At 36.4% G+C, this 72,089-nt stretch overlaps 3 protein-coding genes, 1 long non-coding RNA gene and 1 other non-coding gene across 13 annotated transcripts; 3 read left to right on the plus strand and 2 right to left on the minus strand.

The window, feature by feature from the left end:
* Nucleotides 1-13,860: 13,860 nt before the first annotated feature.
* On the minus strand, nucleotides 13,861-22,565 carry LOC112758460 (lysine-specific demethylase JMJ27). 8 transcript variants are annotated; one of them, XR_011874029.1, is made up of 15 exons: nucleotides 22,133-22,565; nucleotides 21,942-22,007; nucleotides 21,663-21,787; nucleotides 21,400-21,499; nucleotides 21,189-21,315; nucleotides 21,039-21,102; nucleotides 20,055-20,829; nucleotides 19,642-19,971; nucleotides 18,587-19,132; nucleotides 18,426-18,498; nucleotides 18,255-18,340; nucleotides 15,863-17,489; nucleotides 14,893-15,670; nucleotides 14,274-14,393; nucleotides 13,861-14,131 (listed from the first exon to the last, which is right to left on the minus strand). XR_011874029.1 is itself a non-coding variant. In XM_025807142.2 (13 exons), exons 1-13 carry the CDS (start codon nucleotides 22,448-22,450, stop codon nucleotides 14,057-14,059), a joined length of 2,805 nt encoding a protein of 934 aa, XP_025662927.1. In that variant the 5' UTR covers nucleotides 22,451-22,565; the 3' UTR covers nucleotides 13,861-14,056. The 8 variants fall into 8 exon arrangements, 6 of the variants coding, with proteins under 6 accessions (XP_025662927.1, XP_072076141.1, XP_025662929.1 ...); XR_011874028.1 differs by having other exon boundaries at nucleotides 14,893-17,503; XM_025807142.2 differs by lacking the exons at nucleotides 14,893-15,670; nucleotides 15,863-17,489.
* An 8,836-nt stretch (nucleotides 22,566-31,401) lies between these two features.
* Nucleotides 31,402-32,673, plus strand: LOC140179922 (uncharacterized). Its single transcript, XR_011874027.1, has 2 exons — nucleotides 31,402-31,974; nucleotides 32,085-32,673. It is a non-coding gene; the product is annotated as an uncharacterized lncRNA (long non-coding RNA).
* A 16,771-nt stretch (nucleotides 32,674-49,444) lies between these two features.
* Nucleotides 49,445-52,683, plus strand: LOC112758463 (uncharacterized). Its single transcript, XM_025807151.3, has 4 exons — nucleotides 49,445-50,113; nucleotides 50,476-50,581; nucleotides 51,097-51,187; nucleotides 51,521-52,683. Exons 1-4 carry the CDS (start codon nucleotides 49,781-49,783, stop codon nucleotides 52,443-52,445), a joined length of 1,455 nt encoding a protein of 484 aa, XP_025662936.1. The 5' UTR covers nucleotides 49,445-49,780; the 3' UTR covers nucleotides 52,446-52,683.
* Nucleotides 49,502-49,573, plus strand: TRNAQ-CUG (transfer RNA glutamine (anticodon CUG)). Its single transcript has one exon. It is a non-coding gene; the product is annotated as a tRNA-Gln (tRNA).
* Nucleotides 52,684-55,337: 2,654 nt separating the features above from the next.
* On the minus strand, nucleotides 55,338-58,425 carry LOC112758464 (protein DEFECTIVE IN MERISTEM SILENCING 3). Of its 2 annotated transcripts, none has more exons than XM_025807152.3 (6): nucleotides 58,126-58,425; nucleotides 57,391-57,511; nucleotides 56,960-57,188; nucleotides 56,539-56,730; nucleotides 55,957-56,277; nucleotides 55,338-55,698 (listed from the first exon to the last, which is right to left on the minus strand). In XM_025807152.3, exons 1-6 carry the CDS (start codon nucleotides 58,132-58,134, stop codon nucleotides 55,512-55,514), a joined length of 1,059 nt encoding a protein of 352 aa, XP_025662937.1. In that variant the 5' UTR covers nucleotides 58,135-58,425; the 3' UTR covers nucleotides 55,338-55,511. The 2 variants fall into 2 exon arrangements, with proteins under 2 accessions (XP_025662937.1, XP_072076142.1); XM_072220041.1 differs by lacking the exon at nucleotides 58,126-58,425 and adding an exon at nucleotides 57,794-58,097.
* Between the last annotated feature and the right edge of the window lie 13,664 nt (nucleotides 58,426-72,089).

Consider the following 72,089-nt stretch of genomic DNA (forward strand, 5'->3'; position numbering starts at 1 on the left):
TGAGGAAAAACAAAAGGGCCTTGGGTGGAGTTTGGCGGATCTAGTGGGAATAAGCCCCCAAGTATGCGAGCACCGCATATTTCTCGAAGAGGGAGCAAGACCGGTCCGACAACCTCAAAGAAGACTTAACCCAACCATTCTTGAGGTGGTGAAGAAAGAAGTCACTAAGCTACTTGAAGCGGACATCATCTACCCTATCTCGGATAGCGAATGGGTAAGCCCGGTCCAAGTAGTGCCAAAGAAGTCCGGAGTGACAACAATCAAAAACGAAAGTGGTGAACTTATAGCAACAAGAGTGCAGAATTCTTGGAGAGTATGCATAGACTACCGAAGATTGAATGCGGCCACAAGAAAAGACCATTTTCCACTACCATTTATCGATCAAATGCTTGATCGGTTAGCCGGTAAATCATACTATTGTTTTCTTGATGGCTACTCCGGATACTTCCAAATTCATATTGCTCTAGAAGACCAAGAAAAAACCACATTTACTTGCCCCTTTGGAACGTATGCTTACAAGCGTATGCCATTTGGCCTATGCAATGCACCGGCAACGTTTCAAAGATGCATGATGAGCCTATTTGCGGACTTTCTAGAGCAATCGATGGAAGTTTTCATGGATGATTTTAGTGTGTATGGTGACTCATTTGAGCATTGCTTAGGTAACCTTGAAAAAGTCATAGAAAGGTGCACCAAAACAAACCTTGTCTTAAATTTTGAAAAATGTCATTTCATGGTCAAACAAGGCATTGTTTTGGGACACATAGTATCAAAGGAAGGCATCTCCGTAGATCCGGTAAAGATAAATGTCATATCCAGTTTACCTTACCCCTCCTCCGAGAGGGAAGTCCGTTCTTTTCTTGGACATGCAGGATTCTACCGGAGATTCATCAAGGACTTTAGCAAGGTGGCCTTACCTCTCTCTCGATTACTACAAAAAGACACCGAATTTGAGATGAGCAAGGAATGTATGGAAGCATATGACAAACTCAAGGTAGCATTGACACAAGCCCCTATTGTACGAGGACCCAATTGGACTCAACCCTTTGAAATCATGTGTGATGCTTCGAATTATGCGATAGGAGCCGCGTTAGCACAACGCGAAGGTAAAATTCCCTATGTCATAGCTTATGCTTCCAAAACATTAGACGGAGCCCAATCCAACTACACCACTACCGAAAAGGAACTTCTAGCTATTGTTTTTGCTTTGGACAAGTTCCGAGCCTATCTTCTTGGTTCCAAGGTAGTAGTGTACTCGGATCACGCGGCACTAAAGTACTTGTTGGCAAAAAAGGAATCCAAACCGAGATTAATTCGTTGGGTGCTCTTATTACAAGAATTTGACTTGGAAATCAAAGATAGGAGCGGTGCCCAAAACCTAGTGGCGGACCATTTAAGTCGCCTCGAACACACAAAAGGCGACACCACTCCTATCAATGATTCCTTTCCTTTAGATGCTTTGCATGCAATCTCGGAAGTGGTTCCTTGGTATGCCCCAATAGCAAACTATTTGGTTTCACGCACTTTCCCTCCCAATCTCGACAAAAACAAAAAGGATAAGCTGAAAAGCGAATCCAAATACTATATTTGGGATGATCCCTATTTGTGGAGGTGTGGAGCGGACCAAATAATGCGACGGTGCATACCTCAAACCGAATTCCAAGCAATCTTGGACGCTTGCCGTGCTTCCGAAGGAGGTGGTCACTATGGGCCCCAAAGAACGGCAAGAAAAATCCTTGATTGCGGATTTTGGTGGCCAACTCTTCTCAAAGATGCTTCTCTCTATTGCAAATCTTGTCCCCAATGTATTAGGTTTGGAGATATTTCCAAGAAGGACGAAATTCCCCAACAAAATATGCTTTTTTGCGAAATCTTTGACGTATGGGGAATCGACTTCATGGGACCATTTCCAAATTCCAATGGCTTTCTCTACATCTTGTTAGCCGTCGATTATGTGTCAAAATGGGTTGAGGCAATCCCCACCCGAACGGATGACGCTAATGTTGTGTATTCTTTTGTGAGGAACAACATCATTTGTCGCTTTGGCGCCCCAAGAGCAATCATAAGTGACCAAGGATCCCACTTTTGCAACAAAAGAATAGACGGCCTCATGAGAAAATATGGCATCATCCACAAAGTCGCCACGGCTTACCACCCTCAGACAAACGGCCAAGCCGAAGTCTCTAACCGGGAAATCAAGCATGTGTTAGAAAGGATTGTAAAGCCGAATAGGAAAGATTGGAGCATTAAACTCTCCGATGCACTATGGGCCTATCGAACGGCTTACAAGACACCCATTGGCATGAGCCCCTTCCGGCTTGTATATGGTAAAGCATGTCACTTACCGGTGGAAATTGAACACAAAGCTTATTGGGCCGTAAAGGAGTGTAATATGAGCTTGGGTGGAGCCGGAGTAGAAAGAAAACTTCAATTGGCTGAATTAGAATGTATGAGATTGGAAGCTTACGACAACTCCAGACTTTATAAGGAAAAGTTGAAAGCCATCCATGACAAGAACATTAGGAGAAGGGAATTCGGACCCGGTGACCTAGTCCTTCTCTACAATTCAAGGTTGAGATTACTACCAGGAAAGCTTAGATCAAGGTGGGATGGGCCCTACCAAGTGGAGAAAGTAGAACCTTATGGAGTCTACCACTTGCGCCACCCATCAAGCCCGGACATCTTCAAGGTAAACGGGCACCGTCTCAAATTGTATCATGGTGAGCAAAGAAAGAACGCCAAGGAATTTGAAGTGTTCCTCTTGAGGGATGCAACTCTTGAATAAACACTATAAGCTACTGAAGGTCCAACTTAAGGACGTTAAACAAAAGTGCTAGGTGGGAGACACCCCACCATGGTAAGATCTTCCTTTGAGACTTGTACATAGACACTTGACTTCATGTTTGTTAGCTAGATTTTAATGACAACTCCCCTTCATTTGTTGACTTCATTTGCTATAGTTCTTAAGTGGCTGTATGGAGGGGGGGTTTGAAATGTCAAAAATGGTGTAACCACTTGTAAATTTAGAAAAACCCACCCCTCTGCGCGTGCGCGCACATGGCGCGTCCGCGCACATGGGCGAAATCTGCCAATCGGCGCGCAAGCGCACTGTGCGCGTCCGCGCCGATTGCCTTGCTGCCCCCTAGTACATTCTACAGAGAGTTCAGCCTCTCTCAAGCCTACACTAAGCCACCAGCCCAGCACCTTTGCCGCGTGCGCGCAGCTGGCGCGTACGCGTCCATACAAAGCGAGCACGGAATGCGCGCGCGCGCCACAGCCGCGCACGTGCCCTTTCACTCTGCATTCCTCTCTGGACCATTTCACAGAGAGTTAAGCCCCCTCCAGGCCCCTCTCATGCCTGGGGCACAACCACGTGGACGCGTACGCGCACTGTGCGCGCGCGCGCCAACACACGCTAAAGCAATCTCTGGTACTTCGTCCAGAGAGTTATGCCACCCCTGTGCCTCTCCTGTGCCCCCAGCCCAAGCGCATGGACGCGCACGCGACATGTGCGCGCGCGCGCGTCCCTAGTCACCTTACTCCCTGCGCGAGCGCGCACCGCGCGCGCACGTGCCGGTGATCGACGCCACCTTTAAGAAGGGCACACTTACCCCTTCATTCTCATTCCACTTCTCTTCTTCTTCCACATCCTTCTCCATCTCACAAGGTATTATACTAGGCCCCCTCTTAGTCCAATAATCTCTTGTGGTTCTTATTCATTTAGTTGCACCATCTTTTAGGTAGTTTCTTTCTTCCTTTCTCTCTCTCCCTTCTTTCTCTAGTTACTTCCTTGGGATGTCTTTGCTCTCTCCTCTCCTTCAATCCAATTCTTCATGGGCATTTGGGTCTCAAACTAACTTACATGCATAGATGAATGGTGTTGCTTTATTTTCTTGCAATTAATATGCACTATAATCATTAATAATGGATTGTGGAATGTTACATCGCCCCCACTCTCACATAATCAAATACTATTTCATGAATGCACGCCAAGTGTTCGATGAAAGGCACACTTGAATTTTGGACTTATTGTGACTACCTTGCCTCTCAACCAATCACTTTTGAGTGCATTCCCACTTTCCACAAACCATTCATCTCCATTTTCTTAGCTTGCCTTCCATTTATGGTCCATAAGGGTGTGTGCTTCTCATGCTTCTTCCTTGCATGCTTAAACTACCCTTGCACCACATGAAAATTATTTGCCTTGCTCTTCACACATTATCCTAGTTACATGTTGCAGCTGTCATGTAACTAAGATACCCATATTCTATGGCATAACTTTTCATTACATAGAGCTCATGTACCTCCACTTCTTTGGGTTTGATATTTTTCCTTTCTTGCTTTCACAGGATGGTCATCAAAAAGGACAACGGGAAAGGCCCCAAGAAGCCAGCTTCCAATAAAGCGCGCCAAGAACTAACGGCCAGGCCCCTCCTGAAGAAGACCAAGGGCCCCGTTGACGTTCTAGAGAAGGACAACCCTCCTAAGGATTCAAACAAGTTTCCCAACCGTTACTGCAAACTTGTTTACTCCAGAATGATTGAAAGGAATTACCACCCGGAACCCCTCCTAGTCTTACCGGCTCAACTCAGTCCGATTGTGATGCCACACATTGACCGGAGGCATTGGAGGTTCCTCTTGAGGCAACCAACGGAGGCCAATCTCTCATGGGTGGTGGAATTCTACTCCAACTTCCACTCACCTCATCTCACATCAATATTTGTGCGCCGAAAATAAGTGTCGGCCACAGTGGAAACCATCCGAGAAGTCCTTGGAATTGCACCGTCAACGGATGCATATGACGCCTACCAAGAAGTCTTGGCTACATGCATTGACCGTGCATTCGATTGGAGCGCGATCCTCCGCGTCATTGCTTTACCCGACGCATATTGGATTCGGGGGACCATAAAGCGAAGACCCAAGGGTTTAGATGTCCGCCACCTCACTCAAGAAGCTACGGCATGGGCCCAAATTCTAGCTCACTACGTGCTCCCGAGCACACATGGGTCATCCATCACCGCCGAGCTTGCCTTATTGATATGGTGCATCTTGACCGAGAAACCGGTCAACGTTCCGCATGCCATCCGCCAATCCATGGGGCGCATTCATGCCAAGGGAAATCTACCATTCCCGGCTTTAGTGACGGCATTAGTTGCGAAAGCCGGCGTCAACCGGGAGACTAAAGATAGGCGAACCTCAATACCGGTCGATGGTGACATCATCCCGACCAAGAGATGCCTCAAGCCTCCGGAAGTCACCAAGGACATTGAACTACCCACACCAACTGGCCACGCTACCACTTCATCTACATCACAAAAATCGGCCGCCCAACGCCTTGAGGACCTTCACAACAAATTAGACCGTTATGAGAGGCGTAACCAACGCCGCTATGCTCATGTGAAGAGGCTTCTCAGCGTAATCACCCCACCTATGGAAGAACCCGATATCTCCACCTCCACCGCAACTTCAAGCGGAGATAGCAATGGCATTGGGGATGTGGCACACTCAGCCGAGTGCGCCTAACCTCTAGCACGGAGGACCGTGCTAAGTTTTAAGTGTGGGGAGGTCGGCCGACCGATCTCCATAGGTAACATCTGAATAAATCTGAATAAATTAGAATAGGTTGCATGATTAGGTTTTAGTTGGCATAAGTCTGCTTGGTTGGAACAATGAAATTCTCTCTTAGGAAACCAACACTTTGGGACGACCATGGCATTGCAAATTTTAAATGCTTTGATGCCAAAGTTGCATGAAGAATTATATTTTGGAACATGGGTTTGAAGTTAAGAACACAAGCTTGTGAGATTTGAGCCTAATGGTGTGGTTACATCTTATAACCACTTATTTTTCCTTCTTGTGTGCATTATTCTCTTTCTATGATTGTGATCCTTGATTTGTTTGATTCTTTATGTCCATTATTTGGTGTATTCATGCATTTATATGATTGAGGCCATCATTTCATTAGCTCACTCACCCAAATGGCCTTACCTTCGATCTTCCTTCGTTAGCCAAATTTGAGCCTACGATTAACCCACTCTGTTCTTAATTTAACACATTACAAGCCTTAAAGCGGAAAACAACAAAAGTCCTTATTTGGATCTTTGATTAGCTTAGGCTAGTGTGTGTGAGTATCATTCAAGTGTGAGAACCTTGGGACATTGGGTGAATAGAAGGGTATTTTGTATTATTATTGAAAATATTGGGAATTGGGTACATACTCATGAATTGATCAAATGTAAAACCTTATGCATTGACGCTCTTGCATATAAAAAAATGAGAAAAACAAAAGAATAAAAGAAAAAGAAGAACAATATGGAAAAGAAAAAGAAAAATAGAAAAAGAAAGAAAAAAAAAGGGGAAGAAAAAAATTAATAAATAGGGGACAAAATGCCCCAAAGTGAAGCTCAAGAGGAATCAATGCATAAGTATTGTGAAACGAAAAGAAAATGCATGAGTATGTGGAAAAGTGAGGAATGGGTAGTTAGGTTAGTACTTAATTGTATAGGTCATTATATAGGTTAGGAGGGAAAGTTTAAGTTAATCAAAGATTCAAATCCTAAGTCCACTAGCCATATATGATCCTACCTTGACCCTAACCCCATTACAACCTAAGGAAAAGACCTCATGATAATTGTATGCATGCATTGAATAATTGTTGATTGTTAGATGCAAAACAATTCTTGGAAAGCATGATTAGGGGAGAATTGAGAGAATAAACCCCAAACACCGAGTGATTAGAGTGCAAACACTTCCGACGAGGGTTCGATGCTCAATCCTTTGATTCCCGGCTCTCGCGAGCATTCCTCATGCAAGGTTGCACATATTGCATTTGATGCTTAGAAAGTGGCAAGTCCTATGCTTTGACCATCGTTGCATCCCATGTGCTCGCATATGTCCTAAGAAGACTAATTTGCTCCCAACCAGGTGGATAGTGACACTAGTCATAGTTGCATGCATATAAGTAGGTTGCACTTCATGAGCCTTATACTTTTGCAATCCCTCGGTCTTCTGTGTTTCTTTGTATTTCTCTAAGCATGAGGACATGCTAGAATCTAAGTGTGGGGAGGTTGACAAACCCCAATTTGAGGATTTATCTTGTGATGATTTCAGGGGTTTTATCAATGATTCCACACACTTTCTATATGAAAATACAAGATTTTGCATTCCTTTCCTAGTTGCGCCTCATGAATGAAAACATGCTTATTTCGCACTAAAATAGATACATTTCTAATCTTCTCTTGATGCCATTCGATGCCGTGACTTGTGTGTTAAGTGGTTTCAGGATATAGAGTAGGAATGGACCGAAAGAGAGAAGGAAGACGGGTACAAAGGAAGGAAGCATGAGGATTAAGCCTTGGAGGTTTCCGCATGGGCGCGTGCGCGCACCTTGCGCGCCCGCGCGGATAAGGCAACGTGGAGCCAAAGCCAAGAGCCGGCTTGAGAAGCGGCTAAGCCAGGATCTTCATGAGCGCGCACGCGTACATCACGCCTCCGCGCACATTACAAGACGTCTCAACGGCGCGTGCGCATACCTTGCGCGTGCGCGCCGATTTGTCAAAATGTGATTTTTAAGAAGTCACGTGACTTAGGCGTGGAGGCAGTTAAGGATCCCACTCTTGGAGAAACACCTTGGCGGGAAAAGCTTAAGAAGACCAAAGGAACAAGGGTTAAGGACACTTTTAGTTCATTTTTCCTAGATCTAGATATTTTCCTTTTTTTTGGGAGAAGAGAGAGTTAGTTACATTTTTTGGGAGAAGAAGAGGGAGATTCCAAGCTTCACTAGGGTTCATCCTCATCTATTTTCTGAATTTTCAATGACTTTTTGGTGAGATCCATTACAATTCTCACTCCACTTTGTTCATGTCATAGATTTTCTTCTCCAATTTCAAGTAGTAGATACAATTGATTAATTCTCATAGATCTAGAATTCAACTTTGTAATTTTGGGATTTCATCTCTATTTTAGATTTTCATTGCTACTCTTTGAGACTTGTTGTTAGATCTTTGTGTTGCAATACTTTTAATTTGACTTTTCTTCTCATTTTACTATGACTTTCCTTCTTGCTCATCACATGTTTGATGAAATGACAACACTAGCTATGGAGTAGAATTCTCACACTTGGCATAGGGTTTGGTCTTTGGAAGAAGTTGAATAGTTGTATCAATAGTTGATGTGGAATTAGGGATTGCTAGTTGGCTTGGAGTGCACTAAAGCTAGATTACCATAAGGTGAAGCTAGGACTTGTGACTCAAGTTGATTACTTTCATTTGACCTCCCTCTATACCTAGGGGATAACTAAATGAAGCAAGGCCTAATTGTTATCAACATTGAATGAACTATAGGGATAGAATTTCTAATGCCAACCCTAAGCCAAGTCTTTTGATAATTGATTGTTTGTCTCTCATTACTTTGCTAAAAACCCTCAAAGAATTCCAACAAGGCTTACTAAATCAATAAGATGCACACTTTGGCAATTCCAAGGGAGAACGACTCGGGAGAATAGTACTCTCGGATATAGATTGTAGATTTGTTTGATGAAGGATTTTGCGTCGGTTTAGACTATACTACGATTGATCATTTGATAATTTCTATACCGGAAAAAATTCATTTGTCAGCCATCAGTCCCTTTTTCTTTCCTTTCTTCGGCTTTTCTTCCCTTTTCAACTTAGGGCAGTCAGATTTGAAATGCCCCGTTTCTTTACAGTTGTAGCAAGTCACTTTACTGAAATCTTTCTTCTATTTTCTTGAGCTGCCTCCTTTGCCTCTCTCCTTGAGCTTCACCATTTTCCTGATTTTTTTTGCAAATAACACAAATTCATTTTCAGATGAGTTATCACTGGATTCATCATCCAGAGGGTTAGTAACAGAAGAGAAAGCCATTCCTTTCTTTTTTGAATCTTTTTTCAAATAGGTGTTTTCAAAAGCAAGTAAATTTTCTCTCAAATCATCATATCATAAGTCATGGAGTCAAGACCACTACTCTCAGAAATAATTAAAGATTTTGTTTCCCACTCTTTTGTGAGACATCTCAACACTCTTATCACTAGCACAGATTCAGGATACTTGATTCCCATAGCATCCAAGTCAACAATAATGGTGTTGAAGTGCTCAAACAGCTCATCAATGGATTCCCCTTCCTTCATTGCAAACATTTCATACTCTCTGTTTAATATATCTATCTTGGTCTTCTTTACAATGGTGGTTCCTTCATGAGTGACTAGGAGTTTGTCCCAGATTTCCTTTGCTGTTGTGCATCGTGATACCCGTCGGTACTCCTCAAAGCTAATAGCACAGTTGAGCAAGTTGATAGCCTTGGCATTGAGCTCAACTTTCTTTCTGTCTTCTTCGGTCCAGCTTGCTTCTGGTTTAGGAGTGACAAATCCTTCGGCACTTGTGACGGTTGGATATTGAGGACCTTCAAGGATGATCTTCCAGAGTCTGTAGTCCACTGCTTGCACAAAGATCTTCATCCTCTCCTTCCAATAGGTATAGTTTTTCCCATTGAAAAGAGGAGGTCTGTTGCTTGATTGTCCTTCGGTCAGATTGTAGGACACCAGATTTGAGCCACTGTTTTCTGCCATCTGGATCTTTACTCCAAGCTGAAAAACTTGATCTCTTTGAGACCAAACTCTGATACCAATTGATGGTTATCAGTGGCTAAGAGAAGAGGGGGTTGAATCTTAGCCCCCTTTTTGCTTGATAGTACTTGCTGGCTTTTGAAACCACTTTTGGAAATTTTTTGTCTTTTTATCTCGTAACTAGCCACGAGACTTTTCTTTTTGTCTCGTCAGTCAGCACGAGATATTTTCAGTTTTATCTCCTGGGCAGCAGAAACAGAAATGGAGTAGAAGAAAGAGAGAATTACACCAAGATATATCCTGGTTCAGCTGCTAAGTGCAAGGCAGCCTACATCCAGTCTCCATCACAATAATGATGGAATTTCACTATAATCATCTTTGATTACAAACACCAATTCTCCCTAGGAACTACCCTTCCTATCCGGGACAAGTCCAGAATCTAAACCCAAACTGAACTTGACTCGGTCGCTGCCAAGCTTTCAACTGTAAAGTGCTAACCCAACTTACAAAGGGATTCCCACAGAATTATGAAACACAACACAGATGTACAAAGGAACTCTAAGGACATCTATGGCTTTTTTTTTAATTTTGTACTCTCTGCCTTTTTTCGCTCTATGACTTTTTCATACAAACCTCACTGTTTGCCTTTTTTCATGAGACTCAAGACATGACAAAATTAAACAGAAAAATTACAAAATGAGAACATTGAAGGAGAAAAAATTCTGTCAGCTTAGAGAGCTATGAGAACCCTGTGCTTTTGCACTCTCACTCCTTGAATCAAACCCTGACTGTTCACCCATACTTATAGGGAGAAGCCTTTAAGGTTAAAACCAAACAAACCAAGCCAATCTTCTTCTTCTTCAAGTCAGAACCGGTTCGGCCAGAGAGAGAGAAGAGATAACCCATGCAAAATCCAACATGCAATTACCTCTAGTCCTTCTTTGGTCACCACTCTTCATCAATCCGAGCCCTTCATCCTTGCCTTGCTCCCCAAGATGAACTTCTGGCCCTTGATGCTTCATGATGATGATGGCTTCATCTGCTCCAATCTCTACCTCTTCCATCACGTAGCCATTGTAGCTACCTCCTGTGGTGGTTGAGCAGAATCAGAGACAAGCCATCCTCTCCAAGGATCTTCTCCTTGCTGGCCGAGATCTTCTTCTTTCTTTTTGGGTATGAAGAGCTCGAGATTACCTCACCAAATCTTACCATTCTTGGTGAGAATCTCAGCCACTACATACTTTTAGTTTGCTTTTTCTTGCCATCATTTTGATGGTCTTGTAGTGTGCATCTTCCTCTCTTCGGTGGCTAGGCTTAGCTTCCATGGTTTGTTGTGTAATGACCGAAGGAGAAGAAAGAAAGATGAGAGAGAAAAAAGAATTGGAAGAAAAGCAATTCAAAGTGATTAAACAAATTAATTAAAAAGATATTGTTTTTACTTCCCTTAGTAGCATGTAGCATTAATGCTATCAATCATGTCAATGACAATCTCTCTCATAGTTCCCATGTATTTATTGACTTCACTTTAATGAGATTTGAATTCCATCACATGGTGAAGCATGAGATCCGTTGGAGACATAAGGCAATAAAAATATTTGCTTCCCTTCTCAATTGGTTTCAGATCATGCATGAAGAATAATTTGGGCTTGTATCAATAATACTTAAAACTGGCCCAACTAATATATCAATCATTCAGCAATAAAGATCAAAAATAATTTTATATCAATGCTGAATATTTTAATATTGGGCTTGCAACAATTTCTTTTAATTTCGGCCCAATGCAACTCTGCATCAACAAAATTATTAATTTAGCAAGTATGAATTGAGATCAAGCTAATAATTTTATAAATAATTGCTTTAATAATGTTTGTTCATCATCAAATTGAATTTAGAGTTTTTCAAACTCATCAGTCATAAACTTAAAAATATTTTAAAATGGTCAAGAAAAGAAATATTTTAAGAAGACTTATTTATCCTTTTCTTAAAAAATAAAAAATAATACCAAAACATATCCATAATTCCAAAGACAGTGTATTAAAAAAAATAAAACCTGAAGTCCAGTAAATATATAAAGAATTAAAATCTATTTTGTTTCAACTAATTTGGATTGGTCGAGTGATCAACTCACTTGCCCGCTTAAGCAAGTGTCGAGGGTTCAAATCCCACCTTATTAGGGGTGTACATGGTCTGGCTCGGTCCAAAGACCCAGTCCGAATCCGAACATTTTAGGGGGCTAATTTGGTGTAATTACACCGGGTCTAGAGTCGAATAAGAATCTCAAAAATATACTCGGTCATTATTTAGGGTCGGATCCGGATCAAAGCAAACTCGACTTCACCCGACCTATGTGCACCCTAAGGGAACAAAAAAAGGTATATATGTTTTAAATTAATTCCAATATTATGCTATAATAATTATAAGATTATTATTTTATTTTTAATCACACTTGTTGAATTAGAAAATAGATCAAAGAAGCATCAAATTAGAATTTATGGGTAAATTCAAGTTTAAATATGGATATCAATTTTTCGGTAACAATTTTTTCTTTATAAATAAGTGACACGGTTTTATAAATTATTGTTAAAACTTTAAAGGCCCGGTTTTCACCCGATTTGAACCTGGTATAATTGTGACACGAAAATGTTTAGGTTTTATCGGGTTTAGAGTCGGATTAGGGTCTAAAAAATAGATCTGGTGTATATTTAGGGCTGAATCTGGGTTAGAACAAACTCGGTTTTACCCGGCCCATATACATCCCTACACTTTGTGCATGCAGCAACCCATTAGTCAAAAAACCTTTAAATAAATCTCAAATCTGCGACAAATTAGTCCTTGATCTGTCGAATTAGAAGATTACGTGGAAACTAAAAAAAACTACTGTCTCTTCTGTTTCAAATAACATGGACAAACCGTGATTCACCTCCAACATTGATCAACCATGCATGAACAGCTCAACACCTACTACCTACACCTTGTTCTCTCCCTAATGGAATTATGAATGGTGATGTATTTGTATTTATCTACTCACCTTAGCTTAAGAAATTGGGTGTTTTATGATTGGGGAATGGATTCTCGTGACATGTGTCCCTTTCTCACCCGTACAAATCATGCATTTTTCGTATGTACTGCAACTTTGTTTATCAACTTTGAATTTATCTTTCTCATTTATATAAAAGAAAAAAGAAGAAATAATTTATGGCATGGCACTTATGTCCGTACAGTGAATCCGGATCTAAGTTTCAAAAAGTAATAGCTTGATCAGGGAATCCTAGAATAAATATATATTACAGCTATACAATCCTTTTCTATTTACAAATTTATACTTTTTAAAAAATGTTACTACATGTACATTTGATAATTAATATATGAAACCTGGTTTTTTTTTTTTTTTGGGTCTGGATGAAACCTGGTGCTGGTTCATGCATCATCTGTTAGCGGATGAGATATAAATGTAATTTGTGTGAAATTCATATATCATCTAATGATAAAATCTAATAGTAAATATTGTAAGTCAGCATAATAATTGACATATTATATATACAAATAATACTCTATAACTTATTTTTAAAATTGGACAGCATCACTAAAACTACTTTCAGCGAACTAGTAGTTATATCCAGAGTTGGATGTTTATAATTATACGTCGTGAAAGTGAATTAAAGTTGCACATGCAGGATCAAACCAGTCAAATAGGCAGGCATGCAGGAGATAATCTGAGAATGCCTTGGCAAGTGTGAGAGACTGATTTTGTTTGTGGGGGAACAGATTAGAGAAATATAAGTTCGGCAATGAGGGGCCAGAACCGTTGGCTGTATCCAATGATAAAATAATATATTTCTCTACCCATTTTCCTTTACTCAAGGGGGGTGGAATATTTAATGTAACCGGAGCAGAATCGTGATTCCTCCCAAATTTCTTTCCTATCCGTGAAATGGATAAAGCGGGCGGGTCTTGTAGACAGTGGAGGAAATATGGACCCCGCATCAGTAGGGAGAATAATATATTTTTTTACTTTTTTCTATATATATAAAAAGAAGTTTAGAATTTAATAGATATTTAGCTCTTTCTCTTTCGCTTCCCTGTCTAGTGTGTCTTTCTTTGTTGGCCTAAAAAATACTAGTTTAGACACCAAATATGTTTTCTGTTTTTTGCTTTTTCCTAAAGCTCTTTTGACAAAGGTTCCCAGATGTTGTTAGACTAAACCAAAAAAGTTTAGAACAAAAATGCTGAACTGGCTAAAAGTAAGATTGTAATAATACTACAAACACATTTTAACAAGATATTGTTGCATCAGCTAAAAAAGCTAGGTATTATAACATGGCAGTGATACATTTTGTCATTTTCATATTTCATAATCTTATTCACCTAAATGTTATTAAGAAAAAGGGGAATCTGTTTATAACTGTAACAAGTATTCGTCAAAACAATGGCAGAAGTAGCTAAAACATGAACAAACTTCTAAGATAGTAGAACCAATCTTACTCGTTGACCGATATTATTTGTTTGACTTGTCTAACAGCATTACTTACAGCATAAAGCGTCATCTTCTTAACCTGTAAACAGAGAGAATTGCACAAAACTGTCAAGCACTTTCCATGACACATAATATTTTTATAGAAGTTATGTAGGAAACAGGGCGACGAACAAGACTCATCGACATGTACAAAAGAACAAAGATATAATATAAAAGCTTGCCTCCAATTTGTCTTCCTTGGCTCTGTGGTGTTTTGGGAGCAAACGAAACTCTTCAGTTAGTCGTAAACATTCTCCAACATTTTCCGGAGAAACGAAATCAAGAGCAACCTTTATACAAGACTGATCAACAAAAACAAGTTTAAGACAATTTATAAGAAAATAATATTGGTTAGCATGGTAGATGGAACCATATGAAGTCCATTTTCAAATAAAAGTAGGAAGAAAATGTGCTGCTAATTATACAAATCACTCTCTCAACCGCATACGTGTGCAATAAGAAACATAAATGGTTGGACCTTGATAATGACCCTAATAGGCACTACAAACATTCACAGCAATTCACAACAATGACAGTAGCAATATGACAAAGGAGAATAAGTGTACTCAATTGACATATAAAGTACTCAATTGATATGTAAGGCAAAAATCAATGAAACAGTATACCAATACTACCTTGAGCTCAAGGGAGGTCTGCACTATCAAATAGCAACATAATACCTATCATTCCTTTTCTTACACTATAATTTTCTTTTTATATCATAACCCATTTCCTAATCTGTTGTAACTAACTCAGATCTCAGCACAAGCTAATAATTCCCAATGATGCACTCATACTTACTTCTCGTAGTCTTTCATCCATACGTATAGCACTGCCAGTTGGAAGTTCCAACTTGTATGCGACATCCCCTACCCCCTGCAGCACCTTAAACGGCCCATAAAACTGCTTATCAAGCTTTAAGTTACCACGAACCACCATTGAGCTTTGCCTATATGGTTGCAGCTTCAACAGAACCCAATCATCGGCATTGAACAATTTCTCTCAACGATGACTATCAGCCAGGCGTTTCATTCGGTTCTATGCTTGTTGGAGGGCGAAACTTCAGTTCCATATAAAGAGACTCTGTTAGGGATTTGGGTATTATGAGTGCTCAAAGTCCCACATCGAGTAGTATGGGATGCTTGATGTTGTATATAAAGAGAGTAGTTCTTTCCCCTTAACAGCTAGCTTTTAAGGTGTGGTTTCCCACTTTCCTTAGATACCTAACAATGGTATCAGAGCGTAGTCGTTGGCGCTATGGAAAGGGCTACCTATAGGCACTGATAGACCGTAGCAAAGTGGCCCGTTGGGTCAGTGTCGATAGAGTGAAGCCGCCGTGGATGTCGGCTCTCAGGGCTGGTGTATTGTTAGGGACTTGGGTATTATGGGTGCTCAAAGTACCACATCAAGTAGTATGGAATGCTTGATGTTGTATATAAGGAGAGTGGTTCTTCCCCCTTAACAGCTAACTTTTAAAGTGTGGTTTCCCACTTTGCACATACCCCGGAATGGTCCGAGCTAGAAACCCATATAATGCTTCATGGACCACATTTGCGCCTTTGTGGTCCAGTACATAAGGCTGCGTTTGGTTTTGAGAACAGAACAAGACAAGACACAAAGGATAGAGACAGAAAAATTAGTATTCTTATATTTTGTTTGGTGATAAACTAGAACAAACTATGAAAGTCTAATTTATTCTCATTTTTTTCATTCAAAAAATTTTGGAAGAAAAATATAATAATAATAAAAAATATAATTATGAAAAACTAACCAGAATAATGAAAGAAAAAATGAAAAATAAGTTGTCTCTTGTTAATGTCTCTGTGTCCTTCCTGCCAGGATAGACACAAAATACACTAATTTAGTGTCTCTGGACACAATGTCTCTGTCCATGTCTCATCAGCCAAACACGATTTTGTGTCTCTGTGTCTCTATGTTAGTATCCCATGCCTGTAAACAAACACAACCTAAGTGTCCACGGAGAAGTTATACCCTTACACCAATAATGAAAAATCTTGGCATTTAGCAGCACAATTAATGGAGTCGCCATTGTCCACCATTGAAGTGTTGGTGTGGGGGTAAGAGGAAAATTGAGCTTCCTGGCAATTGAGTGAATTGACCCTTTAATGAAGTTGTGGGTGCTGCCGCCGTCAATCAAAATCAGCAGGGGTCGGTTGGCGTGTGTCCCTTTCACCTGCAGTCTCAGGGTGAAGCTCCCCGGCAAGGGCGTTGAGACTGATTCGTGGAGGTTGTTCCTCCTCGTCATGTCCCTCATCTTCCAAATCAGAGTCATTCTCCTCTTCAAGTGTTCCGGCAGTGCCATGTAAGAGCTCTTGGAGTTCCTCTTCACCTACGAGAAGCTGATAAGAAGCCTTGCAGCGATACCCCTGGCTGTAACGTTAATCGCAATAATAAGAGGGTGTGTTAAATGCCGGTGGGGTTGTTTATGGTGTTGGGAAAGAAGAGGGTGTGTTAGCGGAGGCTATGGAGCTCGTGGAAGGGGTAGTCGTTGGGTGAGAACTCTTGAGTCTAAGGTTCTGTTAGGAGCAAACCGGGGCAGGTTCTGGGCTACTGTGGCCTTATTGCTACCGACCCGAGATAAGCCCAGCATTGTCGCGTTCTTCTGCTCATGGAGTTTAGCGATGGAAACGGCCTGGACATAAGATGTGGGTTGGGCTAGGAGCAATTCACATTTGAGCTGGTCCTGAAGCCCAACAACAAAGAGGGAGATGATCCACTCCTCATTCAGCCCATTGATCCTGTTGGTCAACTCTACAAATTGGCTCTCGTACTCCTCCACCGATCCACTCTGCTTCAATTCTTTAATGGCGGTGCAAGGGTCATAGAAGAGATTCTTCCCAAATCTGACTACTAGCGCCTCCAGAAATGTGTCCCAGGTGTAGGTGTAGGTGATGCTGTTGTTAATGCCCATCAATACCATGCATACCCACCAAATGAAACGATAACACCCGAATTCTCTGCTCCACGGGTATCTCGAACGTCTCCAAGTGCTGACGGCATGGAAGACCCAATCTTCCACTCTTTCGCCGTCAAACATGGAGAGATCGGCGACTTTCACCCTTAGCCAGGCCACGGCTGTTTAGTGCACATGCTTACTGATCCAACACCGGAACAGCCATCTGCGGCATCGTCACCAATGGGGCCATAATCAGCGGCCTTCATTTTCAGCTTCAAGTTTTCACGTAGCAACTTCTCAATAGATCGCAGTAAGGAGTCCATGTTTGTGAGTTGAATTTGCGTATCGGTGATCCTCTCATTTGCCTCCACCAACCCGCGGCTAAGAGTGGTTACCTCCTGTTTGTTGGACAAGGTGAGTTCCTCCAGTCGGGTCAAATGGATTCCGTCGGCCATGGCTCCATTTCCTCTCAATGAAAGCACTAATTAATAGGCACTATAAACATTCACAGCAATTCACAACAATCACAGTAGCAATATGACAAAGGAGAATAAGTGTACTCAATTGACATATAAAGTACTCAATTGATATACAAGGCAAAAATCAATGAAACAGTATACTAATACCACCCTGAGCTCAAGGGAGGTCTGCAATATCAAATAGCAACATAATACCTATCATTCCTTTTCTTACCCTATAATTTCCTTTTTATATCACAACCCATTTCCCAATCTGTTGTAACTAACTCTAACCTCAGCACAAGCTAATAATTTTTTGTGACGCACTCATACTTACTTCTTGTAGTCATTTATCCATATGGGAGGTTTCCTCACCCTTTTGCTACTTGGGTTATTCTGCATAATTGCTTCATTAGTCCCATCCTCTTGTTTCTTTTGGGCCTCAGCATTGGCATTACTATTACTATTCGCCTCAGACCCCATGGGAACTAAAAGTAATTAAAGGAATTGGATGGGGGACTCAAATATATACTATTTATTCTTCTAGTTAATTCAATTTTTTCAACATGTAACGCCTTGTTACCATAATGCCAACCTTTTCCATAGACACTTACTTTAGGTCGTTTTAGTGGCTGCAAAAAGTGACTCGAATATTTAAGTATCCACAACTTTGTTAACAACAAAAAAAACCTTATCCCACCAAAAAAGAAGAGAAATTTGCTAGAACTTAAAAACAGACATGTTGGACCGAAGAAAAATGACATGTTTGTCACAAGATGATGAATTACTTGTCTGTTTCTCACTTGGTGAGGACATCCTGCTGGAATGAAGACAGCCTCCCCAAGGTGTTGCTCAAAGGTCCATGGTTCAACATCTGCATAAAAAAGGAGGATCTTTAATGTGGAGTGGTATTACGTTTCAACCAAGTCTAAACTAAGAAAACTAATTGAAAAACTTACCGAACTCCTTTTTCAGCTGTTTCTTATGCCTCTCATTTAAAAACAGAGTTTGATCATGAATAGGATGTATAACCTGTAAAAAAAACAGTATATTAAAAAACTGACTTAGCCCTTTCCAGATATGGGAGAGAGCATCAACAATGACTGGCAAAGCTACTCACAGAATCTACAGGATGATTTTTTATATGACGGAATTCATTCTTGTGCTTTCTTAAGTACTCAATTAGCTTAGGGACATCTTGCCGGCGGAAGATGTCCCAAACAGCACCACCGAGGGCAACCTCAGCTCCATCTTCAGTTTGCAAAGTATCTTTCTCCAGGCCTTGTTTTGACTCTCTCAGCTCAGGACCAGCAGGCTCCTTATCATCTAAAAAATCAATCCTCATTCTGTCTTCCTTATTGCTCATATTATTAGCTAAGCTACTTGCAGATAGATCATGTGTTTCTAACTTCTGACTCTTGCCTTCTTCACATATAGATGGAATGCACTGATCCACGTGGCTAGTTGGTGAAATATTACCAATTCCAATGTCTGCCTTCGGATCATGGCTCAATGCTTCAGATTTAGGTCTTTCATCAGCATCTCCTAAAGCTTCACATAAAAGTTCACGAGAGTCTTCTTCGGCATATTTTTTCTGCAATTCTTTTATTATTTTTCTCCGACAAGGATCTATCTTCACTTTGGTTGTATGCATCAACACATTGACCTAAATCACAAATTTATGTTACATTATCTATAGTATTATAAGGTACACAATACACCTAGTTAAAACAATGTCAAAAAAGGAGGCTAGGAGTTTTAACATTGATTAGACTCCATTCATAAACCAAATTCCTCCCGTCCAAATGAACTCAGAAAGACAATAACTATAAACACAAATTCAATAGAAGTATTAGAGGTTTCATTTTGAAACAAGAACAAATTCAATAGAATTATCATGCAGGGAAGATCATAAAGAGTAAGTAAAGAAAAGAAAATAAGTTTTATTTTACCAATCTCCAAGAGGAAAACTTGGAGATAGAAATGGACAAGATTATCAAATGTCTAATAGTTGGAAAATTTTGTAATTATAAATATCACATGATTAACCTAAACCTTTCCATAATATGTGTAAGCAATAAAAGAGGGTACAATTTACAAATAACATTTTTTTAATAAGAAAAATGGCAATATTCAGAAAATAAAATTGAAAGGAGTCCCTAGAGAAGAAATTACTGCATCAGACACATCACAGTGCAGCTTTGTCACAGAATCTCCTCTACCAAGCTCATCAGAAAATCCATAAGCAATATATGTTTTGGGTCCTAAATCCGGCTTTAGTGAGTCATCAGGAAGTTTAGAGGCAAAATTCAAAGTCCCAGATTTTGGATTAGTGTAATCCCTGTAGGGGAGTGCCATGAGGAACTCCGTGCCATGCCTAGGCAAGCGCTCTTCAAAAGTGGTGGATGTGGGCCAATCTTTCAATTTCAGCATTTCTGGCCACCCATTTTTATACATTCGACCTTCTAGGTAGCCTTGGAAAAATTGGTGAATATTGATCTCAACCTGTGAAACTGAACCATGTAAATAAAATAAATTTTCATTGCAATAGATCAAATTCTTTGAAATGATTAACTTGCATGACTTACCCCACACCAATCAAAGCAATCAATAGCTTCTACACTTCGAGTTTCGTCTTTAAACCTCACTTTGGAGCCTGTTTCTCTTAAAGCCCTCCACATAACCATTGGCTCCCAGCTAAGACCCGATGTCTTATCTAGAATGTTTCTCACAACAACAGGTTCTCCCCTCATCCAGTGCCTCTGGAAATGCTCAATTTCATCATCAGAAATATCACGGGCATTTGAGCTATATATGAAATTATCATTATCATCATCTCTGAATGCTGCCCTACGGGCTTCAAGATTGGTTTTTCCTTCAATAGTATTTTTCTGACATAAAGAGCACTTTTCAGTAATATCAACATCAGGCGGTGTGTAGTCTCTGGTGAGGTCCTCAGCATTATTTAGCAATTTCACTACCCAGTTACATTTGAAAGTACGTCTCAATTCTAGCAATGTGGTACCACATCCTCCACGCTGTTTTGGTGGACATGGAATGTTACCATCTGTATTAGCGTTCCATTCAGGGAAGGGGGTGGACATGTCAGCTTGAAAATCAAAATTCGTAGGCACAAGCTGGCTCTCCCATCCATATCTTTTATTTTGTTTTTTACTCTTAGTTCTTGATGAATCATGATTATGAGCTCTCTCAGAAAATTGTTCCTGGGATGTTTCAGCTTCTATGCCTCCAGGTTGGCAACCCTCCCTAAGCTCTTGACAACACATGAGACATAGATCATAAGAGCAACTGGGATTGGGGCAGCTCCGGTAAAACCCAATTATAGACGTATTGCAATTGTCACTGCCATTTATAATGGAGGCAGTCAGTTCAAGACCAACATAGGACTGACACAATTATAGATGGAAGTAATCCAACCCTTGCAGCTACAAAACCTTGTCGCAACGAATTTATACCAAGTGCATCATTCTATACACAAAAGTCCTAGATAGAGTGATAGATCAAAGGCAAATATGATGGAACATAATGGTTACGAAACTCAGAAAACGTACCAGTATAAGCGCTCACGTTTGTCTAGCTCTGTTCTTGCTATGCCTTTTTCTTGCAGTTGCTCACCTAATACCCAGAATCATTAAAGCAAGTAAATTAAAGACAGTATTCAAAGAAACTAAATTTCTATAGACTGGCCCATAACATAATACCTCTTATTTTAGATTCAATCTCTAGTTCTAAGCTTTGCTCCCTGTGAATATGCCTCAGAACAGGCAAGGCTTTATAGAGTAAGTAGCGCAGTCGATGTAATTTGACACTGGAATTTACCTCTCGGTCCTGTTAAAACAAAGAAGATAGTTAAACAAGGACATAAGGTAAGCAAGTTTCAAAAGTTTCCAAGTTTCATCATATGCCATCTACCATAAGCACTGGAACCTCCCGCAAGCAGGCTTTGCAATTGCAATTGCCTGAACAGAATGGACATGCATTCTCAACTTCCTTCTGGGTTTTACCTGGGTACCTAATTCAAGACAATCAGTGAGAGGCTGGAAACTCTAAAGTAGTAAAGGTAAAAGGCTATTCACCTTATATCAAAATGGGAAGATTATTAATTCCTTCAAGATGACTGCATATAACAGTTTTCAAGTTCTCAAAATATTAACATCAGGAAGAGCAAAGCTTACCACCTCTCAAGGCATTCATAACAGTAGCGTTTTCTGTTGCACTTTGAGCAAAAGACAACTCCACTCTTATCATTCCTCTGGCACTGATGACACATCAAACTTCCACCCTCCTTGCTTTTGCTACCCTGAGGAGCCAACATTGTAGTGAAAATAAAAGTTAAGCCTTCATCATTAAAATCAAAAATAATGATCATGAAGATTAATAAATGTGAATTTTCTAAAAAATTAAACACCACCAGTCGCAATTCATAAATGATCACGACATAGCAGTTTCCTCACCATTTGTTTCTTATCTTCAATTCCCCTGTCAGAGTCCTCGTGAATACCACACTCATTTACACTCTCCTGAAAATGCAAACGACTCAACACTGTTGGAAACAACGATGCTACATTTCCAGTTCTAGAGCTTAACAAAATTAAACCAAAATTACAGTAGCAGTCATTTAAAAAAAAAATCAAGCTGAGCTAACTTGATCAAGCAGTTTCTTCTTCTTCGTCACGTTCTTTTTTTTCTTTCTGACGGAGTTTTCAATCAATTCGGACACGGAAACTTCCAATTCGGATCCGGCACTGACGTCATCGGCGGTCGATAGCCTCCTCTTGGTCTTGTTGGACCTGCGCTCCGATTCGTTCCCTTCGTTCCTCTTAATTCTGCGTTTCTGGTCTTGAAGCGCACGCTGCTGCAAGTGTTTCTCGCAGAACGATTTTCCCAGCGACGCCACCCCGCTGCACCGGCAATTTGGGCCGGCGTTGCGCTTACACCGCCTATCCGACGGTGACTCCGTCATCTGATCGGACGGCTACGAGCTGCAGGAGGAGGTGAATTGTGGATTCTGTTGTATATGAATTTCGCCTCTAACCTTACCCCTTGCGTTATCGGTAGAAGAGAATTCATTATAATAAATAAGAGAGATTCTATTATTCTATATAATTAAAGTAATTATTATTTACTATAAAAAACAGTAATTATTATTTTTATTTATTTAATTAGAGTTAAATTTTAATGTATTTTATAATCATTTAATCAGATCTATAATTTTTTTAGTATATATTGGAATAGGTCTCTATAAAATTTTGCGTCGCACGTTTTTGTAAATTTTAATAGGTTAAGATCCGTAAATTTTATAAAAATAAGATATATCGGTTATATTTTTGAGGATTTATTTATCCAAGTGAAAACAATAAATTTAGTTAAAATAGTAATTTATATATCTTACTTTTGTAAAATTCAAAAACTTCAATGTAATAAAAAAATTTTACAGACGAAAACATCCGATACAAAATTTTTCAAGAATCTATTTAAACATATACTCATAATCTTTTAAACAATAAATTTAAAAATTATATTTTTATTAATATAATGATATATAATTTATTTTTACATAAACAACACATAAAATTTAATTCATCTTTAGTTATTTAGTATTGTTAATAAATTATTTTTTCTTTTGCTTGGAAGCACTCTAATAGGCTACACATTTGCCTAATACTATACAATAACTTTTGATATGACTAATTCTCAAGTGTAAAAAGATAATTTGCAAAATTTGCTTTGGATAAATCAAAGGCGTTAAGAGTGGCTAACATAAAAAATATAAGTTAAGAAAAAAAATTAAAAATTAAAAAGAAGCCAAACTAAAAAATTAAAAATTTATACATACAATTTATTGATTTTTAGGGATTATTATTCTCCTTTTCTCTATCGTAACTTTATCATTAGATGAGTTTTTTAAATGACAATTATTTTTTATAGAGAATAAAAACGGTCAAAAATCGTCAAATTAACAATGTAATTTCTACGAAATGGTTAGACACTTTTATAACTTTAGGATTAATAATGACCATTATTAAGACTAATTGGTAGGTTGATTATTTTTTATTTTTTTGTTGGACTTGTTCTCATTTATGTCTTTTTTTTTTTTTCAGGGATATAAACTACAAATTATTTTCTGTAAAAAAAAAGTTTTTTAAATACAAGATTGGGTAAATATTAGTGATGTTATTTAATTATTGAGTCTTATTCGACTATTGATATGAGTCTGTTTAAGACTTTTGTGTTTTTATAAATTCTTCTTATTGAAGTTTGAACTCCTTTATTTATTAAAAAATGTCTAAATAAATGTGGTAGTAATACTTTTAATAATATCTGCCATCTAGTACGTATAGAAAAATAAAATATTTTGCTTCAATAAAAAATACAAATTTTTTAAACAAAAAATATCATTAATAATGGGACTATGATTTTGAAGGATAGTATAATTAAGGTAGTATAAATGTGTATCTTATAACATGAGTTTCTTTTTTATACCGCTCCAATCTTTTTTGCATTAGTGTTAAGCAAGAGGGAAAAATGTTATAATATATTGTATGAAAATGATTGATTGAACCTTGTGGACTGGAATTAAGAGATTAACAATAGTTTAATTATAGCATATTGTCGTTGTTAATATTGATAGGTTATTTTCGAATTGTTGTGTGGCTATTGTTGGTTTAGTTAGTATTCACTTGTTAAATGAAGTTGAGTTTGGTTCGAATTTGGTAGATGGAATATAATTTTCGAATGGAAAAAATAATGGAAATGTCATATGAAGAAAGTGATTCGGGAAAACAATAATCTAGTCAACAAGCAGGAATTCCAGAATGGTGACTTATATTCCGATGAGGATGGCTTTGAGTACAAAAAGGTGATAGAGTTAAACTTAGAGGACATAATGAAGAAGGTATTCGAAGCAAGGAGCGTGCGTATGAATTTTATTTTAAGTGTTGGGAGATGCTATGGATTTAAAGTATCCAAGAGAGGCTATGCGAGGGATGAAGATAGAATTATTGTAAGACAAAAGTTCTTTTGTAATAGGTCCTACTTAAGGGATGAAAAGCATTACAACAGATTAGATAGGAAAAAAGCCCACAAACTTTAAACTTGCACAAATTCTCGGACTTTGATGTCCATATATTTTGACAAAAAAAAAAACGGTATTTGAAAGGTTCGAAAAGTTACACTTGAGCATAACTATAACCTAACACCTAAGAAAATAGTTTACATGATTCTGAAATTTCGTGTGATCTCTCTAAGTTTGCTAAGGCCCACATTGATAGCATGCATCCAAACAGATTGCCGACATCTAAGATACTTAATTATATGGTAGACATTGCATGTGGTTATTTTTTATTGAGATTTATGAAAATGGATGCGTACAACTATGTTAATCATGTTAGACGTGTAAAAGTTATAGATGACGATATGAACACTCCAACTAAATGTCTATTGTTTACTAACCAACCCAAAAATATTTGTCAACTCCAAAAACTCTTGCAACAAAACTAAAAGTTCTTACAAAAATTCTAAAAAAATTTGACAATATGATTTTAGATTTTTCGTACTTTCACAGACCCAATAAAAACATCTAGGAATAAATGACCATTTGTACCCATGAGAGATGAAAACGCTGATATTTGTACCCATGAAAGTTCGAAACTAATCTTGTACCCATGATAGATGCTGTCCGTATGACAAAAGTACCCTGGCTTGGATCTGAGCTTGGTTCGTGGGTTTCCGAACCTACGTGGCACTCCCAACCTCCCCCCCCCCCCAAAAATCTGAGCCAACCATTCATCATCTTCATCTTCTTCACCATCACCATCACCATAACCTCCATAACCTCCATCACCGTCACCTCAGCACCGCCACAGCCACCTCCCTTCACCACAACCTCCAGAGACAACCCACACCGCTGCGCCCCTTTCTCTTCTTCTTTCCCTCTTCTCACTCCTCCTCTCCACCAAACAGCCGCGACACCCAACCTTCTCCGCAGCGTCTGTCCGAACCCTACCTCCCCCAAAGCTCCCAGTAGCATCAGACAAGCCAAATTTTTCAAACAGAATTTTCAAACACCAGCATGAATCAAAACAAACCTAAATCCACTAACATGCATTTCTAACTAACCAAATTAAGCAAAATGAACTAAAAGCAATACAATGAAAGAAACAGAACTCAGGGGAAAACGCAGGGGATGGAAGACACAGGGGAAAACGGAGGGGATGGAAGACACAGGGGCTGCACCCTGTTCTGGTCGTTCCATGGGAGAACGGGAAATGGCGCTGGAATCGCAACGGTGCTAGGCTGGTTCGCGATGGTGAGATGGGATGACAGAGAAGGAAGAAGAAAGGGGAAAAGGGGCTCATCGTCGGTGTTGCTGTGGCTCGTCGACGGCGCGGTGGTTCGGCCAGTGTGAGAGAGGGAGGAGAAGGTGGCCGGTTTGTTGGTGTGGCTGAGGAAGACAGAGAACACGCAAAGGGAAGAAAAGGGAAGAGGGTTGCGGTGGCTCGTAGAGGCCAACGGTGATGGTTGGCGGAGCTAGGGTTCGGACAGAGGAGTGGTGACGGGTTGAAATGCCGTAAGGACGCTGCGGAGAAGGTTGGGTGTCGCAGCTGTTTGGTGGCAGACGAGAGGAGACCCAGGAATGGAGAAGATGGCCGCTGCCGCTCTGGGCTTTGGTGGAGAGGAGGAGCTAGCGCGGTGGTTTCTGGGCTCAGCGGAGGTGAGAAGCGGGAAAGAAGAAGAGAAAGGGGCGCAGCGGTGTGGGTTGTCGCCGGAGGTTGTGGTGAAGGGAGGTGGCTGTGGCGGTGCTGAGGTGATGGTGATGGAGGTTATGGACTTATGGTGATGGTGAAGAAGATGAAGATGATGATGGTGAATGGTTGGCTCATATTTGGGGGGGGAGGGGAGGTTGGGAGTGCCACGTAGGTTCGGAAACCCACGAACCAAGCTCAGATCCAAGCCAGGGTACTTTTGTCACACGGATAGCATCTATCATGGGTACAAGATTAGTTTCAAGCTTTCATGGGTACAAATGTCAGTATTTTCATCTCTCATGAGTATAAATGGTCATTTATTCAAACATCTAGGCCATAAATCATCTTAAGGGCACATACTACTATATAATTGCACATTACTTAATTAATGTTAACACATTTTCTTAATCACGAATCACAACGACACATATGGTAGTAGTATGAACTCATCTTTAAACAATAATATTTAGTAATAGATTAGGCAGTATAATTTATTTTTTTTGGGTTAATTATTATCATAAAAAATATTAAATCATAATATTAACAACATGAATAATATTATTTATCTTTTAAGTATTATTATTATTATTATTATTATTATTATTATTATTATTATTATTATTATTATTATTATTATTATTATTATTATTATTATTAGAGTTGTTATGAATTTTGTTATTTGTACTATTATTAAAATTATGATAAAATATATTTTTTGTTCCTGAAATTTGACAAAAATTTTAAAAATACCCCTAAGTTTTATTTTATTTCAATTTTGTCCTAAAAGTTTTTTATTTACATCAAATATACTCCTACGGCTAATTTTTCAAAAAATTTAAGACCGATTCAACAACAATTTCATAAGAATAACCCTCAACACAAGCAAATTAAGCATAATTTCCATGCATTATTGTTAGATTGGTTTTAAATTTTTGAAAATTTAGCTGTCGATGGTATATTTGATGCAAATTGAAAACTTTTAGGACAAAATCGAAACAAAATAAAACTTAGAAGTATTTTTGAAACTTTTGTCAAATTTCAGAGACAAAAAATATAATTTACCTTTAAAATTATTATCAAAGTACTAATATTTATAATTATTGTTAATATTATAAGTATTAGTAATAAATATTATTATCGCTGTGAATATCATTAGTAGTGGTAGTAATTTATCAAGAACTATCATATGTAACTCGATGTCTAGATCATCTTTGTATTCAAAAAATTTTTTTTACACAAAATTATTTGTGTGTGCATTTATTCATCTTGATCCCAAAAAAAGATATAAATAAGAACAAGCCAAAACAAAAACAAAAACAAAAAATAATCAACCTACTAATTAATCTTGATAATGGTCATCAACAATTTTAAAGTTATAAAGATGTCTGACCACTATCAAAATAGGGACGGAGCTAAAATATAATTTGAGGATGCCAAAATTTAATTTTTTTTAATATAAAAATTAAAATAAAAATTTTAAGAGAGCTAAACCAAATTTTATACATAATTTATTAAAAAAAAATTGAAATTTAGGGAAGGTCATTGCCCCTCCTTAATTTATGAGAAATTTTGTCCCTGTATCAAGGAATTACGTTATCAATTCTGTGGTTTTGACCGTCTTTGTCCCTTACAAAAGCCAGCTGTCATTCAATGACTCATCTATTGCAAATCTATTTATTTACATATATAGATATTTCTAGACAATTTACATTTAATAATTGATCATCTTGTATTTAATCTTTTAATTATCTTGGAACTTGGATATCAATTGTAACAAGGAGTTGATCTTATAAATGATATTTTTAGGCTTAGTCAAGTACTTTTAAGAGATTTTTTCTTTTTTTTTTTTTTATATTTGAAGTTATTTGGATTTGGTCATGATTTTGTGTTTTAGATATAGCATCGGATAATGGAGAGTAAACAAATATCTGGTTTATGAATCATTTATTTTCCTTTTAATAGGGTCTAAACAAACAATAACAATTTAAAAAGAAAATCTTCTTCTTTCTCAGGTTTTTTATTTAAATAAAAATCTTTATTTAACCAAATAAAAATAATACAAAAATATATTATTTTGTGCATTTAATTGCTTATTATTTCACGAGAATGAAAAACAAAGATTTGTATAATAAAGGGGTGATATTTTTACCCCGTAAAAATCCGTATAATACCTGTATGTATGAAATAACTGAAATATCCTTATTATATATATAATACTATATATTGAATTTTGATTATTTTTTATGATTAATTCTCAAGTGTAAAAAGATAATCTGCATACATAGATTTGCTTTGGATGAGTCTTTTAAATAATAACTGCCTTTTATAAGGGACAAAAACTGTCAGAAATCGCAGAATTAACAGTGTGATTTCTGCGAAAGTAGTCAAACGCCTTTATAACTTTAGGATTATTAATGATCATTATTAACACTAATTGGTAAGCTGATTATTTTTTATTTTTTTTATTGGACTTATTTTCACTTATGTCTTTTTTTAGGTATCAAAATGGATAAATGAACCACAATTATTTTGTGTAGAAAAAAGTTTTTTGAATGTATAGTATAAATATTAGTGATGTTATTTAATTATTGGGTCTTATTCGACTATTAGTATGAATTTATTTAAAATTTTTGTGTTTTTATAAATTTTTTTTGTTGAAGTTTGAACTCCTTTATTTATTAAAAAATACAGAAAAATCCTAAAACATGGGCATTTAATATGTTTCATGTAAGGTGCAGAATACATTACGTGATAAAGTGTATAAATGAATGTGGTAGTAATACTTCTAATAATATTTGCCATCTAGTATGTGTAGGAAAACAAGATATTTTGCTTCAATAAGAAATACAAGTTTTTTAAACAAAAAAAATCATATAACAATGGGACTATGATTTTGAAAGATAGTATAATTAAGGCAATATAAACGTGTATCTTATGACATGAGTTTTTCTTTATACCCCTCCAATCTTTTTTGTATTAGTGTTAAGTAAGAGGGAAAAATATTGTAATATATTCTATGAAAATGGTTGATTGAACATTCTGGATCAAAATTAAGAGATTAGCAATAGTTTAAATATAGTAGATTGTTGTTGTTAATATTGATAGGTTATTCTTGAATTGTTGTGTGGCTATTGTTGGTTTAGTTAGTATTTACTTGTTAAATGAAGTTCAGTTTGGTTTGAATTTGGCAGATAGAGTGCGATTTTCGGATGGAAAAAACAATGGAAATGTCATCTGAAGAAAGTGATTCGTGAGAAGAATTTCCAAACAATGATCCAGCCAACAAACATGAATTTGGTGGCTCATATTTTGATGAGGATAGCTTTCAGTACAAAGAGGTGATGGGATTAAACTTAGAGGACATAATGAAAAAGGTATTTCGAAGTGAGGAGTGTGCGTATGAGTTTTATTTAAGTGTTGGGAGATGTTATGGATTTGGGTACGCAAGAGAGACTATGCGAAGGATAAAGATAAGATTATTGTAAGACAGGTTCTTTTGTAACGGGCCGACTTAAGGGATGAAAAGAATTACAATAGATTAGATAGGAAGAAAGCCCACAGACCCTAGACTAGCATGAATTGCCAGACTTTGATATCCATATATTTTGACAAGAAAATGTGCATTTGGAAGGTTCGAAAAGTTACACTTGAGCATAACCATGACCTGATACCCAAGGAAATAGTTCACATGATTTTGAATTCATGCGATCTCTGGGTTTGCTAAGGCCCACATTGATGGCATGCATCCAAATGGATTGCCGACGTCTAATGTACTTAATTACATGGTAGACATTGCATGTGGTTATTCTTTATTGAGATTTACAGAGAAGGATGCGCACAACTATGTTAAGCATGCTAAGCGTGTAAAAGTTGTAAATCACAACATAAACGCTCCAACTAAATGTCTACTATTTACTAACCAACCAAAAACTATTTGTCAATTCCAAAACGTCTTGCAATAAAGCTGAAGGTTCTTACAAAAATTTGACAAAATGGCTTTAGATTTTTTGTACGATCACTAGCCCAAAAAAAACATCTAGGCCATAAACCACCTTGAGAGTCCATACTACTATGCAATTGCATATGACTTAATTAATGTTAATACATTTTTTTAATCACAATTCACAACGTATTCAGTAGCATAATGCTGACACATATGGTAGTAGTATGAATTTATCTTAAAACAATAATATTTATTAGTAGATTAGGCAGCATAATTTAATTTTTTGGATTAATTATTTTCATAAAAAAGTACTAAATTATAATGTTAACAATATGAATAATATTATTTATCTTTTAAGTATTATTATCATTATTATTATTAAGATTGTTATGAATTTGTTATCTATACTATTATTAAAATTATTATCAAACTAGTAATATTTATAATTATTGTTAATATTATAAGTACTATTAATAAGTATTATTATTACTATGAATATCATTAATAGTGGTAGTAGTTATATCAGGAACTATCATATGAAATTGGATGCTTGGATCATTTTTGTATTCAAAAAGTTTTTTTTACACAAAATTATTTGTAAGCGCGTTTATTCATCTTGGTCCCAAAAAAAGACACAAGTAAGAACAAGCTCAACAAAAAGAAAAAAACAAAAAATAATCAACCTACTAATTAGTCTTAATAATGGTCATCAACAATTATAAGGTTATAAAGACGTCTGACCACTATCAAGGCAGGGACGGAGCTAGAATATAATTTGGAGAGGCCAAAATTTAATTTTTTAATATAAAAAATTAGAATAAAATTTTAAAAGAGCTAAACCAAAATTTATACATAATTTATAAGAAAAAATTGAAATTTAGAAAAGGTCATTCCCCCCTTAACTTATGAAAAGTTTTGCCCCTGTATCGAGGAATCACGCCACCAATTCTGTGGTTTTGGCAGTCTTTATCCCTTACAGCGGACATTTGTCATTCATGAGCTCATCCAATGTAAATCTATTGAAGGTTCTTGATGGCCTAGAGAAGGGGGTTGAAACTATGGCCTTCTTTTAAGTTGATTGATTAACCCTTAAAACCAAAAAATGAAACTTTGCTTCTGTATGTCTGCGTGATGGATTATGTAGGAGACAATTTAGTTTTGTCTCATAAATGGCAGAGAGACAAAAATAGTGCAGAGAAGAAGAAGATGGCACCAACATATATCCTGGTTCAGTTGCTTTGTGCAATGCAACTTACATCCAGTCTCCACAACAATGTTGGTAGAATTTTTACTATACTTTCAAGTGTTACAGACACCAATTTTCTAGGACTCAACATAATCCTATCTTGGACAAACCAAACTTCAATATAAGCTTGATTTGGTCAGGAAACATCCTAGACTCTCAATACACTAAGTGTTTACTCAACTTAGTAAGGGATACAACAGATACAAGATGCAAAATAGAAATACAAACAAATACAAATCAAAAATCAACTTTGGCTTTTCTCTCCAGGCTTCTCTCTTTGCCTTTTCTCTCTATTTGGCTTTTTCAAATGCCTCACTTTTATGCCTTTTTTCACTCAAGAGAAAACAAAAAAAAATAAACATTAAAACAGAATAATAAAACAATAAACCATGAAGGAGATGATGATTCATAGCCTTGAACCCTATAAGCAAAACCAACTTCAGTACCCTCTAAGGAAGCTCTCCATCTTAGTTGAATGTTTCTTTGATATAGAAACACTATCCAAAACTTGAACTCTCACAGGAAATGCATTCAATACAACTTAGATTCAGGTTCTCCCTCCTTTTTTTCACTTTGAAGAGTTCTTTCCTTTTTGTATGAGTTTAATTACCACACCTAAGACTTGCTTCACACAGTTGACTTCTTTTTCTCACAAAATCAGAGTAGCAGCGACGTAGAAGAGAGATGGGACTGCAGCAGAGCTTTCAGATTTCATGCATTCATACCTTCCATCTTCTCTTTTATCCTTTTTCTAATATTTTCAAAGATCTGAACCATTTATTCTTGCTTTATCTCTAAGTTCCTTTCTTGACCGTTGATCCATAATAGAACTTAATTTTCTTTATTTTTTCAGAAATGTGTATGAGGGAAAGGAAGTTTTAGCAAGCTACTTTGGGATACCTCAAGTGGAAAGATTTTTCTGATTTTGCCTAAGATAATTTGTACTTTTGTGCCTTAGCTTCTGATTTCTTCTTCTTTCTTCTTTATAGCTAACAACTATTTCTTCTAGGATGTAAACCCTAACAGAGCTATCTTGTTATGCTTTCTTTCTTGGAAGAGATTTATGTGGTTGAGAGAAGAGAAGAGAGAAACAAAGAGAAGAGAGAGAATGGTTTGGTTACTTTGTATTTTAGTTCAGATGGAAAGTGAAGTTCCATTTCTTAGTTAGCAAAAATATGTATGAATGAGTTTGGATCTCCATTATCTCTTCTGGGCCCGAACCAATCAAAGGATTTTACTTGATATTTAAACATTTGTGTCTTGGTCTGATGCTTGCTTTTGTTTTTGATTGGGAAGTTGTTGGTGTAATAAGGGTTTTCTTGAGCCATGACTGTATGTGGCCTTATTATTGGGCTTGTTTTGGTTGCTTTGAGTTTCTACACCATTAACAAACCAAACTCACACCTAATTGGATTTTTAACCTATAATAATAATGTTTGGCTATCATCCAATAATTGTTATTGTTTTCTTAAACTCAACAACTACTTATTTATATATGTAGATATTTTTAGACAATCTACATCTAATAATTGGTCATCTTGTATTTAATCTTTTAATTATTTTGGAACATGGATATCAATTATTACAAAGTGTTCACCTTGTAAATGATATTTTTAGGCTTAGTCAAGCACTTTTAAGAGATTTTTTCTTCTTTTTCATATTCGGAGTTATTTGGATTTGGTCATGGTTTTGTGTTTTAGACATAGCATCGGATAATGAAGAGTAAACAAATATTTAGTTTGTAGACCATTTATTTTCTTTTTAATAGGGCCTAAACAAACAATAACAATTAAAAAAAAATCTCCCTCTTTCTCAAGTTTTTTATTTAAATAAAAATCTTTATTTAATCAAATAAAAATAATACAAAAATATATTATTTTATGCATTTAATTGTGTCTTCGTAATATAAAAAATAGAAAAATAAAAAGGTGTATTTTGCATTTTGTGCCTGCTAAAACGAGACAAAATGTTACTCATTTTCATGCTCCATACCCACGAGGAAGGAGGACAGGGACCCGTATAATCTGTAACTGCAATCACTTATTCTCTTCTCATATTCAACAAAATTCAAATGTTCTCCTCTCAGCAATCACCATCGCTGTCTGCCACTTCCTACCCCCTCACCGCCAACCTCCACCCCTATCATTGCTTTCCTTTTTCACTCTCGAGGTCACCTACTCATTGCAACATTTGTTGAGTTAAGAAATTAACCAAATTAATTAGTGATGACAAATATTATTTTTGGGCATAATAAATAATTAGTGTTGATTAATTATAATTACTTATTACTAATTGTTTATTATTGCAGGCCAGAATTCAATAGCCTAAATGGAATGAAAAGCAATTAGCAAGGATGGTAGGCTGAAAGCAAAATTGAGAGCCCAAGGAAAAGCAAAAAAAGCCAAAGAAATCAAAACGGGCTGAACTTGAGAAGAACCCGATCCAAGCCCGAATTGAATTTCAATTCCCTCTCACTTGCTTTCACCAAATAAACATTCCTTTCTTTTCTGTCTCAGTCAAATCAGAAAATCAGAAAAGTGAGAAAGAGAGAGTGAGAAAGAGAGAAAGAGCTTCTTCCCTAAACTAGTCACCAAAGAAGCAAGAGAGAGAAGGATTAAGCTTAAAACACAGAAGTCTAATCAGAAAATTCAAACCAAATCAAGCTTAGGTTAAAGGTAACCCATTTCCTCGTGCATGCATCAGATCTTCTTCTCTTCTTCCCAACTCTCTACTCTATCCGAAATGGGATACAAAGGAAAGATGATTTCTGTTCTTCTCTGCTGTGTATCCACGGTCTTAAACATGACTTGGGGACCAAGTTGGCTTTCAAGGGCTAAGATCAAGTTGACCATAGGAAGATTTCTATGGTTGCTACTATATGGCTTTCGGTCAAGATAAGGAAGTTAGAAGGAGAGTTTCTACTCTGGGGATTAAGGAGAAAAAGTGTATCTGTGGGTTGGTGAAGCTCAAGGCTCAAGGTGTTGACCTTGGAAGAAGAACCCAGCAACATGCAAGGAGATAAAAGAGGTTTGATGTTCATTCAGAAACCAAGAAGAGAAAACTAGTGAATAGAGGTTTTGTTCTGAGAAAGCTCTTTGAAGAAGTTCAACTAACTGGATAGTGTAACCTAATCAAAGGTGCATTCCGCCAGTATGAAGAACTGAATCAGAGGCTTGCCAATCTAGTTTTTCGCATAGCACAGAGGCTGTTGATAAAATCAAACTCCTTCATGTTTTACTGATTGTAATGTACTTTTCTAAGTTTATCTTTCTGTAATTTCTTGTGAGAAAAGGCATTGTGAGAAAGCTTAAGAAAAAGCCATGAGTGGAAAAAGGCTAAGAGAAACACTTGAGAAAAAAGCCTAGAGTTATTTTCTGATTTCTTTAGGTTGGTTAAGTGTCTTGTATCTTGTACCTGTAAGGTATCCCTTTCTTAGTTGGGTTAGCACTAAGAGTGAATAGTTAGGTATTAGCATAGCTAATGTCAAGTTAGGTTAGAACTTGAGTGTGAAAGGATTGGGTCAATCCTGTGAAATTGGTGTATGTAATACTGTTAACTATAGTGAAATTCTTCCACTGTTGTGGAGGAGACTGGACGTAGGTTGCATAGCACAAGGCAACCGAACCAGGATACATGTTGGTGTTAGCTTTTCTCTTCTCTGCTGTGTTTTGTTTTCTGATATTCATGAGACAAAAATAAATTGTCTCATAAATTTTCGCTGCTTAGTTTAAACAGAATCAGAATTGTAATTTTGTTTAAAAGGGTCATAACAGCAACAAAAAGGAAGGCATAGATTCAACCTCCCTTCTCTAAGCCTACCACAACCTTCAATTGGTATCAGGAGCTAAGGTCTCAAGAATCAAGCTTAACCGCTTGGAGCAAAGATCCAATGGCGAACAACTTGGGCACAACCACAGTTGCCTACACCCTCACTGAAGGCCAGTCAAACAACCGGCCACCTTTCTTCAACGGGAAGAACTACTCCTACTGGAAAGAAAGGATAAGGATTTTCATCCAATCCATTGACTACAACATATGGAAGATTGTTGTGAATGGTCCCAAGATCCCAACAAAAACAAGTGCTGATGGAGTGGTGACTTCAAAAGAAGAAGCTGAATGGAATGAAGATGATAAGAAGAAGATAGAGCTGAATGCTATAGCAATCAACCTTCTTCATTGTGCTATCAGCTTTGAAGAGTACTGGAAGGTGTCTAGATGCAAGACAGCCAAAGAAATCTGGAAAAAACTCCAGGTTACACATGAAGGCACTAAACAAGTCAAAGAAACAAGGATTGATATGCTGCGAAAAGAGTACGAGATGTTTAGCATGAAGGATGGAGAAAGCATTGATGAAGCGTTTGAGAGATTCTCAATCATAATCAACAACCTTGATGCTATGGGTACAAACTATGCAGAACAAACCTTGGTGAGAAAACTCCTTAGAAGCCTCACAAAAGAATGGGAAAATACTACCACTGTCCTAACCGAGAGTAACAACATAAGTCCCATAATCTATGATGAGCTGAGAGGAAAACTCCTTACCTATGAAGTCACACACACAAACACAGACTCAAAGAAAAAGGGAATAGCCCTCAAGTCACAAATAGAACCGAAAGAGAGTAAGTCTAGTGATGGTATTTCAGATGACGAGCTTTTGTTTTTTGCTAGGAGATTTAGAAGGATGATGAAGAACAAGGGCAAATACAAGGGTTCAAGTTCAAAGGAGCACAAGATCGACTTGAGCAAAGTGACGTGCCATCACTGCAAGGAGGCTGGACACTTCAAGCTAAACTGTCCAAAGCTCAAAAAGGAGGACAAAGGAAAGAAGGAAAGGAAGAGAGTACTCATGGCAGCTTGGGAGGATCTTGAGAACGACTCAAATGAAGAAGAAGAATCTGAAGGAGATGACAAAGACTGCTTCATGGCTGGAAACAACAATCTTGATGAGGTAAATTACTATGATTTGACCATTGAGGACTTACATGCTATTATTGATGATCTCACTTTAAACACCTCAAAACTGCTTGACAAGTACAATGAATGCAGATTTGAAAGAGATGTGTTAAGAGCTGAAAATGATTTTTTAAAAGAAAAAGTGAAGGAAACTGAATGTGCTTTGGACATCATTGAAGAAAATATATTTCTAAAATCTGAACTTGAAAAATTAAAAGGAAAGCACATTGTGGATCCTTCTCATGATTTAATTGCTGAAAATGAAAGATTAAATGATATGATTAAAAGGCTGAATGGTGACTTAGCAAAATTTTCTCAAGGTTCTAGTTACTTAGACAAATTACTTGCAAGTCAAAGACCATTGTTTGAAAAATCTGGTTTAGGCTACATAGCCAAGGAAGATGCAGTTTCCAATACTTCCTCTATAAAATTTGTGACTTCTTCATCAAATACCAAATCTATACCAAACAAATTGGGTATTGGATATGTTTCAACTTTTGAAGAAAAATTTGATGAAGTGTACACAAGTGAAACTGAGCCTTCACCAAGAACTGATCCGAGTTCAAACGGGTCAGGTTTGGGTTACATTTCGAAAAATGAGGCTGCTTTCAAGAAACTACCATTTTACAACAAAATCTCATTTTCGAAAGGTAAAAATGTTCAAAGAAATTCTGGTGAAAATGCTTTTGCAAAGAGGAATAACTTTAATAAAAATCAGTTTGTCAAAAGAAATGCATCTCCTCCAAAAACCAGAAAATTTCAACACTTTAATCATTTCAAGCAATATAACTCACCTCAATTTCAACGACACACATCAGAAAATCATTGTGTCAATTGCAAGAAATTTGGTCACTCATATGCACAATGTTTCATTGAAAAGAGAGTTGTAGGAAACAAAGTTTATAATGTTGTTTGTGATTTCAATGCACTTGAACAACCAAGATGGATTAACTTCAAAGGATCCAAATTAATTTGGATACCTAAGGCTACTTGAAACTCTTCATGCAGATTTGCCTACCATCCAAGAACAAAAAGGACATGTGGTACATGGATAGTGGATGTTCAAGGCACATGACTGGAAGGTCAACTTACTTCATCAAACTAAATAAGTATGATGGAGGTTTTGTGACCTTTGGAGATGATGGTAAAGGTAAAATCATTGCTGTTAGAAAAGTAGGTAATGAACAATCTACTTTCATTGATGATGTACTTTTGGTATGTGGTTTGAAGCACAATCTTTTGAGTATAAGTCAGCTGTGTGACTTAGGATATTTAGTAATTTTCAAAAGACTTGAATGCTGTGTTGTTAATGAAAGAACAAATGAAGTGATGTTTGTTGCCAAGCGTTTTAATAATATGTATGGACTTACTCTTGATGAACTAAAGGATCAAAATGTAGCTTGTCTTCACTCTAAAGAATATGAAAAGTGGTTATGGCACAAGAGATTGGGCCATGCAAGTATGTTTCAAATAAACAAACTTGTAAAGAAAGAATTAGTAAGAGGTCTTCCTTTGATAAAGTTTGATAAAGACATCACTTGTGATGCTTGCCAAATGGGAAAACAAACCAAAAGTTCTTTTTAACCAAAGGAAGACATCTCTACTAAAAGACCACTTGAATTGCTACACATTGATTTATTTGGTCCAACAAGAACTCAAAGCCTAGGTGGTAAACATTATGGGCTAGTAATTGTGGATGACTATACTAGGTTTGGTTGGGTTTTGTTTCTTGCACACAAAAATGAAGCCTTTTCGGCCTTTGAACCTTTTTGCAAGAAAATTCAAAATGAAAAGGATTTAAAAATCTCTTCTATAAGAAGTGATCATGGAATTGAATTTGAAAATAATTTATTTGAATCCATTTGTGAGGAATTTGGAATATCTCACAACTTCTCTTGTCCAAGAACACCACAATAAAATGGTGTTGTGGAAAGAAGAAATAGAATCATACAAGAAATGACAAGAGCTATGCTTTGTGAGAGTAATGTTCCAAAATTCCTTTGGGCTGAAGCGGTTAACACAGCTTGCCACATTTTGAATAGAACAATCATAAGGAAATTTTTGAAGAAAACCCCTTATGAACTTTGGAAAGGCTACCCACCAAACTTAGATTACTTACACATCTTTGGATGCAAATATTTTGTTTTGAATAACAAAGAGAATTTGGGTAAGTTTGATCCAAAGGCGTATGAGTGTTTGTTTGTAGGATATTCCACAACTAGTAAAGCCTATAGGGTTTATCATCAAGATGCTAGGATTATTGAAGAGTCCATACATGTTACATTTTGTGATACTAACTTGGTGCAAAGCATTTTGGAAGATTGTGATGTAGGAAATCAAGCTCAAAAGGAAGTTGAAACTGTGCAAAATCAAGAAAATGGAAATTCTATTCAAGCTGAACCAGAAACTGCTGTTGCTGAAAATTTAAGAGACAATTCCATTTTGTCTCATGAATCTGAAGGAAACCCTAAAGCTAACAGCACCCAGATTCCCTTGGTATCTGAATCTGCCTCCAAATCCACTAGACCTCATGAATGGAGATTCTTGAAGAATTATCCTGAGAAATTTGTCATTGGGGATGTTTCTCATGGAGTGCAAACACGGTCTTCCACTAGAAAGGCAAATGAAGGATCAAACATTGCTCTTCTTTCACAAATAGAGCCTCAAAATGTCAAGGAAGCCCTTAGTGATCCATCTTGGGTTAAAGCTATGGAGGATGAGCTTCTTGAGTTTCAAAAGAATCAAGTGTGGACTTTGGTTCCAAGGCCAAATGGAAAAAAAGTGACTGGCACCAAGTGGATATTCCGGAACAAGTTGGGAGAAGATGGTAGCATTGCAAGAAACAAGGCTAGGCTAGTGGCACAAGGATATGACCAAGAAGAAGGAATAGACTTTGATGAATCTTTTGCCCCTGTTGCCCGAATGGAAGCCATAAGACTTCTCTTAGCTTATGCTGCATTTTGTGGTTTTAAATTATATCAAATGGATGTGAAATGTGCATTTTTGAATGGTGTGATAGATAGAGAAGTATATGTGGAGCAGCCTCCTGGTTTTGAAAATAAAGAGCATCCTAATCATGTTTTCAAATTATCTAAAGCTCTCTATGGCTTAAGACAAGCTCCTAGAGCTTGGTATGAGAGACTTAGCTCTTTTCTTTTGAAAAATGGTTTTCAAAGAGGCACCACTGACACAACTCTATTTATCAAGAATTCTAATGATTTCTTTATTCTAGTCCAAATATATGTTGATGACATTATTTTTGGATCAGCTAATGAATCCCTTTGTTCTGAATTTGGAAAGCTCATGACAAGTGAATTTGACATGAGTATGATGGGTGAACTTAATTTTTTTCCTTGGGCTACAAATTAAACAAACTGAAAATGGTATTTTCATTCATCAAGAGAAGTATGCCAAGGAATTAGTTAAGAAATTTGGTATGGAAAATGCCAAACCCATGGGTACTCCCATGCATCCTAATTCAAAATTAGATAAGGGAGAAACTGAAAAAGATATTGATGAGACTAGGTATAGAGGAATGATTGGTTCTCTTATGTACTTAACTTCCTCTAGACCCGATATTGTGCAAAGTGTTGGATTGTGTTCTAGGTTCCAATCCAAACCAAAAGAGTCACATCTTTCTGCAGTTAAGATGATCATTAGATATGTTCATGGCACATCCAATTTTGGTCTTTGGTATCCTAAGATTGATGATTTTTCTGCAGTTGGTTATTGCGATGTAGATTTTGCTGGTGATAGAGTTGATAGAAGGAGTACTTCAGGTCTATGTTGCTTCTTTGGAAAGTCATTGAATGTCTGGTCAAGTAAAAAGCAACCAACAGTGGCCTTATCCACTGCTGAGGCTGAGTATATTGCTGCTTCTTCTTGTTGTTCTCAGCTTTTATGGTTAAAAACACAGCTTGTCGATTACAAATTAAATGCTGAAAATATTCCCTTGATGTGTGATAATATAAGTGCCATTAATATTTCTAAAAATCCAGTTTTGCACTCTAGGACTAAGCATATTGAAGTGAAATTTCACTCAATAAGAGAACATGTCCAAAAGGGGGATATTAGTATTCAATTTGTTAAATCAGAGGAGCAATTAGTAGATATTTTCACAAAACCATTAGCTAAGGATAGATTCTGCATGCTTAGGACTTGTCTAGAAATTTTGAGTTATGATTCTTTATTTGAAAAATGCTGATGTATTTGCTGGAGATTTTTGTCTCATAAACAGGTATGAGACAATTCTGGGCAGGTGATGAACGTTTCCTTCAAATTAGCGTGTTCTGGGCTTGTTTCAAGTGAAAGTTAATCTGGGCCAACCTTAAGTCAGATCTGGGTAGCCCTATGTGTTTCCTTTGTTCAAACCACCTATGGGCCCAACATGAATGTTACAATTTTGTTTGTTATTTTTGATGGCTTGTGTGTTTAAGTTTTCATAAAGGGTTTTCATTTAATGTTTTGTGGCCCAAAAAGGTTTTCAAGTGGATTTAATTTTTTGGTCCAAAAAGTGTTTCAGTTTAATTTTGTTGTCTTTCAAAATTTAAAATTAATTTCCTGTTTTATTTTTAAATCAAATAAAATCTTTCTTGTATGAGGTCATGTCTTTTCAAGTCTTTTCAATAGATGATGCAGTTGCATGGTTTGAGAAACTTTCTTTTGGGTACGGTTACCAACACTCCCTCTCTTTCCTCCATAACTCTTCGGTTTCTTCCCACTCACTTTACTGCTTATCTTCCCTCAAAAGACAGAAACCAACTAAATGAGAAAGAAAACCATTGCTAAAAGGCCTCCTCGTGAAAAAGTGTACAAACTTCCCACAAAGCCTTCCACTCGCTCCCAAGACCGGACCTTTACTCCATCTCCTTCTCCTCCTACCTCTCCTCCTCGCACTACTCCCATGGCACGAACTAAGACCACGCCAAGGTACCCTGCCTCTGCCAAGCCAACACCACCACCGAAGGTCACACCTTCCAAGCCAGGCTCCTCAAAACCTGGTTTTGCGAAGCCTAGCTCCTCCAAGGGCAAACGTCCGACGGCTGAGGAACCTGTTCCCGAACCAACACAACCCAAATCCAGGTCGGTTCCTGTGTGCTCTCAACGAGGTAACTCTCGAGTTCCTCTCAAAAATGTTAAAGAACCAGACATTGGACCTTTTGATCACAATGCCCATTTTCTGACCTCTCATTCGAACTATAATCCCTATAGATTCAAATCTGCCATGAATAATGACTTTTATGATGGGGTTATCAAGTACTGTACCTTGTGTCCCTCTTTCCTCGCTGATCTGCCATCTTTGAAAAGAAAAGATTTTCCATTTGTTGATAACTTGATTTTTTTGGACTGGAATCATCTTTTTGATATCAAAAAGCCTGTTTATCCCTTATTGGTCAAAGAATTTTATGCAAACATGACTTATCATGAAGGTACTGCTCATTCATATGTAAAGGGCCGAGACATAGTTTTAAACAATGAAACTATCAGTGATGCTTTGAAGTATACTGATGTTGGGCCTTGTGCTTACACTTCGGTTAAGTGGGATGAAAGTGTTGGAATTTCTTATCATGATGCATTGGCACACATCTGTGAACATGTTTCTTTAATTGATGGCATTACACCCACTCACAAAGCCCTAGGGTATGAGCGTGCTCAGTTGCACCGAATGGTCAACCACATTATTCTTCCTCAAAGTGGCTCATATCAAAGAGTTTCCTACACTGATACTCTTGTTTTATATGCCCTTATCACCAAAACTGAAATTTCATTTGCATACTTGATGGTTAGATATATGTTTGATACTGTTAGGAGTGAAAAGGACAAAGCACTTCTTTATGGCATGTTTCTAACTTGCATATTTGAGTATTTTGGTGTTGACTTGATCAATGAGGAATATCAAAATAGACATTCATACCTAAAAGGGGGTGGTTCAGTGAAACAGCAAAAAGGACCTACTAGATCTGAAAGAGTTGTCCTAGATGATGAAGATGATGACTTTGTCCCTGAGGATTCTCCTGCTCCTTCCACTGAGGGTACATCCATCTCTACTGGGAAGAAATCTACCTTGCTAAATGTGGTCAAAGATGTTGTTCAGGAGTTTGTTTCTCAATCAAATCACTTGATTGCTATGAGCAAAGAGCAAAGGAAGCTGGCTAGCAAGCATGAGAAATTCCTAAAGAAATCAAGGGATAGAGTGGCTGTGTTCATGTCCTTCATCGATAACCTTCAAGAAGATGAAGACCCTGTCACTGATGTTGAGGAGGAAGCTAATTCGGAAGGGAATGGTTCTGATGCCTAGAAATTGTCTCATGAAAACTGCTGCTGCTCTCTTTTTGTCTCATGAATTCTGTTTCTTTTGCTACTATTGAACTATTTCTTTTTTTCTTTTTTCCTTGGATGACTGTAATAACTCTATATACTGCTGCACTTTTGTCAGTTTAGTTAGAACTTTGGACTGTGATCTAACCTTTTCTTGCAGGTTTTGTATTGGTGTTTTTGTTGATCATGCTTATTATTCGCCCTTGATGACAAAAGAGGAAGTAATAGCACTAGGATAATAGGATGGTAAATGTGTCCTAGGAATTTTTTGGCAATGCTACAGCTACTAGTACTTCTTTTGGGATTTTTGTCCAATTGCTGCATTAAAACTTGATTTCACAGGCTGAATCCTTTTGCTGCTGATATTAGCTTGATGTTGGGATGATTATGTGATGTTGCTTATTTGATATCCCTTAGCCAAGATAAATATATGTAGCTCTTTATTGTGCTCTATTTAAGAACAATGAAAAACAGGAACAAAGAGGAAAGCATAAATCTAGGGGGAGCTAATCTTGAAAAGGGAAGGGGGAGCAACATAAAAGCAAATGACAAAAATCAAAGGGAGTTTCTATACCTTACTTAAATTCATTTCCTTTTTAATTTTTGCTTAAATCATGTTTGTCATCAAGGGAAAAATTGTTGAGTTAAGAAATTAACCAAATTAATTAGTGATGACAAACATTATTTTTGGACAAAATAAATAATTAGTGTTGATTAATTATAATTACTTATTACTAATTATTTATTATTGCAGGCCAGAATTCAATAGCCCAAATGGAATGAAAAGCAATTAGCAAGGATGGTGGGCTGAAAGCAAAATTGAGAGCCCAAAGAAAAGCAAAAAAAGCCAAAGAAATCAAAACGGGCTGAACTTGAGAAGAACCCGATCTAAGCCCGAATTGAATTTCAATTCCCTCTCACTTGCTTTCACCAAATCAACGTTCCTTTCTTCTCTGTTTCAGTCAAATCAGAAAATCCAAACCAAATCAAGCTTAGGTTAAAGGTAACCCATTTTCTCTTGCATGCATCAGATCTTCTTCTCTTCTTCCCAACTCTCTGCTCTATCCAAAATAGGATACAAAGGAAAGATGGTTTATGTTCTTCTCTGCTGTGTATCCACGGTCTTAAACATGACTTGGGGACCAAGTTGGCTTTCAAGGGCTAAGATTAAGTTGACCATGGGAAGATTTCTATGGTTACTGCTATATGGCTTTCGGTCAAGATAAGGAAGTCAGAAGGAGAGTTTCTACTCTGGGGATTAAGGAGAAAAAGTGTATCTGTGGGTTAGTGAAGCTCAAGGCTCAAGGTGTTGACCTTGGAAGAAGAACCCAGCAACATGCAAGGAGATAAAAGAGGTTTGATGTTCATTCAGAAACCAAGGAGAGAAAACCAGTGAATAGAGGTTTTGTTTTGAGAAAGCTCTTTGAAGAAGTTCAACTAACTGGATAGTGTAACCTAATCAAAGGTGCATTCCGCCAGTATGAAAAACTGAATTAGAGGCTTGCCAATCTGGTTTTTCGCATAGCACAGAGGCTGTTGATGAAATCAAACTCCTTCATGTTTTACTGATTGTAATGTACTTTTCTAAGTTTATCTTTCTGTAATTTCTTGTGAGAAAAGACATTGTGAGAAAGCTTAAGAAAAAGCCATGAGTGGAAAAAGGCTGAGAGAAACACTTGAGAAAAAAGCCTAGAGTTATTTTCTAATTTCTTTAGGTTGGTTAAGTGTCTTGTATCTTGTACCTGTAAGGTATCCCTTTCTTAGTTGGGTTAGCACTAAGAGTGAATAGTTAGGTATTAGCATAGCCAATATCAAGTTAGGTTAGAACTTGAGTGTGAAAGAATTGGGTCAATCCTGTGAAATTGGTGTATGTAATACTGTTAACTATAGTGAAATTCTTCCACTGTTGTGGAGGAGACTGGACGTAGGTTGCATAGCACAAGGCAACCGAACCAGGATACATGCTGGTGTTAGCTTTTCTCTTCTCTGCTGTGTTCTATTTTCTGATATTCATGAGACAAAAATAAATTGTCTCATAAATTTCCGCTGCTTAGTTTAAACAGAATCAGAATTGTAATTTTGTTTAAAAGGGTCATAACAGCAACAAAAAGGAAGGCATAGATTCAACCCCTCTTCTCTAAGCCTACCACAACCTTCAACATTGCTGTCATGTGCCCAAGTCCCATCCCTTAGAGAACGTTGTCGTCGCACTCTATGCGCTTAGCCCAGTTAAGGAGAATATCGTCATCGTTGCCTGACCCAGCCGAGACAGAAGCGTCGCCGTCTTCATCGTCAGAGCCTCTTCATTGTCTAGCAAGATCGTCACAAGAGAATCGTGTTCATTGTAGTGGGGTCTCTGTCACTACCTCCATCAAAATCGTTCTTCATCACCATCATCAGCCTCTTCATTGTTGGCTGCTCTTCCTTCTAGTAAGTTAACCTTTGTGATTTATGTGATTTTTCTTTTATCTTGAAGCATGTTTGTGAATCTATGATTTCTATTATTTCTTTCATTAATTATTATAACTATGTTAAATGTAATACCTTATTGTTTCATTTTGTTTCTTCTATATGCATGGAAAAAATTTGAGAGACTTTAATTTCTCTGAATTTCATATGGCCGAAATTTTAGGCAAGAATAATTGCACCAATTTGCATGCAAAATTAGCGGATGATTCATTGCATAAGACCGGGGTCAATGTCAATGAGGCATGTAGAGAGGAAGATGTGGGCTGTCATCAAGTCCTGAGGAAAAGAAAGGCTAAGTTGGTCTACAAGCCTACACTTAAGGCCCAAGAACCAAACACTCTACTACTGGTTTGGGCAAAGCCCAATCCACAGACTCCATGCGAATCCAGGGAACCGAGATTCTGGGTCGGGCAGAATGTAACCTAGTTGTGTGCGTTACAAGAAAAAAGGCCTATGACCACGCTTTTATGAGGGTGGCGATTGATTAGAGATTTGGCTACGTATTTTCTTGCTACGCTTAAAAAGCATGGTGAAAGGGGTCTACAGCCATGCTTTTATGAGGGTGACAATTGATTCGAGATTTGGCCACGCTTTTTTTGCCACGCTTACAAAGCGTAGCCATAAAGAGAAACATGCACGCTTTTAAAGTGTGGCAATAGAGTTTTGTTATAGTGGCATTTTAAAAGCGTGGCCATTTCCTACAACTCTTTTGGCACGCTTCAAAAGCGTGGCCAAAAGATTCTCATAAAAAAACAAAACGTGTTTTACTTCATAATTTAAAATGCTGCTTGTCTCCTTCATAATTCAAAACACCCTTTCTCTTCAAAGAACCTAGAAGGCCAGAACCCTAAAAGCTTCGAAGAACCCCAGCTCTCACCCCACCGCTCTGTGAATAACCCCACATCTTCATGTTTTTTTTTGCACGACTATGTGTTTGGATTCAAATAGAGCTTGTAATCATTTTAACTATTATTTGAACTTGAGATTTATTTTGTATTTGAATATTAGTTTTTAAATGTATAAAACATTTATAGCAAAAATTATATATATCATTAATTACTGTTTGATTTGTCTTATAATTAAAATTGCATATTATATTTATAGGTTTAGTAATAAAAAAGGATTGAAAATTTATATTGTGCAGCGATGAAGATAAAGTCAGAAAAATGAATTTTTTTTTTTAATTTGATAAGGCTATTCCCATGCTTTTAAAGCGTGGCCGTATCTCTCTATTTCCAGGCTTTGAAAGCGTGGCCGTATCTCTCTATTGGCACGTTTCAAAAGCGTGGCCATATCTCTCACATACGGCCACACTTTTAAGCGTGGCAATATGTAAAATGCGTGGCAAAAAAAAGCATGGCGATAGGTCACCAAAAGCGTGGCGATAGAGCAACTGCCCTGCTAGCAGATGTGACCCTTTCAAAAGCGTGGCAGTAGCTCAAAAAGTGTGGTAAAAAACTATCGCCACACATTTTTTAGCTTTTCACCACATTTTAAAAGCGTGGCAATAGAGGTATTTTCTTGTAGTCGTGCCATCTTCTCTACATATGCCAACGACCTGAGGACCCTCCATTAGGAAATGACCGTGTCTGGCCTCCTTGTAGAACTCGCCAATTGGAGGCGCAACGGTGGATGCGTATATGCATGAGAGTCCAGCCGAGAATTCATCGGGGAAGGAGTTACACCGCCACTGGTATCTGCGAATGGGGTTCGGGAGGATAATGTTTCAACAACAATTTAGAAGGAAGGGGTGCAAGGAGTTCCGAAGGGAGTTACCCCGCCGCTTGTCTCTGTGATTATGGCTCAAGAGAAAAGCGCCTCGTCAATGAAATCAAAGGAAGTGGTGCATGGAGGTCTGAGACGTTCCGTTCTAGGGGATAAGTCTTCTCCTGAGGTTGGTGGTGCAAGTTAAATTAACTTATTTTGATATTCTCTCGTCACTTTTTTTATGGATAGTTTAAATATCTTAGTTTGGAATATTAGGGGTACTTCTAATAAGTTAGCTTAGGTGAATTGTAAAGAACTTGTTAAAAAATTCAGGCCTTTTTTTTATTGTGCTTGAGACTCATTCTTCCTTTTAATATTTGAAATTGTTCTGGAAAAGACTTGGATACTATCCTATTGGTATAGTGTAAGCATTAGGGCATAAGGGTGGTATATGGTTCCTTTCTTCAACGCAATGTACTTGTTGTAAATTGGTTGATGCTTGCGATCAGTGTGTCACAATCGAAGTTCAGCTTGAAAATATGGTTTGAAGGTGTAGTCGTATTTATGGTAGTCCGCAGTATAATACAAGAGGTCTTCTTTGGGATTACCTGGTAGCTTAGTCATCGAATTTTCAAGGGCCTTGGATTGTCCTTGGTGATTTAAACGAAGTTCTTTTCTCTCATGAAGCTAAGGGTTGCCATCTTTTGAGTCGACGTGCTGATCAGTTTGCCAATTCTTTAGGGAATAATGCTCTGTCTGACTTGAAGACTATTGGAAGACATTTTTCTTGGTACATGAGGGTGAAAAATAATATTGAGGTGGCGAAAAAGCTAGACCAAGTTTGTATTAATAGTGGATGGTTATCTATTTTTCTTGAGGCTTGTGCAGAAATATTGAATAGACTGCAGTCTGATCGTTGTCCTATCTTTGAGCGTTGTAAAGGGCGCCTGCAGCCAAAAAGGAACAAACCCTTTCATTTTATGGTGACTTGGGCTACTCATCCTGTTTATAGAGATATTGTGAAACAGTCTTGGTGGTCTCACTTTAGAGGGGTGCAAGGAAAGCTTTCGGAGATGTAGAAGAATTCTCTTGAATTTAATTCTACAGTATTTGGTAACATCTTTGTTAGAAAATATGAACTTGAGCGTCAAATTAATTATATTCAGAAGATTTTGGAAGAGAGGGACAACTCTTTCATGCGTCAAAAAGAGCAACAGTTGGTTGAGGATTATAATAATACTCTTGTGCAAGAGGAACTTCTTTGGTTTCAAAATCCAGAGAACGGTGGGTAAAATTTGGGGACAGAAATACTAGCTTCTTCCATGTTCAGACTCTTGACCGACGGAAGATAAATAAGATTCATGGTCTTATTCTCGAGGATGGCGTGTGGGAGACGGACCTGGAGGTTCTTAGCCGGGAAGCTGAATCTAAAAACAAGCAGATCAGGACACAAATTTTGATGTCTTGGGTCACGAAAGCTACGACGACGACAATGTCGTGGTTGACCTAATTGCGGCGGTAATATGGCAGATGCTATAGCCGGGGTCTTGCTGGTCCTGCGTAGGAGAGGATGAGGATATGAGAATACAGTGGCTATGAAGATGAACATGCAATGGCAACTCACATGCCTCGCGATGGCTACGACGACGTGGCGAACCTGGCACCGACGATGCAGAGGCTGCAGCTGGGGGTCTTTGATGTTGGTCCTGCATAGGAGAAGATCAGAGGATGAGAAGTGGAGAACACGGTTCCTACCAAGGTAAATGTGCGACGACGCCTCACTATCTCACGGTGGCTACGGCGGCGACGACGTAGCAGTGGTGTTCTGGTGAATGGAAGATGCACGAATGAGAAGAAAAGCTGCCAAGAAGCCCTAATTTGATTTGCACAAAGGGTAAATTTGGAATTAATTGATTAGAATGAAGGTATTTTAGTCAAAAAATATTAGTTAGATTTTAGTCACCTGTGTCCCCACCTTTTAGAGATATTAAAATATTGAAATTTTGGAGATAGAGACTGAAATATTAATATTAATTTATAGACCAACAAACATAATACTAAGTTTTAGTTCTTCAGTTTTCATCTCAATACCTCAAAACAATGCTACCAAAGAGATCCATTGCCATTCTTACTAAAGACGAATAAGAAAAGTTCTTTTTAAAACACTCATTTAATGTGACCCAAATAATTTTTTCTAATTTCATGTAAACTGCATAATTTGAAGCCCACACTATTCTTTCCTCCACCGAATAAGTCTTCTTGATATAAAATTTACCTTCTCGTCATATTTCCTTTTGCTATGTAGAATTTTGGTAATGTCCATACAAAAATAATTTTGAATATTCCACTTCAGTATAAAAAATAGGTACTTTAAAAAAATATCCTAAGTCAACTGATTAAGAATTTGAATAATCTTTTAGTCGAAATTTAATCTACCCCTTCATTTTCCCACCAAAATCACTCAGTATAGATTTAATTTTTTTAAAATAAACATCACCAGTTTTTGAAAAAAAAAAAAATCATCATGAACTAAGCAACTCATTTTATTAGTAACCACCCAATTTGTGATAGAACTTTCTTTTCCTGATCAAAACTCTTCTTATAATGAGAAAAGCCAGCATCTGTCAGCTTGGTTCCATGGTCTAGTGGTCAGGACATTGGACTCTGAATCCAGTAACCCGAGTTCAAATCTCGGTGGAACCTACTTTTTCTTTGTCTTTCTAACACACTTCCACTCATAACAATTCCATGCCTCAAATCTCAATGAAACCACAAGAATATCAAAATATACTAGAGCATGTCAACATTAACTTGTTATCATTATCGTTTGCTCACTGTGTTTCAAAATTGCGCTTCTTCTTTCGTTTTTTCAGTAGCGTAACCTAGGTCTCTTGTTTTTTTTTGCGCAATATGGATTTGGAACCAGAAACTCGACGGAAAATCGAGGACATGGTGATGGATTTACTCAAGCAATCCAACATAGAAGAGACTACTGAGTTCAGCATCCGAGTCGCCGCCTCCGAGCGACTCGGCATCGATCTCTCCGACCCCAACCGCAAGCAGTTCGTCAGAAACGTCGTCGAGTCTTATCTTCGAACCGTCGCTGCCGAAGACGCCACCGTTGCAGCCGAACAGAAACCGCCGGAACTGATCGCTCCTCCGGAGGAGCCCATAGAAGCGGCGTTGCAGTTGCCGAAGCTAAGTACGGAGGTTAAGGATGACTGCGACCAAGTCATTTTCCAGGTGAAACCCTGGTCCCAAAATTCGATTGGTAACTTGGTGAAATGCAATCAATTCCATATGCATAGTCTTAAAGTCCTATTTTCTTTTTTCTTTTTCAATCGAGAAAGCGAAGCTACTAGTTGTTTTTTTTTTTTTTTTTTTTATATATATTTTGAAATATCATATACTATTATTAAATTTTAAAATACTATTTGCACACCAAAATCAGCCACTAATATAAGCCACTCTGTATATTAACTCATTTTTAATATATATTTTGCATTTCAATGTGTATTCTAAGTGGCTAATTTTGGTGGCTGTATTAATTTGCATGTTAAATTCCTGGTCATTGGCCTCAGTAGATGTTGTTTTGGTTGATGTAGCTGTCAAACAAAAGGAATGTGGTGGTTAAAAAGTTCAAAGGGACAACATTGGTATCAATTAGAGAGTTTTTCCAGAAAGATGGAAAACAGATTCCCACTTCCAAAGGTGATTATTCTAAGCATAGTTGTATAATTTTTTTCCTCTTACAGAACATGTTGCTTGCATATTACTTCCTGCTTTACTGTAGTGTTCTATTGAGCTTGCAAGTGTCACCGGAATTTGAGCAAAACGGCCACACGGACTATACCTTGGGACCGGGCTGTCATGATGTCAATATATCAATATCTCATTTCCCTTCTACTTGTACAAGTTTATAAATTCCCTTGACAGCCATTAATGAGTGGTTTCCATATGTAACAATCTTGATTAATCTTTGTGGCTGATGCTCATGCTTAGTAATTCACAGTAAGGTAGTCTCAGTATAACGTGAATAACTCTGTTGTTGGTTTTGCACTTTGCATAAGTTGTAGTGTTTCACGCCCCTGATTTTGTTTTAGGATTAATTATTCTATAATGCAATTAGTGTGTTTAATTTTATGTGGCTCAGTTTCCATCAGAAATTGATTATCTAAACTCCAAAAAGGAAAGACCCTTTGTCTCTAACTACTGCCGATTTTTAGGGATAAGTTTATCATCTGAACAATGGTCAACCTTCAAAAAGAATGTGCCAGCTATTGAGGAAGCTATTACAAAGTTGGAAGGAAAGATGAAGTGAGTATTTGATGTTTACTAATGAGCTTTGAAAATAACATGCATATATTTGACTTCAGAATGACATTAATTGCTAATTGTTGGAATGTGATGGAGAGGAAGCCACTTGTATGCAATATGAAAAATTTTGATCATATTATTTTTCTTTCCATGATGGTTTCGTAACTGCCAATTGTATGATACCCCGTTGTACTATAGTTGGAGAAATTTCATCATTCTTCTGAACAAATAGACATTACTTTTTGGCTAAAAAGATAGCATGTTTGTAGGTAATTAATTGGGTGTAAATTCATTGATTGGCCTAACCTGGAGTATTTAATCAATGCAATGTAGATCTGAGCTTCATGGTAAGCAAAATGGAGATGCCTATAATTCAGTTGTTGATGTGGCTCCTCCTCTTGAGCATGTCCCTGTTGAGGTCAGCCGTTTTGATGGGAAAAATTATCAATTATGGGCTCAGCAGATGGAATCACTTTTGAAACAGTTAAAGATTGATTATGTGCTTGCTGAACTAAGCCCAAATGCTGTGCTTGGTGAAAATTCTAGTGCTGAAGAAATTGCTAGAACCAAGAATGCAGAAAGGAGATGGGTGAATGATGATTTAATGTGCCGTCGCAATATCTTGACTCATTTATCTGATAGTCTATTTTGTCTCTATGCAAACAGAAAAATGAGTGCTAAGGAGTTATGGGAAGATTTAAAATTGGTTTATCTGTACGAGGAACATGGAAGCAAGAGAGCGCAGGTGAAAAAGTATCTTGAGTTTCAGATGGTTGATGAGAGAGCAATTGTTGAGCAAATCCAAGAATTTAATAGCATTGCAGATTCACTCGTTGCTGCTGGAATGTTTCTCGATGAAAACTTTCATGCGAGTGCCATCATTTCAAAGCTCCCACCATCCTGGAAGGACTTCTGCATCAAGTCAATGCGCGAGGAGTATCTCCCTTTATGGAGGCTAATTGATTGTATAAGGATGGAGGAAGAATCTCGCAACGGATTCAAACGAGTTGGTGAACCCTATAGTAGGATAGGATTTAACCATTCCAATAAAGGTGGACCAAGGGAAAGTGACAATAAGTTCCCAGGTATGCATAGGAATAAGTCAGAGAGTAATGGCAAGAGCATAGCCTGTTATATTTGTGGCAAGAAGGGGCATCTTTCTAAACACTGCTGGAGAAGATATGACAAACAAGGTAATGAAAGAAAGGCCGAAGATGTATGTATACCTCAAGAAGTTAACATGGTGGGGGGTTGTTAGCTGTTAGGTAGGTTTCCCTGGCAAGAACTGCGGCAGGCATAGCAAATATATTTTCCCAATTAGGCAGGGTACGATCTTCTGTTAATTATGGGGTACAGGTATGATCTTTGTCATAGACTCATAGCCTTCTTTTTAGAATTTTTTTTAAATTACGATAATCGAAGCTGTTACTGTATATGGTATATATCGAGGGTCAGTGTAATTTGCTCTTTATATAGTCTAATGCTCATATTCTTAATTTGTGGTTTTCACGCCATGGGCTAACTGATTTATGAATTTACCAATCTGTCTATGCTTGGACTGATTGGACGAGGTCATAGTAAGTGCTTAAGTCTATCTGTGAAAGTTTCTGCATTGGAGGCTGAACATGAGCCGGTAAAAATGTCCGGATGAACTACATATGGTCTGATACCTATCTTCTTGTTGAGTTGGAGTTATCCCCCAGAGAATCCGACAAGAAAGAAGATCAAAGACTGGATGGGAACGGCAATCTCATAATAAGATATTTCGGCGGATCCCCTGGAACTCTATTCTACTTCATTTCCCCCAACCGTTTCTCGTACAATGATGTATGTGTCATTGTCACATAAAGCAAATGATGTACAAATGATTTATAAACAAGCACTAACTGAACAGATGAAAAATGTACGTCATTAAACAATATAAAATTTTGTAAAAGAAAATAAACCGTTATATAATGTAGCATAGCTGTAATCCAAAATAAATACTACTGCCACAACAAAGTTTTGTCTTATTAGATGGGGTTGGCTACATGAATCAAACGACGCTATTGAGTTTTATCATGTATCATATCTATAGAAAGACTATTTACAAGTAGATTTTGTTTGACCACCTCATGGATGGTCTTCTTAGCTCTTCCTCTGCCTTTCACCCCTTATTCATCTTCCATCTCATCTATTTTCTTAACTGGGTGTTCTGTCGGTTTTTTTCTCACATGTCCGAACCACCTGAGATGTGATTCTATCATATTTTGCATAATAGATGCTGTTTCAATTCTCTCTCTTATATCTTCATTCTTTATCTATCCAATCGCGTATGACCATTCATGAATCTCAACATTTTCATCTCTGTCACACTTAGCTTATGTTCGTGTTCTCTTTTGATTGTCCAACACTCCGTACCATAAAAGCATAGCCGGTTTGATAGCAGTGCGATAGAATTTACCTTTAAGTTTTAAAGGTACTTTTTTGTCATATATAAAATCAGACGCACTTTGCCATTTTGACCAACCTGGTTGGATCCTATGATTTACATCCTGTTCAATTTTTCCATTATCCTGTATGATGTACTCAAAATACTTAAAATTCTTAACTTTTCGTAGGATGTTATCTCCGATCTTTATCTCTATATTAGGGTTTTTCCTTGGCAAGCCGAACTTACATTCTATATATTCCATCTTACTACGACTTATACGAAGACCATACATTTTTAGAGATTCTCTCTATAACTCTAACTTCTTATTTAGGTCTTCTCTTGACTCTCACATAAGGACGATATCATCGGCAAAAAGTATGCACCATGGTACAGGCTCTTAGATATGTTTTGTGAGTACTTTCAAGACTAATGTGAAAAGGTATGGACTTAAGGATGATCCTTGGTGTAATCCTATACCAATAAAAAAATTCTCTGTCCCACCACCTTGAGTCTTCACAATAGCTGTAGCCCCATCATACATATCTTTAATTGCACGAATATATGTGATCCTTACTCTCTTCTTTTCTAAAACCTTCCATAAGGCTTCCCTTAGCACCCTATCGTACATTTTTTTTCAAAACAATAAACACCATATGTAGATCCTTTTTATTACTACGATACCTCTCCATCATCCTTCTTAACAGGTATATTGCTTTAGTGGTGGATCTGCTTGGCATAAAACCAGATTGGTTCTCTATTACTTGTGTCTCTTGTCTCAACTTCCATTCTATCACCCTTTCCTATAACTTCATGGCATCGCTCATGAGTTTGATTTCTCTATAGTTTTTGCAACTTTGTATATCCTTTTTATTCTTGTAGATAGGTACCAAAGTGTTCTTTCTCCACTCATCTGACATCTTCTTAGACCTTAAAATCTCATTAAAAAGTTTGGTTAATCAACTGACGTCTTTTTCTCCAAGACCCTTCCAAACTTCAATCGGGATATTATCGGGTTCTACTACCCTACCATTTTTCATCCACTTTAGAGCCTCTTTTACTTCGAAATCTCGAATCCTTTAATAGTAGTCGAAGTTTTGATCTTCTTCCCTCATGCATAACCGACCAAGACTCAAAAGAATTTTCTGTCCTTCATTAAATAACTCATAGAAGTAGCTCTTCCACCTTTCATTGATCTTTTCCTCTTAAGCCAACACTCCCTGTCTTTATCCTTTATGCACTTAATCTGATCCAAGTCTCTCGTTCTTCTTTCACGACTCTTTGCGATTCTATATATACTTTTTTTCTCCTTCTTTCTTGCTTAAGGACTAGTAAAGATCCTCATATACTTTTGTTCTTCCTTTGCTTATAGCCACTTTTGTTTCTTTCTTAGCTGTCTTATATTTTTTTCAATTATCTATTTTTTTCAATTATCTGTATTACGGCACAAAGACCACTCTTTAAAGCACACCATTTTTGCCTTTATCTTTTCTTGTAATCCAAAATAAATAAATTAAAAAAAATGTAGCAATGCTTTTATCCCTTGTGATCATCACAATCCAATGTGTTAATGCACCGTTGAATCTTGAATCCATACGACCTTTGTTCTTTCATTCCTTTCGGATAATTTCACGTGCCAACTTGATTTGTAAATCCTTTCAAGGTAACTCTCCAAAGGACCAGAATTTTAACAAAGAACCAGAATTGGAGGATAAGTGTATAATTAATGAACACTGGACATGGTAAGAAGTCAGGTGTTGGTTCATTAGCAAATGTTAGTACAACTTCAAAAAGAGAATCTAAATACAAAATCATCATGCGGTAAACTTAACTGCTAATGCACACACAACTGGATGTGGTTATATGCAACCACGTAGCTCAAATAAACAGCTCTATGTAATAAACAAGAGTTTTTCAAGCTACTTTGTCTGCGGACTTTGCCTTCAAATGGTCCAATAGTTGCTGCTCTCTTTGTATGTCTTCAGCAAGCTTGGTGCTTTCCCATTTCAGCCTCCTCACCACTTCTTCAGCTTGACTATAATTTGGAGGAACCACACCACTTCTTCCCGAAACTATACCAAACTTCACTTCTACATCTTTCCTATAGCCACACAATGTTGTGTTATCACAAAGTTTCTATGATCATATGATCCAAAAATAAAAGGTTAATCATATGATAAAGCAATATAGCATATGAAAGTTTACAGAGAATAACATAAGGCTTTCACCTAGAAAAGTAATAAATGAACACAATTACACAAGTACTAGTATAGGACATGATGGAGGCGCTAGAAAAAGGAAAGAGTACGATCAACCTCAGACATACATTAAGAAGGTAAAAGGATAATTTGATACTGACCTACTACCAAGAACAAACATTCCATTTTTCTTGATCATTCCACCATCTAATGACACAGCTCCTTCATCAATGCATGGGAGAGCAGACATCATTTCATTTCGGGTTCTGTATACTTGTAGGCCAGAGAGAAGGCCATAAAATAGTGTCTCTCTAAGACCGTGACCACTAGAAGTAACAAAAGATAAGTTATTGGACTCTAAATAGAGCATGTTCACTGCATAATCAATGAACCCAGCCGGGCACTCCTCGTTTGGAAATCTTGGCTTTGGAATAGCCAACTTCTTTTGTGGATCATTGGCTACAAAACCTCCAACATATGGTCTGAAAAACAAACAGTGCTCAGAAAACTATAAGCAGAAATTTCACTTCTCACATTTAACCATGATGTAGCAATGCTATCATGTAACTTTCTCAGCCGTCCTATTAGGAGAGACATACATAGAAATAACCTGAACAATGCCCCGTGAATTGTATCCTTACGAGGTTTTGATGTTAATTCCTATCTAAAGAACCCCATTGAAAAAAGCTTCACATGAAGTGTACCTAATACACACATACACACATTTATATAACCAAACTTGCCTGAAAGCTTCAAGACATATGACAGCAAATCGGCCATTTACTTTCCTTTTAATTGAAGATCCAATTCCATGTAAGCCTGCATTACAGTTTATTGTGCCTTCAGGGTTGTACTTCTCCAATGCATTAACACCTTCATTAGTACTGCAGACAATTGCAAGCATGGTCTGCAATCCCAAATACTCAGAGAGGATCCTGCACTTAGACAACAATGCTGGATTATCTTAACACAATCTATAATGAAAATAATAGCTTCTTTCTCCAATGTATGCTACTAAAAATTTAAAACAACTAAGAGAACCACATTCCAATATCTGGCAAATTAAGCAAAACCGTAAGAGATAGTGCCTGCTGCAAGATAAAAAAAATATCAAAGGACAAAAAGGGAGTTAAAGATTTGGGGAGAATGAAAGCTGATATTGACCTGCTAAGTTCATCGCTCTCAACCCTGGCAAGGGTTGCCACAACTCCCACAGCATCCTTTTCCAAAGCCAAATTCGATGTCTGAGCATTGGCTTTCAGCCAACAGAATATGCCAGCAGCTGAATTCTCTTTCTTCAATATCTGTTCTGCTGTATCGTCCTCGGTATTAGATGAACCACTTTCATTGTCTGGTGTAATTACACTACACGAATGGTACCTTCCAAGACTCACTATAGACACATTGTTAGACAAAACAAATCAGCTAATAACTTTTACAGGAACTACTTAGCTGAAGTAGTTGGTTTTGGTTTATTCAACCAATGAGTACTGATGTCATGTTGCATTAGTTTACCAGGTTATCATTAATTCTAGTCACCTGGTCCCTATGGAACAAAATAAGTAAGAGCAAAAAAGATTGGTTTATGAGCACACCTTGTAAGTCAAGTATTGATTCGGCTAGTCGATTTGATTGAGAATTAAGGAATTTAAGGTTATCTTCATGTTTCTTTATCTCATTCTTAATGCTCTCATGATTAGCATCATTTTGGTTTAGCTGAAAAATGATAAACAAACAATAGTTTCAAGATTTAGTAGGGGGATAAAATAAACAAAATCAAGTAAGAAAATGTACTCCCTGGAACACAAAGACTCATGTTCATGATTCAAAATAAATTAGGGTTATCAATCACATATGCAAAACTAATAGCAATGATATAAGTTCCTCCATCAAATTGGAAACAGATTCCTGAAATTAGAGACAGTATAAACCCCAGTGGTAACTGGCGTTGTTAGAGGCAGAAACTTGTGCCCTACAAGCTGCTTATGAGTACATTACATAAAACTGAATCAGTTGCTGCCACATGGTTATCATCCAAAATAAAGCAGAACTAAATGATGAATAGTGAGGAGTGATGATGACATAGTTGAGTTGTTGCAGCAAATTAAGTTTATGTAATAGTAGTAGGTGGGGAATAACCAACCACAAAAAATGTCACCGCTTCATCCACATACATTCAAGATATAGTTTCTTTTTTGAAAAAAAAAAATAAGCATTCAATATATAATTAACTGGTGTAGTGTTGAAAGAAGAAGAAGAAAAAAAAAAAAAAAGAAGTGAGGAGTAAAATATGGGAGCAAAGAAGGAAGAGAAGAGAGAAGAGATATCACCTTAGACATTAGAGCGAAGGGAAGCGCAGTGAGAGAGAGGACCAAAATTAGATACGCTAACTCTGTTGCACGCTCACTTATGCACTGAAGTGGTACTTTCGTAATTCTACACAACTGTTGTACCTACCTTTGTTTATCTAGGACAAAACAGAGGTAAAATCTCCTTTGTTTGGGGTCTGATTGTAAATTCACTCAATTCTATGTTTTTTTTTTGGCAATAAGAAAAGAAAAGAAAAAGAAAAAAAGTTAAAAGCAGCTAAATATAAATCTTGCTGCAAATGTGCAGCGAACTAATAGGAGGATGATTCTCTGTTTTTGAAATATTTTAGTACATTTTTTTGGTAGTGATCAGCAACCTCGTTTGAATCTCTTTAAATGAGACCAAACTGAATCATAGGAATCTGTTGTTTAATCCCTTTTTTGTGAATGGAGAAGAAAAAGAGATAGAGTAGGAAGAGAGAAAATGAGAGGAATCCTTTGTTCTAAAATTATTTTATTTTAATTATAATGAGACATATTTTAGTTATAAAATATTAATATATAATAAAAAAATTTATGATGTAGAACTGTAGATGATATTAAATATTCACATTAGTGGATATTATTATAATTGATAAATACGTTTGGGATTGTCTATATTTACAGGTTCAGTTGATGGGACAGCATATCAAGTAATATCGGTATTTTTGCGAATCTACTGCATAATGTACGAAAATTAATAAGCTAATGAAATACTAATTATTTTTGATAAGTTAAAACTAATGAACAAGTTGTGTTTTTTTTTGTTTGTCTATGTGGTTATGACTATTTTTGGGTTTGGATCCCCATATTTGGTGCAGTTAGACAGAAATAACTTTTTTTTTTGATAAAAACAAGTTAAGGTAGCATTAAAAAAAAAATGAACTGACGTGTTTTTGGATTTGTTTAGGATAACGGATTTTTTATTTGTAAATATTAAAAATATTAATAAAAATAAGAACAATAACAAAAATAATAATAAACAAACTAATATTTTTATTCATCAAATGAGGAAAAAGTGTTAAATATCTTTATTTATTTATTTTTTAACGTCTTTCATAAATATTATAATAAATTGCATACTCTTAAAAATTTGATTTACATTATTAATATAACATATGTGATGTTTAAAAGAAATTCTCTATTTTTATAGTACACTAAAACTATGAAAATTTAAGCTATATTAATAATTATTAATAACAACATAATAAAGGATAACATTAAAAAATAATAAAAATAATATTTTTCTATCTTAATTTTTTTGTTTTAGATATAGAAAACAAAAATATCTTTAGCGGTTATGATTTTTGATGTACAATTTATCCTATATAATCTTCAAATTGATTTTAAAGTCGTTCTTTAATAATTTTAGTATAATAAACTTAATTTATTTTATGGTTTATTTTAACAACGAAATATATCCAATTTTTACACTTAATGTTTTAGGAGAAGATTAAAATATTTTATATTACATAATCATTATCATCGTATTAAGTATTAACATATTAAGCTTTATGAATGATTAATTTGACTGTAGCAATACTAGATATATATTATACATTATTATTAACATACATCACAGATTTATTTTTTTTGGTCAAATATCAAAACCATGCACCGCATTTTCTTGTTTTTTTTTATCCATTTAATAATATAAAATCCTTTCCATTTTATGAGAACACCATAACAAAAAAATCAGAAAAGTATAGTCACATTTTTTGAAAAATAAAAAATTCGATAACCCTAAACAAATCAAAAAACATATCAACTCATTTTCTTTTCAATATTATCTTTGACTTGTTTTTATCCACAAAGAAAATTATTTCTGCACAGCTGCATCAAATATAGTGATTCAAGCTCAAAATTCAGTCATAGTCACGTAGACAAAAAAAAAATATAACTTATTTATTAGCCCCAACTTGTTAAAAATAATTAACATCTCATTAGTTTTATTAATTTCTTGTACATTGTGCAATAGATCTGCAAAAGTACTGGTATTGTCTGATATGTTGTTCATGTTAGGAAATTATTTTGATTTCCTAATTTATTTGTGGGCAATACATATATTAATTATAATCACAAATGATGTTATTTCAAATTAAATGACTTATATAATGATGATCTCATTTATTGTTATAAATGCTAATTGAATAAGTCATTGTTACTTTTGATTTGGAATTAAATGAGAATAAAACCGGATATTATCTTTTGTTCCTTAGATAATTATCTTTTTGGATTTTAGATATATTATCTTTTGGGCTTTAGATACTATTTTATTTGGGATTAAGGGTTTAATGGGTGCCATGCTCAAATATAAATAGACCTTCAGGGTTTCGGTCCCCAATATGCCAAAACCGCCTTTGTTGCTCTTTCCCCATCAAAAGAGTTGCAGTTCAGCCTCCTAGGAATACATAAGGCTTTGATTGAGGAAGATCGAAAGAACCACAAAATCCAAACTCTTCCGATCGTATGATTCATGTTTATGAATTCAGGTACGCTTCCGCATCATGATATGATATATTTTTGATGATTCAATGTGGATAATCTGGGTTAATAAAATTTATTCCAACAAGTGGTATCAGAGCCATCCATTATTTAGTCATCGAAAATATTCGATTTTTGCTTTTCTATTGTCGAATCAATATATATATATATATATATATATGCATGTTGTTTACGTTATAAATTGTTGCACACGCATATGTATATATATACTTGTTTGAGTTTGTGTGTGCGTCAATGTATATATATAAATTGATACGTAGATATATATCCATTGATATGCCTCCTGTGTGTTTTTATATATATATGATTTTAGTATTGTTTCATATTACATGTTATTACTGCCACTTGGATATATATAATTTTGGCTGCTTATATATATATATTTTACCGTATCGATATTCTTATTTGATATAGTAATTGATTTATTCTGAAACATTAGCACAAAGAATTATTATAATTGTCTCGTTTCTCTTATTTTGTGCGTTTTTTAATTTGATATAAAGTTAATTGATTATCCTTTTAGGATATAAGGATTATTATGTATATGTAACTTATGCGAATATTAATCGATCCAAAAGGAGATTTATATTTGGCCAAATTATGTATACATATTAATAATATTTGAATAATAGAAAATATTATTTAATTGTTACATAAAGAAACTAGTAACAATTTGGATTATTATACCCATTTATTTTATAAAGATTTAGTTTTGGAATAAATTGATTGAACATTATGCTGCCAAAGTAGCCTCTTTTGTGAAAATTGATTTATTTAAAACATTAAGAATATGGTGATATGTAATTCATGCGAATATTCGTCGGCCCAAAGGAAGGCCTATATTTGGCCGAATTACATACACATATTAATGGTAAATAAATATTTGGGTAACTAATTAAGAATAAAGTAATGTTTATTATTTATGCAAATAATAATCGGCCCAAAGGAAGTTTATTGTTTGGCCAAATAATAAGCATTGCATACTTCTGTTTATTTTCTATTAATTATGCGGTCAATAATCGGCCCAAAGGAAGGTTATTGTTTGGCCAATTAATAGAAAATATATGCGGTAATAAATAGGTTGCGAAGTTTAAGTTTCCATGTGCGCATTAAGTCGGTCCAAAGAAAGGCTTAATGTGTGACAGGAATTTTGACAATATTTGATTACTGCAATGAGAGTATCACTTACAGTTAATTTTTCTATCCAAAGATTGAAAATTAATGTTGTGCTAGATATCTCAATATGGATTTTTTACCCATTAATAACTAATATTTACTGCATGTTCCTTTTGTTCTGATCCAGAAACTATGGCTTTAGCTACCAATGTTTCTGCGCAAATTAGCAGTATTCCTATGCTGAATGGTTCAAACTTTAAAGTTTGGAAGGATACCGTGGAGATTGTCCTCGGTTGTATGGATCTAGATATAGCTCTTCGAGAGGAGAAACCCACTTCCACTCCCAAAAACCTCAATGAGGTTAAAATAGAGAAGTGGGAGAGATCCAATCGAATGAGCATTATGATCATGAAACGCTCAATTCCTAAGGCGCTTCGGGGTTCAATTACTGAGGATAAAGATGCCAAACAGTTCCTGAAAGATGTTGAAAAATTCTTTACTAAGAATGAAAAGGCGGAGGCAAGTAGCTTTTTGAGCAAACTTGTCTCCATGAGGTATAAAGGTAGAGGGAACATAAGGGAGTACATTATGAAAATGTCTCATCTTGCTTCAAAATTGAAAGCACTAAAGTTAGAGTTGTCTGAAGATTTACTCGTGCATTTCATTTTGATTTCCCTTCTTGCACACTTTGGGCAATTCGAAGTGAGTTATAACACTCTGAAGGACACTTGGTCCTTAAATGAGCTTATATCTCACTGTGTGCAAGAAGAAGAGAGGCTGCAGCAAGATAAGACTGAAAGTGCTCACATGGCTTCATCTTCTCAGTATAAAAGAAAGCGTGATACTACTGCGGATGTGCCTTCTCAGCAGAAAAAGGCTAAGAAACAAGATCAAGTTTCAACTTGTTTCTTCTGTAAGAAGGTGGGACACATGAAGAAGGATTGTACCAAATATGCCAATTGGCATGTAAGGAAAGGTATAATTCTTACTTTCATTTGTTCTGAGTCTAGTTTAAGTTATGTACCTGTTGATACTTGGTGGGTAGATTCTGTTGCTACTACTCATGTAAGTGTTACTATGCAGGGTTGCCTGTGGAGCCGACCGCCAAGTGATGCTGAAAGATACATCTATGTGGCAGACGGCAATATAGTTGCAGTCGAAGCTATAGGAACCTTTAGATTATGTTCCACGAGTAGATTTTACTTGGATTTATTAGAGACATTTTATGTACCGTCATTTAAGACGGAATTTGGTTTCTGTTTCTCGTTTGGACAAATCAGGTTATTTTTGTTCGCTCGGAGACAAATAAATTCAGTCTCTTCTATAATTCGAATAATATTTGCTCTGGTCATTTGGTGGATAATCTATATATGCTTGAATTAAAGTCCTATAATAATGAAATACTGCAAACAGGGACAAAACAAAAAACTAAATGAGAATTCAGCATCATCATGACACAAGCGCCTAGGTCACATCTCTAAACAGAGAATTCAGAGGCTCGTGTCGGATGGAATTCTCGGATCCCTAAATTTGGCGGACTTTGAAGTCTGCATTGAGTGCATAAAGGGGAAAAGGACAAACGAAAGGAAATTAGGTGCCGAGAGAGCTAAAGATGTCTTAGAACTGATACATACCGATATATGTGGCCCATTCCCTACTGTCTCTTGGAATGGACAACGGTACTTTATTACGTTCATAGATGATTACTCTCGTTACGGGTATCTATATTTAATTCATGAAAAGTCCCAAGCCTTGGATGTTTTCAAGTCTTTCAAAGCTGAAGTTGAACTTCAACTTGGAAAGAAAATTAAAGCTGTCAAATCTAATCGTGGTGGTGAATACTACGGAAGATATGATGGTTTAGGTGAGCAATGTCCCGGGCCTTTTGCTCTTTTCCTAGAGGAGTGTGGTATTGTTCCGCAATACACCATGCCAGGCAAACCTAGCATGAATGGTGTTGCAGAGCGAAGGAACCGAACTCTTAAAGACATGGTGAGAAGTATGATTAGTCATTCTTCCTTGCCTGAATCACTCTGGGAAGAAGCCTTAAAGACCGCAGTGTACATCCTTAATAGGGTGCCAAGCAAAGTAGTTAACAAAACCCCATATGAAATTCAGACTGGGAAAAGGCCTAGTATAAAGCATTTGCATATTTGGGGATGTCCAGCTGAGGCGCGACCTTATAGGCCGCATGAAAGAAAATTGGACTCAAGGACAATTAGTTGATACTTTGTTGGTTACGCTGAGCGTTCACGGGGGTACAAGTTTTACAATCCTACATTAAGGTCCATTTTGGAACGGGAAATGCGAGATTTCTTGAGGATGTTGAGTTTGGGGGGGAAGGAAATATTAGGAATGTTGCTTTTGATGAGGATTCTATAACTGACAATGATCAGGACCTTGTGCCTATTATTGTTCAAGATACAGTTATAGTACAAGAGTACAATGAGAATCCTCCTCAACCCCAACCCATACAGCAAGCTCAACAACCTCAAGAAGTGTCATTAAGGAGATCCAATAGAAAAAGGAGAAAATCCATCTATGGTCTCAAACAAGCTTCCCGTTAATGGTATCACAAGTTTAAATTGAGTCATTACCTCATGGTTTTGAGGTAAATATTATAGAGAAATGTGTATACCGCAAGTTCAGTGGGAGTAAATATCTTTTTGGTCTTATATGTTGATGACATTCTACTTGCCAATAACGATATAGGCTTGTTGCATGAAACTAAGAAATTTCTATCGGACAAATTCGAAATGAAAGATCTTGGTGATGCCTCTTTTGTATTAAGAATCGAGATACTAAGAGATCGTTCTCAAGGTATTCTTGGATTATCACAAAAGAACTATATCGAAAAGATTTTAAGTAGATATGTCATAGAAGGTTGTAGACCAATGGACACACCCGTAGCTAAAGGAGACAAGTTCAGTCTCAAGCAATGCCCTAAAAATGATTTTGAGAGGACAGCAATGTATGATAAACCTTATGCATCAGCACCAGGGAATTTAATGTATGCACAAGTTTGCACACATCTCGATATATCATTTATAGTGGGAGTGTTGGGTAGATACTTGAGCAATCCGGACATAGATCATTGGATAGCTGTTTAACGCGTAATGCGTTATTTAAAGAGAACAAAGGATTACATGCTTATTTATCGGAGATCAGAAAATTTTGGAGATCATTAGGTACTCTGATTCCGATTTCATGGCATATGGTTGCGAAACTTTGTCACTAAGCTTCATATAGTAGATGACATTGAAAGGCCATTAAAGATATTCTGTGACAATAAGTCAGCAGTACTATACTCCAATAACAATAAGAGCTTGACAAAATCGAAGCATACAAACATTAAGTTCTTAGTTGTCAAGGAGAAAGTTTAAGAAAAACAGATTTCTGTAGGACATATAGGAACAGAGTATATGCTAGCAGACACATTACCAAGGGATTGACCCCCTAAAGTTTTTCATGAGCACACTGCTCGGATGGGTGTCAATATTTATGATGCCTTGGTTTAGTGGGAGTTTATGCTGTATGTCCTATGACAGATATTGAGTTATTTTTTCTGCAGAATTAAGTTGATGGTTTATTTCATGTTATGTGAAATGTTCATTTTGCAATATTTATATTGTGTTTGATCTCAATAAAGTTGGACCAGCTGGAAATAGACATGCATGAGATCACTTGGCATGTAATTTCCATATTACTCATCCAAATTTGATCTATGTCGTTGAGTATATTAGGATGGTGATTGGCGTGGTTTAGTCACGGCATTTAATGTGATAAAAGCTGCGGTAGTTCCATATCTAATGTATGAGACGGACCAGATTGTTAAAGTAATGAGAGAAATAACATTCAGATGCGCGCATAAAGTTTATAAGATGTGATTATGTCAAGAAAGAATATATGTATAGCCCAAGTGGGAGATTGTTAGGAAATTATTTTGATTTCCTAATTTATTTGTGGGCAATACATATATTAATTATAATCACAAATGATGTTATTTCAAATTAAATGACTTATATAATGATGATCTCATTTATTGTTATAAATGCTAATTGAATAAGTCATTGTTACTTTTGATTTGGAATTAAATGAGAATAAAACCGGATATTATCTTTTGTTCCTTAGATAATTATCTTTTTGGATTTTAGATATATTATCTTTTGGGCTTTAGATACTATTTTATTTGGGATTAAGGGTTTAATGGGTGCCATGCTCAAATATAAATAGACCTTCAGGGTTTCGGTCCCCAATATGCCAAAGCCGCCTTTGTTGCTTTTTCCCCATCAAAAGAGTTGCAGTTCAGCCTCCTAGGAATACATAAGGCTTTGGTTGAGGAAGATCGAAAGAACCACAAAATCCAAACTCTTCCGATCGTATGATTCATGTTTATGAATTCAGGTACGCTTCCGCATCATGATATGATATATTTTTGATGATTCAATGTGGATAATCTGGGTTAATAAAATTTATTCCAACAGTTCAATCTCAACTGAACCTGTAAATATAGGCAATTTCAAACGTGTTTATCAATTAGGGTGTCCACATAATATTTACGAGTGTGGATGTTTAATGGTATCCACACCATAGAACTTTTTATATATAATAGGTATATAAATGAAAAATTGATCTTTTTATTTGATAATATAAAATAAAAAAATGAAATGGACAAAAAAAAGGAAAAGATAAAGAATGAAAAAAAAAATAGAAATCTCTAATGAATATTGTAGAGATATAAAATGAACAATTCTCTCAAATAAGAAAGCTTTATTTTCATTTTTTAGTGAGTATTGAACTCAAAGGAGATGGTTAAGAGACTCATCTATATCAAGTGTCAACTTGCGTTGGTGTTGGTAATAAGGTTTCTTTTAATCAGGGATGATTACAAAGTTTGAAACCCACCGTCATGCTCTTTCGATATTTCCAATAAAAACAATCTATTCTGGGCCTTTAGTCAAAAACTAGAAATCGGACATATGAGTTTTAAAATAGCCCAGAATATAATTGGACTGATTACCAAAACTAAACCCATTAATCTTTTGCCAAAATTGGTAGCACTGATCTCAGACAAAAAAAAAAAAGGAGTGTAAACTGAATTCCAAAATAAATTATTTATGGCAAAGAAAGAATTATATATCACAAAATTATATTCTAAATTTGTTTCTTTTATTGAGCAGTGTTGTGAAAAGCTCGACCACTTAAGTCTCTGCTTCTCTTTAACAAATATCTGAAAGGGTTTTTAATGACATGTGGAGGAATCCGAAAAACTCATGGATGGAGTGACACATTCAATTTCAAACGTTTAATATCATTATTATTATTATCCCCACATAGCTAAAGCCCTTTAAAGGATCCTCCGCATTAGCCACTAGTGTGTGTACCTCTAATTTTTTTTTAATAAATAGTCACTGAACTGTGTGAACAGATCCACATATTCGAGCCGATGATAGCACTGTTGTCTATTGAAAAGGGACAAGTAAGAGGACCATGCAGATAATTACGGGAACTCTTAAGATTTTTCTTTTCTTTCATTTAGTACTCTGTATTTGTAATTTAATATTTTATAGATTTTGTATATTTTATTTGTATTATTGATATTTTAATTTATTGTTCTAATAAAAATATTATTTATTTTTAAATATATTTAATGATGATTAAAATATAAATTTTGACAACAAAATAATGAATATTTAAAATATTTAATAAAAAATAATTTTAAAATTGGTCACACATCTTATCGTCAGAGTTATAATGAGATAATTGTTACGATAATTAATTTATTTTTTAAATAGTGCATCAATTGTTGTCATATTTACAGTGAAAAAAATTCCACGATAACATTTTATCAATATGTCATTCTTAGTGCTATTTAGTATTTACCATTGATTAATCCAACGATCATGTATTTCCGTCAAAAAAATTTTTATCGGATGGAATTCGATAACGAAGACTGATTTTTTTTTTTTTTTTTTTTGTAGTGATAAAAATTTCTCCATTCGACTTTAAAAAGCAACCATGCCACACGACATATCCAAAAAAATTTGTCCCATCAATTTTGTTGTGCAGGCTATAGCCACACGTCAGAACAAGAAATAATTTCCCCAGATCATCATAAATATGTAGTTCTCCAAATTGCACCATTCTAATGCAATTCACCCACTGTATTAAGAAAATCAACCAATGGAAAGAAATAAAATAATCATAAAATTTAACGTATTTCATTTCATTTCATTTCTTAGTACATAATAAAGTTCATGATTAGAACTGTTGGTAATTACTAGAAGCAGGAAATGATGATTGTCTTATTACACATCTGACTTAAAAACGAGAAACACATGCGAGTTTATTCCTTATTTAACCCATGATAATATGTTAAGTTATGTATGTGTGGCCCATTTGAGGTCTCTAATCTAATCTTATTGTCTGGAGTGGTCTCTAGTATCTAAACCAATGGGAGTGGTGCGCATGCCATTCCATGCCCATGCATTCACTTCACCATGCCAATTATAAATGTAATTCTCCTATTATTGGCTTTCTTTCTTGGTACCTTATCCAGTCAACCATGTCAATCCTGCCTTATATGTGGAATTGAATTGTTCTTATTTGATATTTTTCTCTAATGGATCCCACAACTTACTTTTCGGCCTTAATATCGACGTGGATATATGCATGCACCCATTAGTGCACAACCAAAAAAAAAGTACATTATTCAACAATGACCAGTGACCCCCCACATAACACATGATATGTTTGGAAATTGTGTGTTTATAAGACAAAGGAACCCCACATTACCATTGTTAGTAATTGGAATGGATCCCTTCACTACCTCCAAAGGCCAAATACGGAGGATCCTTTTGTAACATCTGAAATTCGGATTTTCTCCCACCCAATCCAAAGTGGAATAAAGGACCCCCATAAAAGTGACCTTGTTCAACGTAATTAGCTAGTTGTTACGATTCGTTCCTAAAATTTTAATTTAACGCCAAACACTAGTATAAGAAGTTTTAATTGTTTTACTATGCCGAACATACGAAAAATTGAATTAAATATAATAAAACAGTCGATAAAATACTAAAACATGTTGTTAGTCAAAATAATTACTTTTGAAAGTTAAGCCAATTCAAAATGGTAAAGTTTAAAATAGAAGTAGAGACTAAAAGAGATACACGTGCAAGTATTAAGTGAAAATTGTTTGGCACGGATTCAATGAAAACGATAAATCAAACAGTTATTCGAATGAAGAAGATCGAAGACCTTCTTTGAATTAAGGATTTGTTAGCAACGCTTTCGGAGAAAAGAGCGAGAACAGTTACCCAAAATTTCGCACATAAAGGGGCATCATGTCATTAATGAGCGGTTATAGAAATGGGTTATAAATATTAGAAAGTCTTGGAAAATCGGGGTTGAAACTTTTCTTTAGAAATACACTCAAGCACAGTCATATCCCAGAGAATTTTTGAGTCTGCATTCGAGTTCGATTTCTGTAGGGTTCCTTCCATGTCTTTATCTTTTCAATTTACAATTTCAGCAAACTTTACTTTTCTTGTTGAATTTACTTTTCAAGTAATAGTTAATTTCTTTGCTCAATTTATGTTCCAGTTTAATCTTCATTTCAAAAGTCCTTTGATTCAATCGGAGGCATTTTTATCGCTTTATTTAAATTTATTACAAACTTTTTTATTTTTTATTTCAGTCAGTTTATCTTTCAAAAATCTTATTTTACACCTTTTGAACCTTTTACTTTTCTAAATGCTCGTCTAATTCAAGGACCTTTGATGCACTTATAGAAAAATTGGTACCTGCAAAAGAGGAGTAGGTTTCGCTCTCAGATCATTAGAATCGAACCACCATCAATCGACAAAACAAATTGGCACGCTCAGTGGGACAATTTGAAACTGAAGTGTGTCAAATGATTTTGGTGTCATTTGGTGATGCGATTAAGAAGTGGAAGAATTATTCACATGGCAGATGAAATGTCGAATGTGAATGGTGGTTCGTCCACCAATAACAGTATACCAGGAACTGTACATCCTTTGGACGTTACTTCGCGTTTAAAAGGCATGATTATAAGTGAAAACATAGTAATTACTAGTGTTCAGACTCGAAATAATGGACGCAATATTCGTCCACGTGGTAATTTACCACCAATATAGCCTCCAGTAACTATTAGTTGGCCTCTTTATGGCATTCCTCTTGGTTATACTCCACCAATGGGTGGTTTTGTTCCTCCTATTCATGTTGGAAGTATGATTGGAGTAAATAATTCTCAAAATTCACAACAAGACTCCGAGTACTCTCGTGATTATAATGTGGGTTCTACGTCGAATACTTCTAATTCGGTGGCAGTATTTTGACAATAGTTAGAGGAAAGTCATCATGATTTGGTCAACTTATAGACTCAGCAAATGACCACAATTTTGAATCCTATGATGGCTGATCACGAATCAAAATTCGAACGTCTTGCAAAGCAAATCGAACGAATTGCTCGAATCGTTGATTATGATGAAGGAAAAAGGCATGATGCTAGAGGGAATAACGAAGGTTTCGAAAATATATTTCCAAATGAAAATAATGTTTTAAGAAACAGAGATAATCCTCAGTTAATTCTCCGAGGCTAAAATTCGGATGATGTCCTGGCCCGATTACACGCTAATCAGGGGGTGAACGTTATCAAGTTACGAGAATTTTGGAAGATGTGCTAAATAGAGTCGGTTTGAATGTTGGGTTCATGAATAGACCCCATTTTATATCTGTTTTCCCTCAAGTTGTTCAAATGGCTGAAGCGCCAAGAGGTGTAGAAAATCCAAAAATAATTACAAAATTTACGGAGGAAGTTGGAGAATCGACCACTGAACATGTTGCTCGATATTTGGTCGAGATTGGAAATCTAGCCAATAATAAGAATTTGAAAATGAAATTTTTTCCTTCCTCATTAACGAAGAATGTATTTACTTGGTTTTCGAATCTTAGACCAAATTCGATAACAACTTGGACTCAGTTGAAAACTGCTTTTCATGCCCAATTTTATCGAGAAAAATTGAACGTAGCAGTTACTGATCTAGTAGCTTTGAAACGAGAAGATGGTGAAACAATTGATAACTATATGATACATTTCAAAAATGCTAGAAGTATATGTTATATGTCATTGCCTGAGAGTGAAGTGGTGAAAATAGCAATTATGGGGTTAGGATTTTATATGCGTCGAAAACTGCTTAATGTGCATATTCTTGATTTAGCCCATTTGGCTGAAAGGGTTCGTCAGGTTGAACTCTTGAAGAAGGAAAAAGAGAAATATGAGAATGAAAAAAGGTTAAAGAGTAGAGCCTTTACTAAAAAAAGAAAAAGTTACTTATGTAGCCATGGAATCCTCCGAAGAGGAATCCGATTTAGAAGCAGAGATTGATTTGGCCGAACTTAAGAAGGGTCCTCCTTATGTTTGTTCTTTGCTTAAAAAACTCCCTGGTAATGAAAAGTCGAATGATTCAAAACTGAAAAGTGGAAAAAGATACAGTTTTGACATTTCAAAATTTGATCAGATTTTTTATGTGTTGCTTAAAGATAAACAGTTAATTTTGCTTGAGGACAGAACTTTACTTTCGGTGAAAGATTTGAAAGGAAAACCTTATTGTAAGTTTCACCAAGCAACTAGTCATTCAACTAATAACTGTGTTCGTTTCAGGGACCTTATACAGGAGGCTATTATGGAAGGGCATTTGAAGTTTGATGAAGGGAAAAAGGAGATGAAGGTTGATTCTGATCTTTTTAATGCTGAAGCCAATTTCGTTGAGCCATTTTTCGGTGTGAATATGGTTGGAATGTCTTACGATTTCAATGTGGTTTTGGGTGATTTTGAATTGGAAGTCTGATCTGTATACCCTCGTGTGAGGGATGGTTTGTTGGATTTCTTGGTGTAGGATTATACAAGGGGTTGTTCCTTGTCGTGGTTGTACCTCCTATATATCCCATGTTGGTTCATTTGGAGGCAATCCGTATGGAGGCTACATACTGGGTACAGTTGAAGGAACTCCCTCTATGATAACAAGGTGCGTCAATCGACTTGATGGGCCAGTTTCTGCCTCTGAGCCTCTTGTATTTTCACCAGCATCATTATTCGATGTATCTGTCAAAGTAGAGGCTTTATCGGTCATTATTAACTTGCTACTGTGTAATTGCATACAAATTTTGACACGTTATTTAACCCAGTATTCTACTGGGCGCGCCAATTTGTTTCACTTAATTTTTGGTAACCTCAATAGCGTGTCGAATCAAGCTTGTATCAAAATTTCAAGTATCAGGAAGCAGATATGACTCCTCTAGAAAAG

This window comes from Arachis hypogaea, chromosome 16, assembly GCF_003086295.3.
Source record: "Arachis hypogaea cultivar Tifrunner chromosome 16, arahy.Tifrunner.gnm2.J5K5, whole genome shotgun sequence".
In the NCBI taxonomy this organism is placed as follows: Eukaryota; Viridiplantae; Streptophyta; class Magnoliopsida; order Fabales; family Fabaceae; genus Arachis; species Arachis hypogaea.

Excerpts from the sequence above, each read along its gene's own strand:
- LOC112758464 (XM_072220041.1), bottom strand. The coding sequence starts at position 57,829 with ATGATAACCATGTGGCAGCAACTGATTCAGTTTTAT. Across the intron at positions 57,189-57,390 it reads ATCAATACTTGACTTACAAG|TGAGTCTTGGAAGGTACCAT; the intron begins GTGTGCTCATAA and ends ATGTGTCTATAG. Across the intron at positions 56,731-56,959 it reads GAGAGCGATGAACTTAGCAG|GATCCTCTCTGAGTATTTGG; the intron begins GTCAATATCAGC and ends GTCTAAGTGCAG.
- LOC112758460 (XM_025807140.3), bottom strand. The coding sequence starts at position 22,450 with ATGACGGAGTCACCGTCGGATAGGCGGTGTAAGCGCAACGCCGGCCCA. Across the intron at positions 21,788-21,941 it reads TTGAAGATAAGAAACAAATG|GGTAGCAAAAGCAAGGAGGG; the intron begins GTGAGGAAACTG and ends TTGGCTCCTCAG. Across the intron at positions 21,500-21,662 it reads TATGAATGCCTTGAGAGGTG|GTACCCAGGTAAAACCCAGA; the intron begins GTAAGCTTTGCT and ends GTCTTGAATTAG.
- LOC112758463 (XM_025807151.3), top strand. The coding sequence starts at position 49,781 with ATGGATTTGGAACCAGAAACTCGACGGAAAATCGAGGACATGGTGATG. Across the intron at positions 50,114-50,475 it reads GCGACCAAGTCATTTTCCAG|CTGTCAAACAAAAGGAATGT; the intron begins GTGAAACCCTGG and ends TGGTTGATGTAG. Across the intron at positions 51,188-51,520 it reads AAGTTGGAAGGAAAGATGAA|ATCTGAGCTTCATGGTAAGC; the intron begins GTGAGTATTTGA and ends AATGCAATGTAG.